Source organism: Ranitomeya imitator, chromosome 7 (assembly GCF_032444005.1).
Source record: "Ranitomeya imitator isolate aRanImi1 chromosome 7, aRanImi1.pri, whole genome shotgun sequence".
NCBI lineage: Eukaryota > Metazoa > Chordata > Amphibia > Anura > Dendrobatidae > Ranitomeya > Ranitomeya imitator.
The window spans coordinates 10,026,236-10,098,324 of record NC_091288.1 but is presented as its reverse complement, the minus strand read 5'-3'; the positions used below and the strand labels follow the sequence as shown (position 1 = coordinate 10,098,324).

The window sequence follows — 72,089 nt, the reverse complement described above, 5'->3', positions numbered from 1 at the left end:
ACTGCCCCTATATACAAGAATATAACTTTTATAATACTGCCCCTATGTACAAGAAAGTAACTACTATAATACTGCTCCTATGTACAAGAATATAACTACTATAATACTGCTCCTATGTACAGGAATATAACTACTATAATACTGCCCCAATGTACAAGAATATAACTACTATAATACTGTCCCTATGTACAAGAATATAACTACTATAATACTGCCCCTATGTACAAGAATATAACTACTATAATACTGCCCCTATGTCCAAGAATATAACTACTATAATACTGCCCCTATGTCCAAGAATATAACTACTATAATACTGCCCCTATGTCCAAGAATATAACTACTATAATACTGCCCCTATGTCCAGGAATATAACTACTATAATACTGCCCCTATGTCCAGGAATATAACTACTATAATACTGCCGCTATGTCCAGGAATATAACTACTATAATACTGCTCCTATGTACAAGAATATAACTACTATAATACTGCCCCTATGTACAAGAATATAACTACTATAATACTGCCCCTATGTCCAGGAATATAACTACTATAATACTGCTCCTATGTACAAGAATATAACTACTATAATACTGCCCCTATGTACAAGAATATAACTACTATAATACTGTCCCTATGTACAAGAATATAACTACTATAATACTGCCCCTATGTCCAAGAATATAAGTACTATAATACTGCCCCTATGTCCAAGAATATAACTACTATAATACTGGCCCTATGTACAAGAACACAACTACTATTTAAAAAATTACAATATATATGTATATGTTTGCATAAAATATGTTTCCTCTGTAACTATAGCCCTTTTAGAGATCATTTCATCTTTAACTTGCTTAACTGTTCATAATAACAGTATTGTTGACCCGGGTGCCCACGTTTTCATGCCACTGTACGTTCTTGTGGTTGACAATATGGAAGTCTCTCTAGTGCTGTTCTGACTTGTAGTAAGTGTTTAATATTTAAACATTGAGATGTTACATTGTCTGTAGTAAGAACCATTGAATGTTGCAGTATTAGACGCGGCCCAGCAGGTGCGGGCTGCTCCTCCTCTATGTCTATAGGCATTGTACACTCTTATTCGCATGTTTATAAATGGAAGCTCTGATTGTACCCGCTGTCCTATAAATACTCAAAGGTGCAAAAGCTTCTTTTTCTATTGGAAGCTACAATTATGAAAATGTAACCGTGATTTCTCTGGCGATCGTCCCAGCTCCTCACCTATACAGAGAAATGTATAAATCTTAATATAAACGTCTGGATGTGATTCTCAGACAGCAGAGAATCAAGCTGAGAAAGTTGCCAGCTGTCGACCTTTTACACCACAAGAGCAAAGTTATTGTTTTTATATCTTATCTTTAAAGAAATAGTAAAGATGAGAATAGTAATTGTTTACATAAACGTTCATATGTGAAAATACCTTAGTGACAATTGTTAAAAATGAAACTAGAACACGGTGGCTCAGTGGTTAGCCCTGTATTATATATAGGGCAGCACGGTGGCTCAGTGGTTAGCCCTGTATTATATATAGGGCAGCACGGTGGCTCAGTGGTTAGCCCTGTATTATATATAGGGCAGCACGGTGGCTCAGTGGTTAGCCCTGTATTATATATAGGGCAGCACGGTGGCTCAGTGCTTACCACTCTTTACTCACAGTCTCGGAGTCTTGGTCTCATATCCCATCAAGGAGAACATCTGTGAGAAGTTTGTGTGTTCTCCCCGTGTTTGTGTTGGTTTCTTCCAGGTTCTCTGGTTTCCTCCCAAACTCCAAAAACATACTGAAAGGACTATAGATAGTGAGCCCCAATGGGAACAGAGATGATGTCTGTACAGCTGTGGAATTAATGGCGCTATATAAGGCTGGTTTCACATTTGCGTTTTTTGCCGCTGCGTTTTAGCGCAAAAAAACACATGCATTTTTTTTCCTACACTTAACATTAAAAACGCATGCATTTTTTTGCATGCGTTTTGCCACCGCATGCGTCGTTTCTATGCATGCGTTGTGTTGCAGAAATGCAACCTGTAGTAATTTCTAGCGGAGTTTTTTTGCCGCAAAAAAAACGCATGCTTTTTTTGCCGCAAAAAACGTATTGCTGTGTATGGAAACGCATGCGTTTTTAAGCACATGCGTTTGGTTGTGTTAAAAACGCATGCGTTTTTATAGAAAAAAACCAAGAAAACACACTGATAAGCCACCCCCCACCATAAAGGTAATAAAGGGATCCTAACCCTAACCCTAAAGGGATCCTAACCCTAACCCTAAAGGGATCCTAACCCTAACCCTACCACTAACCCTAGGGATCCTAACCCTAACCCTAAAGGGATCCTAACCCTAACCCAAAGGGTTAGGGTTAGGATCCCTTTAGGGTTAGGATCCCTTTATATTCTTTATATCCCTTTATATCCCTTTATATCCCTTTATCCCTTTATATTCTTGTACATAGGGGCAGTATTATAGTAGTTATATTCTTGTACATACCAAGCCAAAGGGTTAGGGTTAGGATCCCTTTAGGGTTAGGGTTAGGATCCCTTTAGGGTTAGGGTTAGGATCCCTTTATTACCTTTATGGTGGGGGGTGGCTTATCAGTGTGTTTTCTTGGTTTTTTTTCTTGATGATTGGCAGCTGTCACACACTTCTCAGCATGCGTTTTAAAAACGCAAATGCAGACAAAAACGCATGTAAACGTGTCAAAACGCCGTGTTTTTTTCACATGCAAAAACGCATGCGTCAAAAAAACGCAGTTTTTGCACGCGTTTACATGCGTTTTTTGCACCACATGCGTTTGCGTTAAAAACGCTGCATTTTTTAACGCAAATGTGAAACTAGCCTAAGTGAGTATAATAAATAAACTTTTAGGTTTTAGCTTCTATCCTGCACTGTTACAGTGTAACATACATACGACTGGATGAAAACATTACAGCAGTAAAACTCACATAGATGTCATATTGAGCAGTTTCAAGGAGTATTGAGAATGTTTTTATGTTTTGTTTTGTTATTTTCATACTTTAATGACACATTGCTGCAGTTCTGAATGTCACCATTAAGATTCAGTCCTGAACAGTAACTCTCCATTAATTCATGGGTGCCGGGATTTCTGCACGAGGCTCAGACTCCGGACTGAAGAAATAGAGATGTTTTCTGAATTTTGTTTCCATTTGTTCATTTCCTCATTTGCAGATCAGTGACGTCTCCATCCTGTGATTTCCATCATTCCACCACTTTTCCTTCTTTGTCTGTCAATAGTGAGGAGTGCGTGTATCTGCTCCAGTATCATGTGATAACATTTTACATAATATAATGTGATAATAATATACAATCTACTTAATGCTAGGAAACTGCAGAATAATGTGATAATTAGTTTTATAAGTCCCTATGTACAGTATCTATACTGTAAACTATCAAGTGTTACGTATTATCAAGATACAATATAACCTAAGTTTTGACACTTGCTCTCAGCAGCACTCAGTCCTGAGATCAGGGGTGGGTGTCAAATCATGGATCCCCACCAAGGTTTTCTCAGCCCCCCACAGAATATAGTGGGGATCCTGGTGACTAGAGGAGGAATTAATAAAATGTATATAAACAAATATAATTTATTTAATTTTTTCTATTTCTATTTTTCAGCTTTGAGATTGAGAACACAAACATTTTATTATCCTATGAGAAATGTTTAATGATATTTGCATAAACATTAATACCCTATAAGTGAAAATCATTGAATCAGATCAGGGGCGGGATGCCCCGTATACTGCAGGATATAGGTTTGTACAGTGACAAGGTCGTCTTCTATGATTTCTGACAAGTTTTTTTTCCTCCTGAATATTCCTGCCGCAGATGAGCGCTATGATCTAATATTGGTCTGTACATCGGATGGTGGTGACATCTGCCCAGGCTGTGGATATTAGATTACAGGCGGCCGTCTTACCCCCAATGATGGCGGCATCTGTTTCTGGAGCTGTGAACACATAAGAAAAACAAGAGATATTTACTGGGCTTTCCATGGAAATGCCATATTCTCACTGCCTGATAGACGCCAATGTGAGGGGAGGCTGAATGTCATTACATAACTGGAAATAACAAAAATACATAAAGAAAACATTCCTGGAAGCAGCCAAAATAATTTATGCACTTTATTGTGAGAGTTCTGTTTTTTTAACTACTTCCCTCAATATTTCATCACTTGATTTCCCATAATGCATCACTGTTCAGTTGAAGCTCATGGAGCTTTCCTACTTGGATTGTCTCAACTGTTCAGTGTTGGTCACTCCCCTCTGCTATATATACTTTCCTCTGGCACTTAGAAATTGCCAGTGCTAGTTCTTGCTGCCTGGTTCTGGATTTGGAGGTGTTTAATAGTTGGAGTTTGTGTTTGGAGATTGTTCAGGAGATTGTTGCTTGGAGTTATGTCTGTGTGCACATCCTCATCCTCTTTCCCTTTCTCCTTTTCAGTGGGACAAGAGTTTGCAATCTGAGCTGACAGGTTGAGTCTCCTAGAGATAGGCCTGTATATTGAAGACAAAGAGAAGCAAACTACCCTAATTAACATGCAGGCAGCTCCTGGAGAAGCAAGGGACCCCTATAGTGTCAACGAGGGTGTCTATTGTGCATGGACAAAGAGTTATAGATGGAGCAAATAGTTAAGATAGGAAAAAGCTTTTAAGTTTTGGAGAGGATTAAAGCAAATATCTCACACCCTTTTGAGGTAGCTATTGTTCTTCACAAGTGCACATTTCTTTCATCCAAACATCTTTGGCAGATGACTGGCACCGATACAAAAGTATGAATATTTGGGCTTCTATAAATCTGATAGTGATGGGAGATACATTTTTGACTTCAGGGTTAATGAGAGAAGAATATGCATGTTTTCTCATAACTGTAACCCCTGCCTACAAGCCACAAATCAATAGTGGCGAGATAACTGACAACAGCCATGTCATGTTTGATCTCTGTGGAATGGTAAAATCTTAATAAAAAATATGGCGGCGATCTCGAGATTCTGTGATCATTAGGACTGAAGTTATCTCATCATTTGGGGCTTTCATAAATTCCTGAAGGGCTGAGGACATCTCACAACCTGGCCCATGTGAGGTTAATCATAGGGAAGCTTGTTGGTGTAATTTAGGTACTGATAAAAGGTCAAGCCAAATTTTGATCTTTGTTCCTATAGAGAGATACACATTGTGTTTGCATGAATCCCGTTCACTAAACGTTCCCCAAAATGAACTTCGCTCCTTCAGCTAAGTTGACTCATCTCTGTGAGCAGCATAGTAAGTTTCTCCCATTATTACCTTATTTTATGTACTAAATTAAATATAAAATGTATTCGTTCTGTTCCTTTTGTTCTGTAAACTTCACCCCTGAAGCCATGCACTACTAGAACCAGGCCTCCAGTCAGCCTAAACATAAAAATTGAGTGCTGATGGCAGCAAGTAGTCTGTAGTCTGGGGTTATCATGGATTTCACAGTGACTGTATCTGGGGTTATTACGTATATTCCGTGTTTTGGAATTGGAGGTGTTAGCTACACAATAACCTGCCTATTAGTGGAAAAAGTCTGCGACTTCCTATGTCAATCGTCATCCAGTGTAATTGTTCGGAGGATAGGGGACAGTTGAGAGCTGTTTGACACAAAGATCACATCGGGTGGATCTGCATGACCTCAGGCTGCGATCCTTGAACAAGCTGCCACTCCTTATGTAATCGCATACCTCACAACTTTTGAAGAAGGCAAAGATGGACAAAGGTAGCAGTGCATGCAGTGGCAAATTTTAGGCCACACCCCTGACAACATCCATTCACAACTAGTCACTCCCATATCCATGGCCCAACCACACCCATTTAGCACTGCTGATCACACTGTTTCATAAACAATAATTATAAACAGAGAAAAATATGGCCACACAGTGCTCCATACTGTATAATGGCCCCACATGATGCTCTATACTGTATAATGGCCCCACATGATGCTCTATACTGTATAATGGCCACACAGTGCTCCGTACTGTATAACGGCCACACATGATGCTCTATACTGTATAATGGCCCCACATGATGCTCTATACTGTATAATGGCAACACATGGTGCTCAATACTGTATAATGGCCCCACATGATGCTCCATACTGTATAATGGCCACACAGTACTGTATAATGGTCTCACATGATGCTCCATACTGTATAATGGCCACATAGTGCTCCATACTGTATAATGGCCTCACATGATGCTCTATACTGTATAATGGCCCCACATGATGCTCAATACTGTATAATGCCCACACATGATGCTCAATATCATATAATGGCCACATAGTGCTCCATACTGTATAATGGCTCCACATGATGCTGCGTACAGTATAATGGCCACACATGATGATGCCAGTGTACAGTCGGGGATGTAGATGTGTCCCAGGAGCTCTGCTTATAATGCAGGCAAAGATTTCACCACCTGTCGCTGTCCCCACTGCTGCCTCTCAGATACTGCACATTGTAATGTAGCCCAGCTCTGTGAAATCTGCATGCACTCGGACAACACCACTATCTACTGGCTCCACTCCATAACTGCTGTAGTATATAAAGTATACATATATATATATTTATATATATATACTGTGCCTATGACTAACAGGCTGCACTGGATTGCTCTAACTGCTGCCTCTACTCCTGGTTATAACGCCTTGTACTGTAAGCCCAGCAGGGTCAGCTGCATGTATGTGTGCAGTACACAGGTACCTCAGAATGTCCTCTCTCCCTCTCTGAACAGGAAGAAGAACATACGGAAGGAGAAGGGGCGTGGTCTAATACAAGGGGGCGTGTCGGCTGCTTCTGCTGCTGGCTGTGCGGGAGAAGTGGAGTCCTGAGTGGGACTGCGGGGCACAGCCTCAAAATGGGGACAGTCCCGCAGTATGAGGGACTGTTGGGAGCTATGTGTAATTGCCCTCTTTTCCTGCACTGCCACCTCTCCTCCCCTTCATTAATTCTTCCTTCTGCTTTTACTCCTGCCTCCTCTCTGTTCAGGATTTTTCTGTTTCTTCTTGAACCTCTCTATTATTGTTTTACCACTTTTCCAGCCTATCTGCAGATCCTGCCTTTCCATATGTCCAAACGCCCCTCCACACCTGCCTTGCCTCCGCTCCGCCTCCCTTCTGCTTCTGCCTGCTCTTTACTCCTTCCTGCTTCTTCTCCATCCCTCTCTCCTCTGCTCTCCCCTTCCCTCTTGCTTTCCATCTACCCCTGCCTCCCCTCAACACATGCTTTCCCAATCCTCCTGCCTCCCCTATGCTCCTGTCTGAGCCTCTCTACAGTATTTCTCTGCTCCTGCTTTCCCTTCTGCTTCTCATCTGTTACTATCTCCCTTCCTCTCTTGTTTCTCAGTGCCTGTGTCTTTTCTGCTGCTGCATCCTCTCCCCTCCTGCCTCCCCTCTGCTTCTCCCTCCCCTCTGCTTTGCTCCTGCCTCCCATCAGCTACTGCCTCCTCGCCTGCCTCCCCTCCCGCGTATTGCATTTCCACCTGACCCTGCTTTACTCCGCTCCTACCTCTCCTCTTGCATTCCCACCTGCTGCTGCTTCCCTCCAATCCTTCCTCAACTCTTGTGTTCCCACCTGCTCCTGCTTCCCCCTGCACTTCTGCCTCCTCTCCTGCCTTCCCCTTCCCTCTGCTCCTCTTTCCCCTTTGCTAGACTCCCGCCTCTCCTCCTGGTCTACTCTTGCATCTGCTCCTGCTTCCTTCCACTCCTGCCTCCACTCTTGCTTTCGAACCTGCTCCTACTTCCCTCCTCTGCTGCCTTCACTCTTGCATTCCCTCCTTACCTGCCTCCCCTACACTCCTTCCTCCACTCTTACATTCCCACCTGCTCCTGCTTCCCTCCTTTCTTGCCTCCCCTACACTCATGCCTTCACTCTTGCTTTCCCACCTGCTCATGCTTCCCTTTGCTCTTGCCTCTCCTCCACACCTGCCTTCCCTATACTCCTGCCTCCACTCTTGCATTCCCACTTGCTCCTGCTTCCCTCCTTTCCTGCCTCCCTACACTCCTGCCTCCACTTTTGCTTTTCCACCTGCTCATGCTTCCCTCTGCTCTTGCCTCTCCTCCAAACCTGCCTCCCCCACGCTCCTGCCTCCACTTTTGCATTCCCACCTGCTCCTACCTTCCCTCCGCTCCTGCCTCCATTCTTGCTTTCGAACCTGCTCTTACTTCCCTCCACTGCTGCCTCCAGTCTTGCATTTCCACCTGCTCCTACTTCCCTCTGCTCTTGCCTTTCCTCTACACCTGCCTCCCCTACACTCCTGCCTCCACTCTTGCATTCCCTCCTGCTCCTGCTTCCCTCCTTTCCTGCCTACCCTACACTCCTGCCTCCACTCTTGCTTTTCCACCTGCTCATGCTTCCCTCTGCTCTTGCCTCTCCTCCAAACCTGCCTCCCCTACGCTCCTGCCTCCACTCTTGCATTCCCACCTGCTCCTACCTTCCCTCCGCTCCTGCCTCTATTCTTGCTTTGGAACCTGCTCCTACTTCCCTCCGCTGCTGCCTCCCCTACACTCTTGCCTCCACTCTAGCATTCCCACCTGCTCCTGCTTCCCTCCTCTCCTGCCTTCCCTACACTTCTGCCTCCACTCTTACATTCCCACCTGATCCTGCTTCCCTCCTTTCCTGCCTCCCCTACACTTCTGCCTCCACACTAGCATTCCCACCTGCTCCTGCTTCCCTCCTCTCCTGCCTCCCCTACACTCCTGCCTCCACTCTTGCATTCCCACCTGCTCCTGCTTCCCTCCTTTCCTGCCTCCTCTACACTTCTGCCTCCACTCTTGCATTCCCACCTGCTCCTGCTTCCCTCCTTTCCTGCCTCCCCTACACTTCTGCCTCCACTCTTGCATTACCACCTGCTCCTGCATCCCTCCTCTCCTGCCTTCCCTACACTTCTGCCTCCACTCTTGCATTCCCACCTGCTCCTGCTTCCCTCCTTTCCGGCCTCCCCTACACTCCTGCCTCCATTCTTGCATTCCCACCTGCTCCTGCTTCCCTCCTTTCCTGCCTCCTCTACACTTCTGCCTCCACTCTTGCATTCCCACCTGCTCCTGCTTCCCTCCTTTCCTGCCTCCCCTACACTTCTGCCTCCACTCTTGCATTCCCACCTGCTCCTGCTTCCCTCCTTTCCTGCCTCCCCTACACTTCTGCCTCCACTCTTGCATTCCCACCTGCTCCTGCTTCCCTCCTTTCCTGCCTCCCCTACACTTCTGATTCCACTCTTGCATTCCCACCTGCTCCTGCTTCCCTCCTTTCCTGCCTCCCCTACACTCCTGCCTCCACTCTTGCATTCCCACCTTCTCCTGCTTCCCTCCTTTTCTGCCTCCCCTACACTCCTGCCTCCACTATAGCATTCCCACCTGCTCCTGCTTCCCTTCTTTCCTGCCTCCCCTACACTCCTGCCTCCACTCTAGCATTCCCAGCTGATCCTGCTTCCCTCCTTTCCTGCCTCCCCTACACTTCTGCCTCCACTCTTGCATTCCCACCTGCTCCTGATTCCCTCCTCTCCTGCCTCCCCTACACTCCTGCCTCCACTCTTGCATTCCCACCTGCTCCTGCTTCCCTCCTTTCCTGCCTCTCCTACACTCCTGCCTCCACTCTTGCATTCCCACCTGCTCCTGCTTCCCTCCTTTCCTGCCTCCCCTACACTCCTGCCTCCACTCTTGCATTCCCACCTGCTCCTGCTTCCCTCCTTTCCTGCCTCCCCTACACTTCTGCCTCCACTCTTGCATTCCAACCTGCTCCTGCTTCCCTCCTCTCCTGCCTCCCCTACACTTCTGCCTCCACTCTTGCATTCCAACCTGCTCCTGCTTCCCTCCTCTCCTGCCTCCCTTACACTCCTGCCTCCACTCTAGCATTCCCACCTGATCCTGCTTCCCTCCTCTCCTGCCTCCCCTACACTTCTGCCTCCACTCTTGCATTCCAACTTGCTCCTGCTTCCCTCCTCTCCTGCCTCCCCTACACTCCTGCCTCCCCTCCTGCATTCCCACCTGCTCCTGCTTCCCTCCTCTCCTGCCTCCCCTACACTCCTGCCTCCACTCTTGCATTCCCACCTGATCCTGCTTCCCTCCTTTCCTGCCTCCCCTACACTTCTGCCTCCACTCTTGCATTCCAACCTGCTCCTGCTTCCCTCCTCTCCTGCCTCCCCTACACTCCTGCCTCCACTCTTGCATTCCCACCTGCTCCTGCTTCCCTCCTCTCCTGCCTCCCCTACACTCCTGCCTCCACTCTTGCATTCCCACCTGCTCCTGCTTCCCTCCTCTCCTGCCTCCCCTACACTCCTGCCTCCACTCTTGCATTCCCACCTGCTCCTGCTTTCCTCCTCTCCTGCCTCCCCTACACTCCTGCCTCCACTCTTGCATTCCCACCTGCTCCTGCTTCCCTCCTCTCCTGCCTCCCCTACACTCCTGCCTCCACTCTAGCATTCCCACCTGCTCCTGCTTCCCTCCTCTCCTGCCTCCCCTACACACCTGCCTCCACTCTAGCATTCCCACCTGCTCCTGCTTCCCTCCTTTCCTGCCTCCCCTACACTTCTGCCTCCACTCTTGCATTCCCACCTGCTCCTGCTTCCCTCCTTTCCTGCCTCCCCTACACTCCTGCCTCCACTCTTGCATTCCCACCTGCTCCTGCTTCCCTCCTCTCCTGCCTCCCCTACACTCCTGCCTCCACTCTTGCATTCCCACCTGCTCCTGCTTCCCTCCTCTCCTGCCTCCCCTACACTCCTGCCTCCACTCTTGCATTCCCACCTGCTCCTGCTTTCCTCCTCTCCTGCCTCCCCTACACTCCTGCCTCCACTCTTGCATTCCCACCTGCTCCTGCTTCCCTCCTCTCCTGCCTCCTCTACACTCCTGCCTCCACTCTAGCATTCCCACCTGCTCCTGCTTCCCTCATTTCCTGCCTCCCCTACACTCCTGCCTCCACTCTAGCATTCCCACCTGCTCCTGCTTCCCTCATTTCCTGCCTCCCCTACACTCCTGCCTCCACTCTAGCATTCCCACCTGCTCCTGCTTCCCTCATTTCCTGCCTCCTCTACACTCCTGCCTCCACTCTAGCATTCCCACCTGCTCCTGCTTCCCTCATTTCCTGCCTCCCCTACACTCCTGCCTCCACTCTTGCATTCCCACCTGCTCCTGCTTCCCTCCTCTCCTGCCTTCCCTACACTCCTGCCTCCACTCTTGCATTCCCACCTGCTCCTGCTTCCCTCCTTTCCTGCCTCCCCTACACTTCTGCCTCCACTCTTGCATTCCCACCTGCTCCTGCTTCCCTCCTCTCCTGCCTCCCCTACACTCCTGCCTCCACTCTTGCATTCCCACCTGCTCCTGCTTCCCTCCTCTCCTGCCTCCCCTACACTCCTGCCTCCACTCTTGCATTCCCACCTGCTCCTGCTTCCCTCCTCTCCTGCCTCCCCTACACTCCTGCCTCCACTCTTGCATTCCCACCTGCTCCTGCTTCCCTCCTCTCCTGCCTCCCCTATGTAATGACCAGAGGTCCGAATAAGATCCAGTGAGTCACAAACCAAGACCAAGGCAGAAATCTCCAACGGTATTTACTCAAAGGCAAATTAATCAATGTAATATGGAGAATATTAAGGCAGATGCACCCCAAAGATACACTAATTCAGCAGCAGCTAAAATCACTGTGCCACTCAAAGGTCTCCTGAGAACTGTGTACTACAACAGACTAGTAAGAAATTTACCTAACAGGCAACTAAAAACAGGAACAAGTGTAAATTGAATGTAGTGTTATTAAGGGAGCCCCTGGAATGGCACATTGAGTATAACTTACACAACTCTAATATAAGATACACCTCTAAAGTAACAATTTAACACTCTGAGCAGAGATACCCGGGTATCTATAACTATGGTACCGTATCCTGAGATGGATTTCCTCTCAGGCCGGAATCCGCAGAGGCTGTAGCCAGTTCATATCTTCAGCGCCAATAAGTTACAGCAAGCTCCTCTTGTCTTGTCGGCCGATGCCGAGCCCAAACGCCGGGGACTTAGTGGTCTCACGATGTAGTCTCTGCTTCTGTAGCTCCTAGGAATGGTTCCTGTTATGGCTGGCAATCAGGTAACACAGCGTGCAGTAATCAGCGCACATACAGAGATCTGGCAATAACCAAAAACAATAGGACGAGCTCTGAGACGTGGAATCTCTGTAGACTGCAGTACCTGATCTATCCTCACACAACTATAAGCAGCAGTGGATTGCGCCTATCACTACCTATGCAACTCGGCACTGCCTGAGGAGCTGACTAGCCTGAAGATAGAAATACAAGCCTGACTTACCTCAGAGAAATACCCCAAAGGAATAGGCAGCCCCCCACATATAATGACTGTTAGCAAGATGAAAAGACAAACGTAGGAATGAAATAGATTCAGCAAAGTGAGGCCCGATATTCTAGACAGAGCGAGGATAGCAAAGAGAACTATGCAGTCTACAAAAAACCCTAAAACGAAAACCACGCAAAGGGGCAAAAAGACCCACCGTGCCGAACTAACAGCACGGCGGTGCACCCCTTTGCTTCTCAGAGCTTCCAGCAAAAGTTAATAGCAAGCTGGACAGAAAAAACAGAAAACAAACTAGAAGCACTTATCTAGCAGAGCAGCAGGCCCAAGGAAAGATGCAGTAGCTCAGATCCAACACTGGAACATTGACAAGGAGCAAGGAAGACAGACTCAGGTGGAGCTAAATAGCAAGGCAGCCAACGAGCTCACCAAAACACCTGAGGGAGGAAGCCCAGAGACTGCAATACCACTTGTGACCACAGAAGTGAACTCAGCCACAGAATTCACAACAGGTTCCACGACAATCCGTCCGTCTCTGTATCAGCAGTCTGTCCAGACTTGTTCCTCCACTCAATGCACAGGGAATCCACAGACTTACAAATTCGTACTGGGTTCTTAGCAAAGTCTCTGTCTTTTCTTAGATAAAGGGTTAGCTCCTCTCCAGGATACGTTAGCAACACAAGTCTCTCACAGAGTTAAACAAAAGGTTAGCTCTTCTCCAGGGGAACGTTAGCAACAAAAAGTCTCTCAAAAGCTTCTTTTCCTCCAAAAACACTTGCAGTAAATCCACACAGTCTCTTTTTTAAGATCTCACAGCAGCTTCTGCCTTTGCTTCCCGCCTTTTCTCTCTCAGCCCTCACTTCCTACTTTCACTTTACACTCGAGACACTAGACCCCACCCCGCAGCACACATTGTCTCTGGGAGGTCTGTCCTCTGCTGCAACAGGCAAAAACCACAGGGTCCTAGTGCCCTCTCAGTGGGACTACAGTTCACCCTCTTACATGCCACCCCACTAGAGGTTGGCGTCCTCGACATACCTTCCCACTCAAATTCATCTTGAGCATATCGCTGAGGCGGTATTCCTGCCGTAGATCGTGTAGTTCTCCTGAGTCCTACATCAACAGGTGCGACCTTAGAGGGAGCTAGAGTCTCTTCCGTGATCGTGTTAGTGGGCGTAAGTGGAGTTGTCTCCTCCTGCGGCTCGATGTCCTGTGATACAGCGTCAGGACCAAGCAGTTGACCTGATGCACTCTCCTCAACAACATCCTCCATATCCCCAACATTCTCATCACCCGAGGCCAGATCGGTCACAGGGGGCAAATAAGCAGGCGCAGGAGTAAGCACACAATCAAACTCAAGATCATTCAGAGCTTCCGCCCCTTGGAACATGGCCTCTGGCTCTAGGGGGGTAGGCGCCGAATCTTCAAACCAGCACCGTTGTAACATGTTACGATGCAAATTACGGGTTGGCCCCCCTGTCCCCACCGGTTCAACCTCGTACACTGGAATCTCAGGGTTCACCTGTTTTTTTTATCAGATACGGTATCGCCTCCCATCGGTCACTCAGCTTTCCTGACCGTCGTTTTGTCCTCACCAACACTCTGTCCTCCGGAGAGAACAGCTCTGTTTGTACAGGTCGCGTGTCCTTATGGACCACCTGTCGAAGGCGGTCGCCCACCACCTGATGCACCACCCTCAACCGCCGCCGATGCTCTCGTACCCACTCGGATGCAGTCCGAAGGGGGGCGGAGGAGGGATCTGGCATGTTCAAATCCTCAATGTCTCGGCCAGGTCTACCAAACATCAACATGTGTGGTGAGTAACCAGTAGTACTGTGCACCCTGTTATTGTAAGCCCACATCAATTCGGGGAGATACTCAGGCCAGCATGTCTGTTGCTGACTCTCTAAGGACCTCAACATTTGCAACAGGGTCCGATTAAAACGCTCACACGCCCCGTTACCCTGAGGGTGGTAAGGCGTTGTTCTCGACTGCTCGATACCATAGAGCTGGTGCAACTCTTTCATCAGCGTCCCCTGAAAGCAGGCCCCTTGATCTGAATGTATTCTCTGCGGACACCCGAACACTTGGAAGAAATGTCGGCACACTGCCTCAGCCGCCGACTTGGCCGTCTGATCTCTTGTCGGCACCGCTACAGCATACTTGGTAAAGTGATCTGTCATCACCAGGCAATAGGAGTACCCTGACGTAGAGTACCCTATCAACACGTAGTCAATCATGAGTAGCTCCAGTGGAGCTGAAGTCTTAATAGACTGTGTGGGAGCCCGCTGCTCAGGGCTTTTGTTGAGCCCACAAATTCGGCACTGCCGACACGCGTCGGCCACCATCCCTCCCAACTCAGGGCAGTAGAGGACTCGCTGCAACCACTGAAGTGTCTTTTCACTTCCAAAATGGGCCCCCTTCTCATGCGCCTCACGAGCGACCACTGGCCCCATCCCCACAGGAATTATCAGTTGGTACCGATGCTGCAGCTCCGATGGCAGGTACACCTTACGATACAAAAGACCTTGTTCCACACACAATTTATCCCATTGTCGAAGGAGTTTCATTCCTTCAATGGACAACTGAGCCTTGTCCTCTGCACTGGGCAAGGCCTTGTTTTGTACCCAACGGCGCACAAGTGCAACGTCCGGACACTCATCCTGGACTCTTGTCCAATCTGAGGGTGTTTTACCCAGGACACAGGGCATCCCGGTGGCCACCCCACTTGAGTGTACCACACTTTGGAAGATAGGTATTTGCCCCAAAGCTGGAGTTTCAGTATCCTCAAGTTGTTCGTCAACATCTTCCCCGGATGACCCAAGGGGCACCCTTGACAATGCATCTGCATTGCCGTTCTCTCGACCAGAGCGAAATTTAATGCGGTAATTGAACTTGGCCAGTCTGGCGACCCACCGCTGCTCCAACGCCCCCAGTTTTGCATTCTCTAAGTGAGCTAGCGGGTTGTTATCTGTCATGACTAGCACCTCAGCCCCTGTTAGATACTCGGTGAAGCGTTCTGTCATTGCCCACACCAGGGCCAGCAATTCCAGCCGGAATGAGCTGTAGTTAGCCGGATTTCGCTCGGAGTCTCTTAAAGATCTGCTGCCATAAGAAATCACTCGTTCTCGGCCGTCCTGCACCTGTGCTAGTACTGCCCCCAACCCATGAAGACTACCATCGGTATACAACAAAAAAGGGGTGTCAAACCGGGCGTAGGCCAGCAATGGGGCACTCGTTAGGGCGGTTTTCACTCCATCAAATGCCTTTTTCTGTAGGGGCCCCCATGGAATGGGGCGATTTCGAGGACCCAGCGCTGTCCCTCTCAAAAGTTCATTCAAGGGACTCACCACTTGTGAGAATTTAGGCACAAACCGCCGATAGTATCCTGCTAGGCCCAGGAAGGCCCGCACTTCTCGCAGGTCACAAGGAGGTGGCCACTCTTGTACCGCCTTAATCTTACTGGCTAAAGGTAGTACCCCGTCCGGGGTCACCAGATGCCCCAAATATTCAATCTGGTTTCGTAACAGTTGACATTTTTTTGGCTTTATTTTCAGGCCGTAGCTCTTGAGCCGCCGGAGAACTTGACGCAGCTTCTCCAGATGATCTTCAAATGAGGTTCCGAACACCACAATGTCGTCTAGATATATCAGGACTGATTCAAAATTTAGATCGCCCAAGCAATGTTCCATCAGGCGTTGGAAGGTTCCTATGGCGGTAGCGAGGCCAAAGGGCATCCGGTTGAACTCAAAGAGCCCCATTGGCAAGACAAACGCCGTCTTGGCCCGATCTTTTTCAGCCATTGGGACCTGCCAGTACCCGCTTGCCAAATCCAACGTTGAGAAATACTTGGCCCGACCCAGGGCCGACAGGGATTCTTCAATACGGGGTAAAGGATATGCGTCCCGTACGGTGTGGGCATTCAATTTCCGATAGTCCACACAAAATCGGAGTGTCCCATCCTTCTTGCGGACCAAGACTACAGGGGCCGCCCAGGGACTCCGGCTCTCTCGGATCACTTGGTTGTCCAGCATACTGGCCACCATGCTCTTCACCTCTTGATAGAGCGCCGGAGGAATTTGACGATATCTTTCTCTAATGGGTGGAGTATCCCCCGTTGGAATCTCATGCTCAATCGTCTGGGTACACCCGAAGTCCTCTCCATGTCGGGAAAATGTCTCTTGATGTTCCCACAAAACTCTCTCCAACTGCTCCAACTGCACGGGGGTCAGCTTCTCCCGATCCACTCCCATCTGCTCCATGATCACATGAACATTCCATTCCTCCGTAGGAGGTTCAGTCCGGCCTACCTCGACCGCGAATGTCCAGGATGACTGTTGGTCTGGTCGCAATTCGAACCCTGCATTTTCCGGCACCTTCTCTGCCGGCACGAACAGTTCAGCCAGTATGGTCCCAGCGGGAATTGCAACAGCTTCATCTAAAACATTGATGCATCGGACCGGCACTCGTCCATTCTTCACAATCGCCAAAGACCGGGCCACATGTACCTTGGCAAATGAGGAACCCTCTCGGGCGGGCTCAAGTAGCACTTCAAGCCCATTCAATCTCTGTGCAGCTCCCACAGGCAGCATTAAGAGTTCCTCTTGTCTGGGTCCCAGCAGGATCGGGGCCCTCGAAGTCACTCGGACCCGGCCCACCCGGCCACCTGGGACCGCACTTTTCAGCAAGTCGCAACTCAGCACTAGACGGTGTAGAATTCTCTGTGTGGGTCGGTGTCTTGTCGCACGGGCCCAGTATCGGGGTCCTTCACTGGCATACATCTGGTGATTCAAATCTCGCAGCACGTTCATTCCGAGCGTCACTTCCATCCCTCTTCTAGGGGGGTGATCCACCAGTACTACCCCATTCTGCCCCAGCTCTTGACCAAACATTTTTAGTTGCATCCACATGATCCCTTTGACTGACAATTGACCATTATTTGCGGCGGTCAGTCGTATCACTCGGCCATCCTCTGGAATCACTAGTCGACTGAAGTATCTCTCATATACTTCTAGAGGCATTATAGTACATTCGGATCCCGTGTCAACCAAGCACCTCATCTTCCGCCCTTCAAACTCTGCTTCTATCACTGGACTACATGCAAACAAATCTTGTTCATTCCGTCGAGGGCTTTGTGTGGGTGGGGCTGCTGCTGCTTGCCCTCTCATGGCAGCGGACGGAAGTTTAAAGCCGGCGACGGGGTTTCTGGGGCTGTAAGCGCCCGGCAGTAACGCGAGATGTGTCCCTGGCGGCCACACTTCCAGCAGGTGATTGTTCCTCGTGGGCGAGGGCTTGACTCATTCTGATAGGACGACCTGGCCATTTGCGGGGTCACCGTTCCAGGGGGTGGGGCAGGAGGTTCCCGTGAGGTGGTAGAGGCGGGATCAACTGTCAGTTGAGACAATTTCAGCTTCAACTCCTTCACCTCAGCACGCAAAGCTTGTACCACGCTTACAAGCCCCTCTCCCCCCCGACCCTGATGACACACCTTCCTCCAGCTGGGCACTGTTCACTGACCCCTCGGGAACATAGGCTGATTTCTCTTCCCTTTCCACTGCAGCTCGGTAAATCTGCCAGAAAGATAACTCTGGTGCAACCCGGGCCATTTCCAACAGCTTGTCCCGGAGAAGTCTATGGGCTAAACCGGTGATGAATTGGTCCCGGAGCAAGCGGTCTACCTCCCGGAACGCCCCCATGGCCCCCGGGTCTAGTCGCTGCATCTCATTCAACATCTCTTGTAAAATATTAGAGTACTGCATCAGGGACTCCCACTCTCTCTGGGGACGATTAAAGAATAGGGACCGAAGCTGGGCCACACGCGCTCGGCCCCCCAAACTCCCCTCTAACAGTTCCAAAATCTTTTCTAATGTATCCCTCTCTGATTCTGGGCGCACCATCACCATACGCCTAATATCACCCTCCAGTGCATTTAATGCCAGCTCAGCGCGTAACGCGGGGGTCAAATTACACATGCGCAGAATACTCCGGATTCTCTCAGCCCAATCTTGCAACGCCATATTGCGCCCATCGTATTTCGGCATGTGCTGAAGTAAAGCTCCTACAGGCACATACCCTCCCGGAGTCGCAGCGGCTGCCAGGGGAACCCCAACCCCCGAGGAGGATGCGGATACAGCGGGGTCATTTCCACCCTCGCCCTCGTCCATGACAAACACTGGATCCTGCCGACTACGCAAAAAATGTAATGACCAGAGGTCCGAATAAGATCCAGTGAGTCACAAACCAAGACCAAGGCAGAAATCTCCAACGGTATTTACTCAAAGGCAAATTAATCAAGGTAATATGGAGAATATTAAGGCAGATGCACCCCAAAGATACACTAATTCAGCAGCAGCTGAAATCACTGTGCCACTCAAAGGTCTCCTGAGAACTGTATACTACAACAGACTAGTAAGAAATTTACCTAACAGGCAACTAAAAGCAGGAACAAGTGTAAATTGAATGTAGTGTTATTAAGGGAGCCCCTGGAATGGCACATTGAGTATAACTTACACAACTCTAATATAAGATACACCTCTAAAGTAACAATTTAACACTCTGAGCAGAGATACCCGGGTATCTATAACTATGGTACCGTATCCTGAGATGGATTTCCTCTCAGGCAGGAATCCGCAGAGGCTGTAGCCAGTTCATATCTTCAGCGCCAATAAGTTACAGCAAGCTCCTCTTGTCTTGTCGGCCGATGCCGAGCCCAAACGCCGGGGACTTAGTTAGTGGTCTCACGATGTAGTCTCTGCTTCTGTAGCTCCTAGGAATGGTTCCACGACAATCCGTCCGTCTCTGTATCAGCAGTCTGTCCAGACTTGTTCCTCCACTCAATGCACAGGGAATCCACAGACTTCCAAATTCGTACTGGGTTCTTAGCAAAGTCTCCGTCTTTTCTTAGATAAAGGGTTAGCTCCTCTCCAGGAAACGTTAGCAACACAAGTCTCTCACAGAGTTAAACAAAAGGTTAGCTCTTCTCCAGGGGAACTTTAGCAACAAAAAGTCTCTCAAAAGCTTCTTTTACTCCAAAAACACTTGCAGTAAATCCACACAGTCTCTTTTTTAAGATCTCACAGCAGCTTCTGCCTTTGCTTCCCGCCTTTTCTCTCTCAGCTCTCACTTCCTACTTTCACTTTACACTCGAGACACTAGACCCCTCCCCGCAGCACACATTGTCTCTGGGAGGTCTGTCCTCTGCTGCAACAGGCAAAAACCACAGGGTCCTAGTGCCCTCTGAGTGGGACTACAGTTCACCCTCTTACACCTACACTCCTGCCTCCACTCTAGCATTCCCACCTGCTCCTGCTTCCCTCCTCTCCTGCCTCCCCTACACTCCTGCCTCCACTCTTGCATTCCCACCTGCTCCTGCTTCCCTCCTTTCCTGCCTCCCCTACACTCCTGCCTCCACTCTTGCATTCCCACCTGCTCCTGCTTCCCTCCTCTCCTGCCTCCCCTACACTCCTGCCTCCACTCTTGCATTCCCACCTGCTCCTGCTTCCCTCCTCTCCTGCCTCCCCTACACTTCTGCCTCCACTCTTGCATTCCCACCTGCTCCTGCTTCCCTCCTCTCCTGCCTCCCCTACACTCCTGCCTCCACTCTAGCATTCCCACCTGCTCCTGCTTCCCTCCTTTCCTGCCTCCCCTACACTCCTGCCTCCACTCTTGCATTCCCACCTGCTCCTGCTTCCCTCCTTTCCTGCCTCCCCTACACTCCTGCCTCCACTCTTGCATTCCCACCTGCTCCTGCTTCCCTCCTTTCCTGCCTCCCCTACACTCCTGCCTCCACTCTTGCATTCCCACCTGCTCCTGCTTCCCTCCTTTCCTGCCTCCCCTACACTCCTGCCTCCACTCTTGCATTCCCACCTGCTCCTGCTTCCCTCCTCTCCTGCCTCCCCTACACTTCTGCCTCCACTCTTGCATTCCCACCTGCTCCTGCTTCCCTCCTCTCCTGCCTCCCCTACACTTCTGCCTCCACTCTTGCATTCCAACCTGCTCCTGCTTCCCTCCTTTCCTGCCTCCCCTACACTCCTGCCTCCACTCTTGCATTCCCACCTGCTCCTGCTTCCCTCCTCTCCTGCCTCCCCTACACTTCTGCCTCCACTCTTGCATTCCCACCTGCTCCTGCTTCCCTCCTTTCCTGCCTCCCCTACACTCCTGCCTCCACTCTTGCATTCCCACCTGCTCTTGCTTCTCTCACCTTGGTCTTCTGCCATTTCTGTACACTGATGATAAACAGCTCAGCTTCCTTGGGAGTTACCAGAAGCTGCTGGAAATAAAGTCAAGAAAGAAAGATAAGAGACGTGTGACTCTTTAATACCTGGGATGCACTATGCCCTCATGGCAGGGGGCCATGTCATTATGAAAGAAAACTCAAAAAAGTGAGACTGAAAGCTGAAACTTTACATTTAACCCTCCGTGTGCTAAAACAGGTATGAGGATGTGGTAAAGGGGTGACGATATAACTGCAAGAAGCCTGGGATGGTAATAATGGTATCTTTGTGTGGAAACTTCCTGAAGAAGAAGCCTTTGAGCTTCGAAACGCGTTGAATAAACCACCCGAACACCCTAACAGTATATCTGGATCTATTATTTGTCGCAGCAGCGCAGATGTAATCCACATTTCATTTATTATAACAATAATGGGAGATAGAAACAGTTACACTCAGTCTATAAACCACTGCATAGACCCAAGCCAGAAAAAATCTGGCGGTGGAACCGGCGGCAGTGGTGTCCTTATAATCCATATTTTGTCTCAGGTGACTTCTCTTTGATTGCTAATCCGAGTTAATTTGCCCAGAATGTAAGCATTGGAGATGCATGTCTATCAAAATGTAGGAACTGACATAGTTGAGACTCAAAAGCCAAAGGACTAAAATGCCGAGTTGGCATAAGAAAAAAAATAAATCGCTACATGCTACAACTGGCAGCGTATATCGGATGACGCACACCCGTACAAGATTATGGGTGCGTGCAAAATATCAGACTGCACTCTGATGAGGACGACTGATAAGCACAGAACAATGCTGAGAGACAGGCTATATACCAGGGCTCTGTTCCTCTGGACACATTCTTCACCGGGTCTCGGTCAACCATGAATATTATGAATTAATGGAAAATACAACTCTTAGATGTTTAACACACGTTAGCCTTAAGTGCAACAATACTATGCCTATGTACAAGAATATAACTACTATAATACTGCCCCTATGTACAAGAATATAACTACTATAATACTGCCCCTATGTACAAGAATATAACTAATATAATACTGCCCCCTATGTACAAGAATATAACTACTATAATACTGCCCCTATGTACAGGAATATAACTACTATAATACTGCTCCTATGTACAAGAATATAACTACTATAATACTGCTCCTATGTACAAGAATATAACTACTATAATACCGTCCCCTATGTACAAGAATATAACTACTATAATACTGCCCCTATGTACAAGAATATAACTACTATAATACTGCTCCTATGTACAAGAATATAACTACTATAATACTGCCCCTATGTACAAGAATATAACTACTATAATACTGCCCCTATGTACAAGAATATAACTACTATAATACTGCCCCTATGTACAAGAATATAACTACTATAATACTGCCCCTATGTACAAGAATATAACTACTATAATACTGCTCCTATGTACAGGAATATAACTACTATAATACTGCTCCTATGTACAAGAATATAACTACTATAATACTGCTCCTATGTACAAGAATATAACTACTATAATACTGCCCCTATGTACAAGAATATAATTACTATAATACTGCTCCTATGTACAAGAATATAACTACTATAATACTGCTCCTATGTACAAGAATATAACTACTATAATACTGCCCCTATGTACAAGAATATAACTACTATAATACTGCTCCTATGTACAAGAATATAACTACTATAATACTGCCCCCTATGTACAAGAATATAACTACTATAATACTGCCCCTATGTACAGGAATATAACTACTATAATACTGCTCCTATGTACAAGAATATAACTACTATAATACTGCTCCTATGTACAAGAATATAACTACTATAATACTGCCCCTATGTACAAGAATATAATTACTATAATACTGCTCCTATGTACAAGAATATAACTACTATAATACTGCTCCTATGTACAAGATTATAACTACTATAATACTGCCCCTATGTACAAGAATATAACTACTATAATACTGCCCCTATGTACAAGAATATAACTACTATAATACTGCTCCTATGTACAAGAATATAACTACTATAATACTGCCCCTATGTACAAGAATATAACTACTATAATACTGCCCCTATGTACAAGATTATAACTACTATAATACTGCCCCTATGTACAAGAATATAACTACTATAATACTGCTCCTATGTACAAGAATATAACTACTATAATACTGCCCCTATGTACAAGAATATAACTACTATAATACTGCCCCTATGTACAAGAATATAACTACTATAATACTGCTCCTATGTACAAGAATATAACTACTATAATACTGCCCCTATGTACAAGAATATAACTACTATAATACTGCTCCTATGTACAAGAATATAACTACTATAATACTGCCCCTATGTACAAGAATATAAATACTATAATACTGCTCCTATGTACAAGAATATAACTACTATAATACTGCTCCTATGTACAAGATTATAACTACTATAATACTGCCCCTATGTACAAGAATATAACTACTATAATACTGCCCCTATGTACAAGAATATAACTACTATAATACTGCCCCTATGTACAAGAATATAACTACTATAATACTGCCCCTACGTACAAGAATATAGCTACTATTATACTGCTCCTATGTACAAGAATATAAATACTATAGTACTGTGTTGTGAATTCTGTGGCTGAGTTCACTTCTGTGGTCACAAGTGGTATTGCAGTCTCTGGGCTTCCTCCCTCAGGTGTTTTGGTGAGCTCGTTGGCTGCCTTGCTATTTAGCTCCACCTGAGTCTGTCTTCCTTGCTCCTTGTCAATGTTCCAGTGTTGGATCTGAGCTACTGCATCTTTCCTTGGGCCTGCTGCTCTGCTAGATAAGTGCTTCTAGTTTGTTTTCTGTTTTTTCTGTCCAGCTTGCTGTTAACTTTTGCTGGAAGCTCTGAGAAGCAAAGGGGTGCACCGCCGTGCTGTTAGTTCGGCACGGTGGGTCTTTTTGCCCCTTTGCGTGGTTTTCGTTTTAGGGTTTTTTGTAGACTGCATAGTTCTCTTTGCTATCCTCGCTCTGTCTAGAATATCGGGCCTCACTTTGCTGAATCTATTTCATTACTACGTTTGTCTTTTCATCTTGCTAACAGTCATTATATGTGGGGGGCTGCCTATTCCTTTGGGGTATTTCTCTGAGGTAAGTCAGGCTTGTATTTCTATCTTCAGGCTAGTCAGCTCCTCAGGCAGTGCCGAGTTGCATAGGTAGTGATAGGCGCAATCCACTGCTGCTTATAGTTGTGTGAGGATAGATCAGGTACTGCAGTCTACAGAGATTCCACGTCTCAGAGCTCGTCCTATTGTTTTTGGTTATTGCCAGATCTCTGTATGTGCGCTGATTACTGCACGCTGTGTTGCCTGATTGCCAGCCATAACAGTACTGCTCCTATATACAAGAATATAACTACTATAATACTGCCCCTATGTGCAAGAATATAACTACTATAATACTGCCCCCTATGTGCAAGAATATAACTACTATAATACTGCCCCCTATGTACAAGAATATAACTACTATAATACTGCCCCTTATGTACAAGAATATAACTACTATAATACTGCCCCCTATGTACAAGAATATAACTACTATAATACTGCCCCCTATGTACAAGAATATAACTACTATAATACTGCCCCCTATGTACAAAAATATAACTACTATAATACTGCCCCCTATGTACAAGAATATAACTACTATAATACTGCCCCCTATGTACAAGAATATAACTACTATAATACTGCCCCCTATGTACAAGAATATAACTACTATAATACTGCCCCCTATAACTACTATAATACTGCCCCCTATGTACAAGAATATAACTACTATAATACTGCTCCTATGTAAAAGAATATAACTACTATAATACTGCTCCTATGTACAAGAATATAACTACTATAATACTGCCCCCTATGTACAAGAATATAACTACTATAATACTGCTCCTATGTACAAGAATATAACTACTATAATACTGCCCCCTATGTACAAGAATATAACTACTATAATACTGTCCCTATGTACAAGAATATAACTACTATAATACTGCCCCCTATGTACAAGAATATAACTACTATAATACTGCCCCCTATGTACAAGAAAATAACTACTATAATACTGCCCCTATGTACAAGAATATAACTACTATAATACTGCCCCCTATAACTACTATAATACTGCCCCCTATGTACAAGAATATAACTACTATAATACTGCCCCTATGTACAAGAATATAACTACTATAATACTGCTCCTATGTACAAGAATATAACTACTATAATACTGCCCCCTATGTACAAGAATATAACTACTATAATACTGTCCCTATGTACAAGAATATAACTACTATAATACTGCTCCTATGTACAAGAATATAACTACTATAATACTGCCCCCTATGTACAAGAATATAACTACTATAATACTGCCCCCTATAACTACTATAATACTGCCCCCTATGTACAAGAATATAACTACTATAATACTGCCCCTATATACAAGAATATAACTATTATAATACTGCCTCTATGTACAAGAATATAACTACTATAATACTGCCCCCTATGTACAAGAATATAACTACTATAATACTGCCCCTATGTACAGGAATATAACTACTATAATACTGCTCCTATGTACAAGAATATAACTACTATAATACTGCTCCTATGTACAAGAATATAACTACTATAATACCGTCCCCTATGTACAAGAATATAACTACTATAATACTGCCCCCTATGTACAAGAATACAACTACTATAATACTGCCCCCTATGTACAAGAATATAACTACTATAATACTGCCCCCTATGTACAAGAATATAACTACTATAATACTGCCCCCTATGTACAAGAATATAACTACTATAATACTGCTCCTATGTAAAAGAATATAACTACTATAATACTGCTCCTATGTACAAGAATATAACTACTATAATACTGCCCCCTATGTACAAGAATATAACTACTATAATACTGCTCCTATGTACAAGAATATAACTACTATAATACTGCCCCCTATGTACAAGAATATAACTACTATAATACTGTCCCTATGTACAAGAATATAACTACTATAATACTGCCCCCTATGTACAAGAATATAACTACTATAATACTGCCCCCTATGTACAAGAATATAACTACTATAATACTGCCCCCTATGTACAAGAATATAACTACTATAATACTGCCCCCTATAACTACTATAATACTGCCCCCTATGTACAAGAATATAACTACTATAATACTGCCCCTATGTACAAGAATATAACTACTATAATACTGCTCCTATGTACAAGAATATAACTACTATAATACTGCCCCTATGTACAAGAATATAACTACTATAATACTGTCCCTATGTACAAGAATATAACTACTATAATACTGCTCCTATGTACAAGAATTTAACTACTATAATACTGCCCCCTATGTACAAGAATATAACTACTATAATACTGCCCCCTATGTACAAGAATATAACTACTATAATACTGCCCCCTATGTACAAAAATATAACTACTATAATACTGCCCCCTATAACTACTATAATACTGCCCCCTATGTACAAGAATATAACTACTATAATACTGCCCCTATATACAAGAATATAACTATTATAATACTGCCTCTATGTACAAGAATATAACTACTATAATACTGCCCCCTATGTACAAGAATATAACTACTATAATACTGCCCCTATGTACAGTAATATAACTACTATAATACTGCTCCTATGTACAAGAATATAACTACTATAATACTGCTCCTATGTACAAGAATATAACTACTATAATACCGTCCCCTATGTACAAGAATATAACTACTATAATACTGCCCCTATGTACAAGAATATAACTACTATAATACTGCCCCTATGTACAAGAATATAACTACTATAATACTGCCCCTATGTACAAGAATATAACTACTATAATACTGCCCCTATGTACAAGAATATAACTACTAGAATACTGCCCCTATGTACAAGAATATAACTACTATAATACTGCTCCTATGTACAAGAATATAACTACTATAATACTGCCCCTATGTACAAGAATATAACTACTATAATACTGCTCCTATGTACAAGAATATAACTACTATAATACTGCTCCTATGTACAAGAATATAACTACTATAATACTGCTCCTATGTACAAGAATATAACTACTATAATACTGCCCCTATATACAAGATTATAACTACTATAATACTGCCCCTATGTACAAGAATATAACTACTATAATACTGCCCCTATGTACAAGAATATAACTACTATAATACTGCCCCTATGTACAAGAATATAACTACTATAATACTGCTCCTATGTAAAAGAATATAACTACTATAATACTGCTCCTATGTACAAGAATATAACTACTATAATACTGCCCCCTATGTACAAGAATATAACTACTATAATACTGCTCCTATGTACAAGAATATAACTACTATAATACTGCCCCCTATGTACAAGAATATAACTACTATAATACTGTCCCTATGTACAAGAATATAACTACTATAATACTGCCCCCTATGTACAAGAATATAACTACTATAATACTGCCCCCTATGTACAAGAATATAACTACTATAATACTGCCCCCTATGTACAAGAATATAACTACTATAATACTGCCCCCTATAACTACTATAATACTGCCCCCTATGTACAAGAATATAACTACTATAATACTGCCCCTATGTACAAGAATATAACTACTATAATACTGCTCCTATGTACAAGAATATAACTACTATAATACTGCCCCCTATGTACAAGAATATAACTACTATAATACTGTCCCTATGTACAAGAATATAACTACTATAATACTGCTCCTATGTACAAGAATATAACTACTATAATACTGCCCCCTATGTACAAGAATATAACTACTATAATACTGCCCCCTATAACTACTATAATACTGCCCCCTATGTACAAGAATATAACTACTATAATACTGCCCCTATATACAAGAATATAACTATTATAATACTGCCTCTATGTACAAGAATATAACTACTATAATACTGCCCCCTATGTACAAGAATATAACTACTATAATACTGCCCCCTATAACTACTATAATACTGCCCCCTATGTACAAGAATATAACTACTATAATACTGCCCCTATGTACAAGAATATAACTACTATAATACTGCCCCCTATGTACAAGAATATAACTACTATAATACTGTCCCTATGTACAAGAATATAACTACTATAATACTGCTCCTATGTACAAGAATATAACTACTATAATACTGCCCCCTATGTACAAGAATATAACTACTATAATACTGCCCCCTATAACTACTATAATACTGCCCCCTATGTACAAGAATATAACTACTATATTACTGCCCCTATGTACAAGAATATAACTACTATAATACTGCCCCTATATACAAGAATATAACTACTATAACACTGCTCATATGTACAAGAATATAACTACTATAATACTGCCCCCTATGTACAAGAATATGACTACTATAATACTGCCCCTATATACAAGAATATATCTACTATAATACTGCCCCCTATATAGAAGAATATAACTACTATAATACTGCTCCTATGTACAAGAATATAACTACTATAATACTGCCCCCTATGTACAAGAATATAACTACTATAATACTGTCCCTATGTACAAGAATATAACTACTATAATACTGCCCCCTATGTACAAGAATATAACTACTATAATACTGCCCCCTATGTACAAGAATATAACTACTATAATACTGCCCCCTATGTACAAGAATATAACTACTATAATACTGCTCCTATGTACAAGAATATAACTACTATAATACTGCTCCTATGTACAAGAATATAACTACTATAATACTGCCCCCTATGTACAAGAATATAACTACTATAATACTGCTCCTATGTACAAGAATATAACTACTATAATACTGCCCCCTATAACTACTATAATACTGCCCCCTATGTACAAGAATATAACTACTATAATACTGCCCCTATGTACAAGAATATAACTACTATAATACTGCTCCTATGTACAAGAATATATCTACTATAATACTGCCCCTATGTACAAGAATATAACTACTATAATACTGTCCCTATGTACAAGAATATAACTACTATAATACTGCTCCTATGTAGAAGAATATAACTACTATAATACTGCCCCTTATGTACAAGAATATAACTACTATAATACTGCCCCCTATAACTACTATAATACTGCCCCCTATGTACAAGAATATAACTACTATAATACTGCCCCCTATTACTACTATAATACTGCCCCCTATGTACAAGAATATAACTACTATAATACTGCCCCCTATGTACAAGAATATAACTACTATAATACTGCCCCTATATACAAGAATATAACTATTATAATACTGCCTCTATGTACAAGAATATAACTACTATAATACTGCCCCCTATGTACAAGAATATAACTACTATAATACTGCCCCCTATTACTACTATAATACTGCCCCCTATGTACAAGAATATAACTACTATAATACTGCCCCTATGTACAAGAATATAACTACTATAATACTGCCCCCTATGTACAAGAATATAACTACTATAATACTGTCCCTATGTACAAGAATATAACTACTATAATACTGCTCCTATGTACAAGAATATAACTACTATAATACTGCCCCTTATGTACAAGAATATAACTACTATAATACTGCCCCCTATAACTACTATAATACTGCCCCCTATGTACAAGAATATAACTACTATAATACTGCCCCTATATACAAGAATATAACTACTATAATACTGCCTCTATATACAAGAATATAACTACTATAATACTGTTTCTTAATTTGCAGGTGATTCTCTGTTTTCCTGGAAGATTCTGCTCTTTTTGTCTATGGTGTTGGTGGTTCTGTAATCACTGATCGGTGAAGGACGGCTTCGTTCTGTCACTATTTGTTGTGTGCGGTTGTAGCTCGCGGCGTTTTCAGGAATACATAGAATAGTAAACAGCATTAATTATGAATCCGGTAACCTGACAGTTCGGCGGCGGCAGATGTTGTGCACCGTCCTGTGTGAGCAGACGGCCTTCATCGCTAACCTGTTAGGACTGGGAGTTACGGCTTATAAATAAATTTCTCATCGTATTTCCTGATCGGGTAATTAAATCTAACAGGATAAATACGTCCTGACGTCCCAGAACCTGCAGACAATGAGTATACGGCGAATCGCTCCTGCCTTATCAGAATCACAGTCACGATGAGTTGAGGTTGAATTTGTTAACACTGTGGCTGTGGCAGATGGAGTGAAGTCACGGTGTCGCCTGGTGCAGTGAGTGTATTCAGGTTATGTATCTGCATTAATCGTTACGTTTAGTAGTAACATTCTGCCTTTGTTATTCTATTCGGATCACAAATTGGATTTCTACAGGACCACAGCGTGTAAACTCAGCCTGACCGATAATTAGGAGTCATGCCATATGACAAACTATGCTCTGCTACATCCTACCAAATCAGGGGGGTACACAGGTTTGGACTGGCCCCCAGGGGAGCAGGGGAATCCCCCGGTAGGCCCTTGTGATGGAGAGCTAATGAGCAGTGTTATTACACAATTTGCAGAATAAAGTCATCATCTAATCATTGATTAAACAAGCCAGACAAATTAATATGACATAGACGCAAAAGTACATTTGTGCGCTGGGTCAGGATATTTTTGCATGTAGCTGAACAGTGGAACCAGAGAATCAAAGTTACTGGTGGGCCCGAGATAATCCAGTCTGACCCTGGGCGTGCAGAAAAAGAAGAGTCTGGAGAGCAAAAATAAAGACGTTTTTTCCTCCTATTCCTCACTCCCATCACCATTAGCTTTCATCCCATCTGGAGTTGTATCAGTCTGAGCACTGCTACAGGGGCAGCTCACAAAATCAGAATATCATCAAAAATGTCATTTATTTCAGTTCTTCTATACAAAAAGTGAATCTCCTATATTCTATAGAGTCATTACACACAGAGTGATCGCTGTCACGTGTTTACTTCTGTTAATGTTGATGATTATGGCTTGCAGCTAATGAAAACCCAAATGTCATTATCTCAGTAAATTAGAATACTTTATAACACCAGCTTGAAAAAATGATTTTAAAATCCGAAATGTTACTGAAATGTACAGTTAGGTCCATATATATTTGGACAGAGACAACATTTTTCTAATTTTGGTTATAGACATTACCACAATGAATTTTAAACAAAATAATTCAGATGTTGAAGTTCAGACTTTCAGCTTTCATTTGAGGGTATACACATTAAAATTGGATGAAGGGTTTAGGAGTTTCAGCTCCTTAACATGTGCCACCCTGTTTTTAAAGGGACCAAAAGTAATTGGACAATTGACTCCAAGGCTATTTCATGGACAGGTGTGGGCAATCCCTTCGTTATGTCATTCTCAATTAAGCAGATGAAAGGCCTGGAGTTGATTTGAGGTGTGGTGCTGCATTTGGAAGGTTTTGCTGTGAAGTAAACATGCGGTAAAGGAGCTCTCCATGCAGTTGAAACAAGCCATCCTTAAGCTGCGAAAACTGAAAAAACCATCCGAGAAATTGCTACAATATTAGGAGTGGTAAAATCTACAGTTTGGTCCATCCTGAGAAAGAAAGAAAGCACTGGTGAACTCATCACTGCAAAAAGACCTGGGCGCCCACGGAAGACAACAGTGGTGGATGATCGCAGAATAATCTCCATGATGAAGAGAAACCCCTTCACAACAGCCGACCAAGTGAACAACACTCTCCAGGAGGTCGGCGGATCAATATCCAAATCTACCATAAAGAGAAGACTGCATGAAAGTAACTACAGAGGGTTCACTGCACGGTGCAGCCACTCATAAGCATCAAGAATACAAAGGCTAAAAACATCTAAAAAAGCCGCACAGTTCTGGAAGAACATTCTATGGACAGATGGAACCAAGATCAACCTCTACCAGAATGATGGAAAGAGAAAAGTATGGTGAAGGCGTGGTCCAGCTCATGATCCAAAGCATCCCACATCATCTGTAAAACACGGCGGAGGCAGTGTGATGGCGCGGGCATGCATGGCAGCCAGTGGCACTGGGTCACTAGTGTTTATTGATGATGTGACACAGGACAGAAGAATGAATTCTGAGGTCTTAAGAGCCGCCATACTGTGTGCTCAGATCCAGCCAAATGCAGCCAAACTACATACTACAGATGGACAATGACCCAAAACATAAAGCCAAAGCAACCCAGGAGTTTATTAAAGCAAAGAAGTGGAATATTCTGGAATGGCCAAGTCTATCACCTGATCTCAGCCCAATTGAGAATGCATTTCACTTGTTAAAGACTAAACTTCAGACAGAAAGGCCCAAAACAAACAGCAACTGATAACCACCTCAGTGAAGGCCTGACAGAGCATCAAAAAGGAGGAAACACAGCGTCTGGTGATGTCCATGAGTTCAAGACTTCAGGCAGTCATTGCCAACAAAGGGTTTTCAACCAAGTACTAAAATTGAACATTTTATTTACAATTATTTAATCTGTCCAATTACTTTTGGTCCCTTTAAAAACAGGGTGGCACATGTTAAGGAGCTGAAACTCCTAAACCCTCCATCCAAATTTAATGTGGATACCCTCAAATGAAAGCTGAAAGTCTGAACTTCAACTGCATCTGAATTGTTTTGTTTAAAATTCATTGTGGTAATGTCTACAACCAAAATTAGAAAAATGTTGTCTCTGTTCAAATATATTTGAACTTAACTGTATGTTCAGTAAATGCACTCAATGCTTGGTCGGGCTCCTTTGGCATCAATTAAAACATCAATGCGGCGTGGCATGGAGGCGATCAGCCTGTGGCTGCTGAGGGGTTATGGAAGCCCAGGTTGCTTTGATAGCAGCCTTCAGCTCGTCTGCATTGTTGGGTCTGGTGTCTCATCTTCCTCTTGACAATATTCTATAGATTCTCTATGGGGTTAAGGTCAGGCGAGTTTGCTGCCAGTCAAGCCCAGTGATACTGTTGTTTCTACACTAGGTATTGGCACTTTTGGCAGTCTATATATGATACAATGTATCTGTGTGGCTGAAGCTGCATACAGTGAACTGGGATGTGTATTTACTCTATATATGATACAATGTATCTGTGTGGCTGAAGCTGCGTACAGTGAACTGTGATGCATCTTTACTCTATATATGATACAATGTATCTGTGCGGCTGAAGTTACGTACAGTGAACTGTGATGGGTTCTTCTACAAAGTGGATAAACTGATTTGGACCTTTCATCGTTTTTTAGATCCATTCTTTAAGTTTCTGTTGAAATTCACATTCTGGTTGTAAATCCTGACACAGAACACATTTGGAGTAAATTCTCCGTCGATAGTGGCAACCAGCGCACATTTCCTGCGAGTTTGGGGAAAGAAAAGTAAATCTCATGAAATAATCTTGAGCGGCGGTTTATCAGCTACGAACAGATTTCTTGTTACATGACGTCCGTCTCACAGGAACCTGTGTTCTTATATCAGGCGGCTGTAAACCGCATGCTGTGATTGGTATTTCATTGTCCAACTGCAGTCAGAAACAAAGTTTTCATTGTCCGTGATAATAGATTTCCCCACAGTCGACTTTCAAACAAAACACAAAGTAATTATATATATGTATCATGCATGAATCAATGTAAAATTAACATTACACAGGGACAATCAAGAGTTTCTGTTCTCAGGTATTTGTATATCAAATTCATATAATAAATGTACAAAAAAAAAGAGTGACAGCCCAAGTAAAATAGTAATTATTTATTAAGAACAAAAACATCTATTTTTTTTTTTTTAAGTAAAATCAATAAATAATTAAGAAAGTGAAACAGAGGCAGGTGCCACATAGGATACCCAGGTATATTATAATAATTTATCTACATCTGATATATGCATACGTAAGTGCACCAAAATGCCTTTTAAAGCCTAAATCCTCAGTAGGTGTAAATTAGTGTATGAGAAACACCTTAATACAGAGGAATAAAGACTAAACAGGTGCCTGAATGATTCAACAATCATTAGCTGTAAATATTTCTCGTAGGTATCAGAAATGTGACTCAAATTCCCAGTGTTTGGAGTAACAGAAACTAATGAATGGGCGATAATGCATACATGAAAATAGCAAATCCTGCATAGTACTGACCTTAGATTGGGTGCCATTAATGATGTGTAGATGCATGTGCATTATGGAATTGGAATCCTATGAGGAATAATTAACCCCACAATAAAGCATACACAGTGGATAATAATAAAGCCACACACAGAGGGAACAGAAATAATTCACGGTAATAGAGGCACATACAAAGGATGTAAGAATATATATAACTTGAAGAAAACACCCCTGACGCGCGTTTCACGTATGGCTTCTTCTGAGGGGTGAAGTAAAGGCCCCAGCACCAGTTATTTATGTCAGTCTGACCCAATGAAATAGCGGCTTGGTGTGCGGCTCGTGCCTCCAGCATCAGACCCCGAAGTCAACGCTATCCGCCAACACCAGAAGGGAAATAGCCAAGGCCAAAGCACATGTCATCAAGGAGACCGGAGGCAGAGATGGTGACACAAGTGCACATCACTGGAAAAGAAGGGAATTATTAACCCAGATTGTGATACTATGTACCTACTTGTGCCCGCATGCAAATAGCAACCAGGGGAATTCAAGCTGGTCATTCATTCATTCATTCATTCATGTCAAATTCATTTTCCCCTCAATATAATTTTATGCTCTATATTCTCTTTGTTCTTGCTGCCGCCCCACTCCTGCATTAAACCTTTTGCCTCTCTTCCCGACCTCACAGAATTGGGGGTTAATGCAGGAACCAGTCAGAGCAAAATGTGGGGGATGTTGTGTGCACTTGTAACAAAATGTCAGGACAAATTCATGCACCTGTCTAGTGAATGTTGGGGCTAATGCGTGCACCAGTCACAGCAAAGTGTGGAGACTGCTAGAATATAAACCAAAAACTGAACATTTCTGGGAATCAGATTTCTATCATGGAGAATAAGTAATGCACAAGCGAGTGATATCTGTCCGTGTCCAGGATTTTCCTTATTTGATGCTTTATGAACATTGTTGTGCTATATGGAAGATTGAGCATTTCTTACATGATAGCAAATAGCAGAATAAATATATGTATAATAAGTAAAGACGCTCCCTGTCTGCACCGGGCTTGGACTCCTCACACCATGTCTTTGTTTCAGTGAGTTCTCTTGAGAATTATCTCAAGCAGCTATAAAGACATTAAAGGGGGTTTCCAAGCAAAATTCATTTTACTACCGGCATGGTGTGGAGACACAGCATTGTATCTTAATTAACCAGATGACTATTTTTAGTAAACCAAGAAGAATAGACTCTTACCTGTATGTTGGCTTTTGAATGTAGGTGTTGATCAAGAAAGCAGTCTTTTACTTGTGTAAGCATGTAATATTGACATTTCATTTACGATAGTGTGCTCTTATCCTTGATGACTAATGATGTTTACTGATATGCTAATTATGCATTGTGTAGGCCAGACAGTTTGGTGACTTAATAAACAGAGGAGGAAAAACTATGCAAATAGATTAAATAATCAAGTATTGCTACTTGATCTCATCTCCATTATTACCTTTTATGTCAATACTGAATGAAGGACCCTTGTTAAGTATAAAAAGAGGTTACATGACTCTATAGAGAGAGACTGAGAGACAGAGAGATATTCAGCCAAGATATCAAAACATCCAAAGGACAAGAGACAGGACAGCAGCCAATACATCATGGCTCCATCACAAGGGACACGGATCTATCATTCTACAGGAAATAACCTAGGGGACCTTGGCCCTGGTTGGAAGAATACGGATCTGCTCCACTGACCATTGCTGAACCATGAATAGGTTTGGAGAAAGCCAGGATTGAGACCCACTGGTCACCTGAGTTCCATGGACATGTTTGTTGGGGCCAGGAATGGGACCTGCCAATCACTTGGCTCCACGGAGATGTTTGGAGAAGCCAGGTTGTGACCCTCCGATCAACAGGCCTTGTAACTGAATTAACTGTCATCTTCCTACAATTGTCATTACCTCCCCTCTGTGTGCGTGCCACAGGTGGGGTAATCAACCCTGGAAGATGAAGCCAGGTTGTGACCCTTGGGTCAAATGGCCTTGTACCTCAATGGACTGCCATGTTCCTACAGTTGTCATTACCTCCTCTCTGGGTGTGTGCCACAGGTGGGGTTGTCGGCCCTAGAAGCTCTGAAGTAAGATCTGCCATTGTCCCGCCGAGTCAGCGGAAGGGTGAGACTCTAATGTGCAAAATCTTGGGGTATTTTGCTAGGACTGTTCTAAGTGTTATCTGCCTGTTTTGTGGTTCAATAAAGCATTGCCGCACTCTTTTACCCTCACCCTGTGTTGTCTGAGTAGCGTTATGCCCACATTAAAGGGAGAGCGGGCATTCGGCAGGACGATCCCTGGTCCATATGGTTTCGGGTAGCAGACCTGGGCGCCTGCCGACCCACCGTGTCTCCACACATGGTATATTAACGAATTAACAAAGCTATACTATCAAGCCACCGGTAAAATTTTAATTTTGTATGGAAATCACTTTGACTCCTCTCCTTACTCTAATGGAGATTATATATATGCACCAGTCATGGTAACTTGTGGGGGCTAATGCATGCGCCTGTGATAGAAAAATGTGGGGGCTAATGTGTGCACATGTCATAGTGACCTGTGGGGGCTAATGCATGTGCCTATCATAGTGACCTGTGGGGGCTAATGCATGTGCCTGTTATAGCGACCTGTGGGGGCTAATGCATGCGCCTGTTATAGCGACCTGTGGGGGCTAATGCATGCACCTGTTATAGTGACCTGTGGGGGCTAATGCATGTGCCTGTCATAGTGACCTGTGGGGGCTAAAGCATGCATCTGTCATAGTGACCTGTGGGGGCTAATGCGTGCGCCTGTCATAACGACCTGTGGGGGCTAATGCATGCGCCTGTCATAGTGACCTGTAGGAGGTAATGCATGCGCCTGTCATAGCGACCTGTAGGGGGTAATCCATGCGCCTGTCATAGCGACCTGTGGAGGCTAATGCCTGCGCCTATCATAGTGACCTGTGGGGGCTAATGCGTGCGTCTGTCATAGCGACCTGTGGGGGCTAATGCGTGCGTCTGTCATAGTGACCTGTGGGGGCTAATGCATGCGCCTGTCATAGTGACCTGTGGGGGGTAATGCGTGCGCCTGTCATAGTGACCTGTGGGGGCTAATGCATGCCCCTGTCATAGTGACCTGTGGGGGCTAATGCATGCGCCTGTCATAGCGACCTGTGAAGGCTAATGCCTGCGCCTATCATAGTGACCTGTGGGGGGTAATCCATGCGCCTGTCATAGCGACCTGTGGGGGCTGGTGTGAGTCGCAGTGAAGAAAGAGGACACAAGGTTGCAGTCTCTTTACCTTTTACTGAAGGTTCAGCGTCCACAGTCCAGGGTAGGGACCACAGGGCAGGCAGAGTCCGGCCGGTCTGATGGCAATTCCAGAGTCCCCTTGTCCAGGAGGAATTCAATAGCCTTCCCCTTGCGCACAGTAACGTAGTAGGTCCCTACTTGCATAAGCTACCATAAGGTCCTCACTGTTGTTTCTCCTCTCTGTCCCCCAGATGGTACGGATAGGACAAAACCCATATGACTGATGGCCTGAGGATTGTTTATAGGGACCCTAGAGACGCCTCGACCCCCACAAGTTGCCACTTAGATATAAAGGTCAGACAGCCAACTTGGAATCAACTGCCCTGCCAGTCTCTGAAGTAACGGCATAGAGCTCTTTACTCCCTCGGTGTTCTGGCCACCGGATCTGCACTTCAGATGGAGGCAGGCTGCTTCTAGCTGGTCTCCCACTGATGTTTCACTCCTGTTGCTATGACTTCTATTATCACTCACTACAGCACAATTCCTTTCTTGTCCTTTCTTAGGATGCTGCCGCATGGGTTGCAGGCGCAGCTCCGTGTCCTTCTTTCCTTCCTCCTCAGACTTCAGTCTGGATCTGACCAGGGATCACCCTAGCCAGCTCGACCGGGAGACCTTTCCTCGTTGGTCCCCAGCCAGGAACTCTCCTCTCCTCCTTCTGATACTGACTCACTTCCTAACCAACCCTCCAGTTTTACCCTATGTGAGGAGTGGCCTAATAGATAGAACCCTTAGCTCCCCCTGGTGGACTGGCATGTGAAGTGTGTGTGTGGCTGTGATACCTGGACAGCACATCTCCTTCATTGCCTTCAGACGTAACATCACTCTCCCTGGTGGAAGATCAACATTACTGCAACGAACCAGGACTCTGGGGCGCTGCACGTGCGCCTGTCATAGTGACCTGTGGGGACTAATGCGTGCGCCTGTCATAGCGACCGGTGGGGGGTAATGCATGCGCCTGTCATAGCGACCGGTGGGGGGTAATGCATGCAGCATCTATTGTAACAAATGTGGAGTGTTATGAATGCACCAGTCATAGTATGAACTCCAGAGGTTCTATGTTTCCCCACTTATACATTGAATGAATGGCTGCTCTTAGGCATATTACCTACACTATAATTTGCTTCACATGACGTAACCATTGGAAATGTACTGATACAGGATACCGGAGGGTTAAATAGCTGGAATCTGAGTACAACAGAGCTCAGGAAAAGATTCCAGGTGATGGATAGAATTAAAAAATACCTTGTGTTGCCTTCTGTACGACCGCTGAGCCCCTCAGTCACATATTCCTGCACTGCTTCAGGAAATCGCAGACAATCCCTTTAACGCTTAAAGGGTTAGCGGAGCCCCTGCACCTACAGCACCGCTTTCCTTCCTGTGATATGGTGGCAGAGCACATTGAATCCTTCGCTGACATCAGAACACAGTAAATTAATTCACCTCCTTAATCTCCTTTGAAGTGAAACACAGCACGCGCCCGGCGCCTAATCTGAGCCACTGTGATGGCGCCGGCTCCGTGCCACTGAGTGACTTTTAACTAATTTTCCCTTTAAATGGTAATAAAATCATCATAAAAGGCGCCTCTGCCACCTGACAGGGAAGGGCAGCTCTGTTCTCATGGTTCCTACATGAATCTCGGTGTCCTACTTATAAAGGACATCTGGAGAAACAGAAAACAAAATCCTCAGTAATGGAGACATGAATAAAGAGGAACAGGAAATGGCGTAAAAGTGAAGTGATACAATGTATCTTCTTGGCATGAAGGTTTATATTAAACAGCGATATGGATGTTGTGTGTCCCTCACACAATATCCCCCTCTAAGTATTAGGTCTCCGCTCTTCTGCGCTCCTGGCCCATCAGCCATACAGAATCATACATGTAATCAGGGCCGGACTGGCCATCGGGCACTTCTGGCAAATGCCAGAAGGGCCGGTGCCAGTAGTTGGCGGCTGCATTCTTTCCCCCCCTCCCCCCGCCTGTGCCGCCGCCGCCGCATTCAACTATACCGGCGTCTATGACGCCGGTAAAGTTCAATGCAATGATGGAGGAGAGAGTGTCTGCTGTCGCTCCCTCTCCCTTCATTCCACGCAGGCTGTGCTGTATACCACTACACGGGCTGTGCTATATTATGCAGGCTGTGCTATATACTATGCAAGTTGTGCTATATTATATGCGGGCTTTGATATATACTATGGGAGGTATATTATATTCTATAGGGGAGGCCGTGTTATATACTATGCGGCTGTGTTATATACTATTGCAGGGGTATATTCTATTCTATGGGGGAGGCTGTGTTATATACTATGGGGGGCTGCATTATATTCTATGGGGGGCTACATTATATGTTATGGGAGGTGGGCTGCCTTATATACTATGGGGGGCTGTATTAGATATTATGAGGGATGATTGCATCATACTCTTTGATGGGGCTGCATTATATTCTTTGGGGAGGTGGGCTATATTCTATTCTATTCGGGGCTACATTATATTCTATGGGGGGCTGTATTATATTTATATTCTATGAGGGGTGATTGCATTATACTCTATGGGGGGCTGCATTATATTTTTTGGGGGGTTGCATTATACTCTGGGGTGGCTGCATTATACTCTGGGGTGGCTGCATTATACTATATGTGGGCTGCATTATACTGTATTGAGGACTATGGGGAATACGTTATACTATTTGAAGAACTATGGGATGCATTATACTATGGGAAGTGAATTGTACTACATGGATGACTATGGCGGTGCATTATACTATATGGAGCACTATGAGGAGTGTATTATGCTCTGTGGAGGACTGAGCAGAGCATTTTAATATATTATACTATATGGAGGACTGTGGGGTGTATTTTACTAAACAAGTAAAATGCTGCATATTCAGATTGTTTTTGCCGGAACAAAAATCCTTGTTCTCAGCAGCACATCGCCGCTATTGTCAGTATTGTCGATCAAACTCATTTAGCGGCCTGAACTCAGCGCATGTAAATACAACCAAAATGCTTCTGTGTGATGTGCAATATGTTAGCATTTGGGCCCCATTTTAAACTTTGCCTAGGGCCCCACTTTGCCTAAAACCGTCCCGGCCTACAAGTGTACAAAGATATTATACAGTCACCATGTGACAAGTGGCCTGTGTAACTTCAAATGCCGGGGCTGAATCTTAGTCCCAGCCCAGCCCTGCATGTAATATACTGCTACATGATGTGTGCGGCTCAAGATAACCTTCAGGAAAAGTTTCATATTCACGATCACTGGGACTTGTCTTATTACAGGTTTTAGGAAACCCATTATCATGTACCCTGTTAGGCAGATCTGAGCACATTGAGGGGCGCTCTGCTTTCCAGGATACTAATATCTTGGTGATAATGAAGTACGGTGACATCAAATGTCCCTTTCTCAGGAGAACCTGTACGGTTCCACGTTACACAAACAGCCCATTGATGTGAATGGAAACTGTGTAATACCTCATTTCTCCTGTGGGGGCGCCATTGGGAAATTGCATATGTGCTGCCAGGTTTACCGCAGGTTTCAGCTGATTCCTGTGTGTCCCAGCAGGCGATTACTTTGTGATCAGCTTGTTGGTAAGATAATGTTTTATCACGTTGAGATTTTCTAAAGTAGAGAACCCCTTTAATGCTACAATGTATCTAGCAGTAAGACAGATCAGAATTGCTGCAGATTGCAGAATTTTAGGGGATCATCGGGGTCCAGACGTTGTGGGAGAATGAACTATTTTAGTGACAGACACAATTGCTGAGAGGTCATATAATACGGCCTAGAGTGAATGTCATGCACAAAAATAAACTGTGAGGCTATGTGCACACGTAGAATGGACCTCTGCGGATTTTTCCGCAGCAGATTTTAGAAATCTGCAGGTAAAAGACACTGCGTTTTACCTGCGGATTTACCACGGATTTTGTGTGGATTCCACTGCAGTTTTACACCTGCGGTTTTCTATTATGGAACAGGTGTAAAACCGCTGCGGAATCCGCAGAAAGAAGTGACATGCTGTGGAAGATAAACCGCTGCGTTTCCGCGCGTTTTTTTCCGCATCATGTGCGCAGCGTTTTCGGTTTCCCATAGGTTTACATTGTTCTGTAAACTCATGGGACACTGCCACGGACCCACAGCTGTAGATCTGCTGTGGATCTGCAGCAAAATCCGCAACGTGTGCACATAGCCTAAGAGTGAACACAGCGCCGTCTGCTCAATGCAATCACTCCAGCATAAGCCTGCAGCTGTTGTACACTCCAGCTCCCCTTCTCTAAATCTTAACTCCATTAGGTCCAGTCTTTCTCTCGCTATTGTCAATGACTTTGAACTATCTAGACTATCATAAATTGTCCAAGACTCTACGTTCTCACATCTTCTCCTTCACAGGATTCTTTGGAATGATCATCATTTCTATTTCCTTCTTTTTTTCTTCTGTGCCCTGGACAAGTCACACTCCTAACACTTTCTGTCTCAAAATCTTTCTCTCTTCTTCATGTACCTTGTTCTCTTGCACTTTATCTGCCAATCTTTTTCCAGCTGTTGTATCTATCCCCCTCCTCCAGAAGTTTCATCTGGTTCTGATTTTTCTTCCTATTTCGTTGGCTCTTTCGATACTTTGACTGCTTTCATTGTAGCCTTTTTTTCCTCATCATCATTATTGGCATCCTTCACTGAGAGGTGCGATGTGACTTCTCAAGAACTTCCTATACACTGACTGTTCTTGGCACTTATTCTACGCTGACTGTACTTTCTTGGTGTCAGAGACGTACAGGTGGTCGACCTTTGTTTTCTCATGTTGATCTCCTGGGTCAGGTTGTATCTTCTAACTTGTAGTGTTTGGGCTTTGATGAGTTCTTTTCTCCTTTTTCATTGGACAACATCTAGAAATTTCCTTCACGATCTGCTTCACAAAAAGTGACATGCATACTTTTTTTTTTGTAGCAGATGGTTTTCAAAAAGCTTAAAAAAAACCCTCTCCATATAAACAGCACAGTGGATTTCACAATTAAATCAACTGGAAAGGATTTCCAAAAGTTATTTTAATCTGTTTTTGAGGAGGATTTCGATGAGCATCTTCTTTAAAAAGCTCAGCGTGAACATAGCCTTATGTTAGCAAAGCTCTGTTTATTGGCTGTCTTCATCTTCATGAGAAAGTCCCTCCACAGCATCAGCCTGCAGCTGATGTACAGTATATTACAGCAAAAAGTGTTTATTTATAATACTTTCCTCAGAAGATAATAAGCAGGTGACTGAGATGTCACTTGCTAAGTGTTGGATAATAGCCAACGTGGCCTGTGCAGCACAAAGCGCTGTAATATGGAAAACTCAGACTATCTTTAAACCAGGCACTTCACATGGGAACCAGTCAGCTGCTTTCCGTGTCCAGTAGCTGCACCTTTTTGGAGTTGCTGGAGGTATATGATCATTTATACTTGTGTATTTTAGGTGCGGCTATAGGGGATGGCACAGACCAGTACCACAAGGTTGGTAGATAATAAAATATATTAATAGGACCTCTGCACTCTCCTATCTGTATGGCACTGTCCGTCCTGAGTATTCCGACCCGTGAATGGAAATATAACGTGGCAGTGATGACTGACACAAGCAGAGCAGCAGAGAGAGGAAATGTAGCGTTATGGAATTGCTACTTAGGCAATTGTCGTTCTCATTCTCTAGGGTTCATCCAGGGTAACCTTGCTGTCCATGACATCCCTGCACTCAGACGGATGCAGAACACATAAGGCGCGATCAGTCGGCGATGGGAACGTGTGCATCAGAGCGCAGAACTGCAGAGGGATCAGGAGAGAAACTTCTAAGCTTCTACTGAAGAGCAGAGAATAAAATGAAGATGAAGAGGAAATGTCACCATGGATAAAATGGCTTTATTTCTGATTTCTCTCATCTGAATCATTGAACGTTTCATAAAGAATATTCGGGTCCAGGATCTGCGCGGCGGAGGAAGGATCAGCGTCTTTGCTGCTCATTGTCACTGCGCGGCAGCAGGAGGGGGAGTATGGCCGCCTCCTGCCACCTCGGCTAAAACTCTTCATCTCATTTTGCCTCGGGCACCAGAACATAAATTTGCAGAACACCTGTAAGGCATCACGTGCTGTCACCGACGCCACCTGGTTCCTCTAAGAAGATGTAAAACATATGACAAATGGATGTTGTCAGGAAATCTATAGGATCAGCAAACTACCCTGGCAGGAAAGAATCATTTACAGAATGCCAGGGTTACATATTTCCCCAAACTCTACAGGAAGGACAAGATACCAGCCGAGCGATCCTAAACCCCACAGAGTTAGAGAAGTGTCTTCACTTTACTAAACTCTGATTATAAGTTATTATAGGGGAACTCCAGCAGACACCATATGGTTTGGGGACATGGGGCGAAAGCGCAGGGTGGAACCAGACACCATGTCGATAGGTTGGGGTAACGACACTAGTCACTGCAGGAAAGCAAGAAGGAGGGAAGGGATAAATAGATACAAGATGGATGATAGCGAGATCTAGAGAGTATGTATCGCATTAACTGTGCAGTCTATCACTATAAAACAAAGTGGGCAGATGTATATACTTATATATGGTTTTTCTGCCTGTGAAACACAAGCTTAGGCTCCACTTCAACCATTTTTCTTTACTAACTGTTATTAAGGCGCTGCTACGACGTTGTGATAAATTAATTCACACCCACACTGACTCTGCAGCTCCTGCACCTGACTATTCACAGTCACACTGACTCTGCAACTCCAGTACCTGACTATTCACAGTCACACTGACTCTGCAGCTCCAGTACCTGACTATTCACAGTCACACTGACTCTGCAGCTCCAGTACCTGCCTATTTATAGCCACACTGATTCTGCAGCTTCTGCACCTGACTGTTCACAATCACACTGACTCTGCAGGTCAAGCACCTCCGTATTCACAGTCACGTTGATTCTGCAGCTCCAGTATCTTAACTATTCACAAATACACTGACACTGCAGCTCCAGTACCTGACTACATAGCCACACTGACTCTGCAGCTCCAGTACCTGATTATTCAGTCACACTGACTCTGCAGCTTCCAAATCTCCCTGCTCACAATCACACTGACTCTTCAGCTCGACCACCTCTCTATTCACAGTTCCACTGACTATGCAGATCCAATACTTGATTATTGACAGTTCCTCTGACTCTGCAGCTCCAGCACCTGACCATTCACAGTCAAACATGACTCTGCAGCTTATAACAGTCTACTGACTCAGCATCTCCAATACACCTCTAATCACAGTCACTTTAGCTCCTGCTCCTCATTTTCTCAGTTGAATATTTGAATTATTAGTCACAGACTGACTACTAATTCCAGTTTCAATGTTTTTAACATTAATGCAGTATCTCAACACAATCTAATTTTGGCCTTTTTCTGTCCTTATGTGAATGAACCCTGAGCTCTGACCTCCTATTTGTAAGCCCTAAGACAGTAGTGTAGCTACTGGGGAGGCAGAGGGGCCCATCGCCCCCGGCCCTCGTGCTCTGAGGGGGCCCACCGGGAGCAATGCCACTGTAACTGCACTGTAACATTCTGCGGCAGAGCAGGGAGAATCGATTGGCGCCTTTGGCTGCAGCACAACCCCAAAGCTTGATTGATCCCCCCACATGCTTAATGGTTGGTGAGATATTCTTTTACTGAAATTCTGTGCCCTTTTTGTCTCCACACATACCTTGATCATTGTGGACACAGAGATCTATTTTAAGCTCATCAGTTCACAGGACTTGTTTCCAAAATGCATCAGGTTTGTTTAGATGTTCTTTGGCATATTTCTGATGCTGAATTTTATGATGAGACTGCAGGAGAGGTTTCCTACTGATGACTCTTTCATGAAGGCCATATTTGTGAAGGTGTCTCTGAAAGTAGAACCATGTATCACAATTTCAGAGTCTAGTAAATCTTTCTGAAGATCTTTTGTACTCAAGAGGGGGTTCTGATTTCCCTCTCTAGCAATCTTATGAGCAGCTCTCACTGAAATGTTGCTTGGTCTTCCAGACCTTATCTTGACCTTCACTGTTCCTGTTAACTGCCATTTCTTAATTAGATTTCAAACTGATGAGTTTTCGCTCTCGATACATCTGTACATTAGTGTCATCTCTCCTCTGATAGCTTTTATAAGTAACGTATCGCCGCTTGTTCCTTTTATGTGATACTCTGCGGTTTGTTCATCGCTGTCACGGATTCCCAACTCTGTGGTGTCACTTATTCGTCACATGCCTGCTCTCACACGTGACTTGGGGTTGTGCCTGCAAGGGTTAACCTATCTCCCCACTCTCAGTCCAGCATTCAACCTCTGTCCTATGCTGTAATGGGAGCATAAATCACACACCGACCCAATCCACACACCCGCTCATGCACGCTGCCACCTCTCACCGAATACACGGGCGATGAGTCCCGGACTAATAATAATAATACTAACAAAATATGTCTATCACTCATTAGGCTCACACACCTTAGGCTATGGATTCTTTTAGAACATTCAAGGTTCAACTTGTTAAAGTTTTATACTTTAATAACAAAAGGTTCAATGCTTACAATAAGAAAAAGGTATAAAAATATGATAATAAAAAGATATACAACTTATGCAAAACAGTATTAAAAATAAAGAGGAGAAACTTACAGAAATTATCTAACTGGTAGTTGCCTTCTGCTCCCTGAGGGTAGGACGATGTAGATTGGATAAAACCAGCTTCTCGCCTGCCCCCATCATGTGAACACAATTCTCTGTCTGCAGCCTAAATTTATAACTTTGGTCTGGAGGTCAGGTTTCTAGACCGGCCCCTCAGGTTAACATCATAATTGCTGGCTTGTTGATTGGCCACGGCCGCCCTACTAATGAATATATATATATAATATTTTCCTCTTGAGACATTTGTGACCAGGTTCCCGGGAATAGATCCCCTCAGGCCACAATTAGCATCTCCCCTCCAAGCGCTAGGAGGTGCCAAATGTTTCCTTCTTCTTGGCCTTAGCTAGATCTCCTGGTAGATATGGGGACACAATGTCTACTAGTCCCAAGGAAGTACCTATTAACACCTAGAACCTACAAGAGAAAAAAGTAAACGAAAACCCTGATGTAACTAAGTAAAAACGCAAAAGTGCATTTAAATAACACAGAGTTTTTAGTAATACTGTTTTTTTTTATCAAAAAATAACACAAAAGGTTTTAATGTTTTGTGGCCAATGTGAACATGTGTTTAACCTCTGCATGTGTACCAACTCAATTTAAGCTCAATTTTGTGTTGTTGTTTTTTCTCTGTATTGTTGCATTCTGTGCAAGCCAGGGTGTGGCCTCCCTGTTTCTGAGCTACAGACTATATAAGGCTTCCCCAGTCTAGTGTTTCACTGGTTGGGCCCAGTCCTTTCGTCTGCCCTTATTCACACGGAGGTCAACATTGACACAATGTAAGGTTTTAATATTAGACAGTGTAGGACTGTCCCGATCAGAGTTACCGTGACGAGGTGGGATGGCTTTTGTGCTATTTTTTTTTATCAAAAAACAGTATCACTAAAAACTCTGTGTTATTTAAATGCACTTTTGCTTTTTTACTTAGTTACATCAGGGTTTTCGTTTACTTTTTTCTCTTGTAGGTTTTAATGTTTTGTGGCCAATGTGAACATGCGTTTAACCTCTGCATGTGTACCAACTCAATTTAAGCTCAATTTTGTGTTGTTTTTTTTTCTCTATTAACACCTAGGTGCGACTTGCCTTCAGGACAGATGTTACATTATCACTAGTCACACATATAACCCTAGACAGATGTCACAACACACATATAGATATATATACACATATTTCATCACAATCGCTATCAGACTCAATGTTTCTGTGCCTTCATTTAATAAAAACAACACAATTTTCTAAAAGATCGAGGCCGCGTCTGCTCAGGAAATATCACTGTCTGCAAAGAAAGACTAAAATATGATGCTCCTTCCCCGGCAAGTAGATGTTCAGTGCGAGAACATAAATCCGGGAAGCTGTCGGCATATTTTATAGAAATCTCCCTTGAAATGTCAGAGCCGGAGTCAATAAAATATCAGAGCACTGCACTGTATCTGAGGACACGGCAATGGCGCTGGGGGAGGCGCTCGCTGTACTAGATGGGACTAATGTCCAGTAAATGAGGATTCCACTTGTTAATTCCTTCTGTGCCTTCCTGCTCAGGTTGCTCCGCCGCCATCTCCAGCCTCCGTCACGATACACAGCTCTTACTCCTAAGTCCCGAAGACGGGTCCTGGCGTCAGAGCTCACGGAGTGTCAGGATTTTGGTGTCGGCTGTTGATTTCCACTTTATTTCCTTTGGTCCGTGACTGTGATTTAGACCCGCACCAGAAACAAAAGCTTCACAATATCTTTATGCACCAGCGGCTTGATGTGGAAGCCGTCTTCCTGCACAGCAATGAGGCAGCATTATTTGTCATTGTGTATGTGCATTTATATCAGGAATTAGACAGTATGTAATATAGAGCATGACGTCCAGTCCTGGGATATTCTGTACATCCAGATATACCGCCAATGTTTGGCATTGCTTTTGCTGTAACGTCACTTCATCATTTACATTTAGGTCCATCTGTGGGCAGAGATGGCACAAAGGAGCAGATCCGGGACAGCACAGCGCCACTCACTGTGTAATGGTCGTTCTCTGGTACTGCAGCTTAGATCACAAACACTTCCATGGGAGCTGAGCCTGGGTGAAAGCTGATTGGTGGGGAGCTGAGCACCAGGCTCCCACTGACCTGATATTGATCACCTATCCTAAGTGTTTGAAGCAGTAGACATCCCCTTTAATTATTGGGGCATCTCCATCCACACTCTGACATAACTGATTAATCCTCTCTATTTGTTATTGCTACTTTGTTACTTTGTTTCTTTTCCTTCTCTGTAAATAAGATCCCGTCAGTTGGTTCAATACAAAAACAAAGAGTATAAAATCCTTTCAGGAGCTGTCAGCGGAAGAAAGGTTCGTCTGACAACCCTGGCACACGGCGCAATGCTTATCTATATCTGCATGCTGATGGTTTCTGTAATTACCGCCATTAAGTGCCATTATGGCGTCCGCTGCATCTGAAGGTGGCTGAGATGCAATAATAAGAAAAGCAGATTACAGCGCAGCTTTGTCTCCACGCCAGGAGTTATTCCGTCACTGGATATCAATGGGAGCAGGACCGGCTCGTGCTACAGCGGATGTCCTCTAAGCCCAGAATATCCCCCTAAGCCCCTCTAAGTATCCATACTGTGACCTTTCTAACTATCCCATACAGTGTTACCTCTAAGTTCCCATTCAGTGTCCCCTTCTAAGTATCCCGCACAGTGTTATCTCTAGATTTCCATGCAGTGGCCCCTCTAAGTATCCCATACAGTACCCCTGTAAATATCCCACAGTACCCCTCTAAGTATTCCATACAGTACCCCTGTAAGTATCCCACAGTACCCCTCTAAATATCCCATACTGTGTTATCTCTAGGTTCCCATGCAGTACCCCCTCTAAGTATCCCACACAGTGCCCCCTCTAAGTATCCCATACAGTACCCCTGTAAGTATCCCATACAGTGGCCCCTGTAAGTATCCCACACAGTGCCCCTTGTAAGTATCCCATACAGTGCCCCCTGTAAGTATCCCATACAGTGCCCCCTCTAAGTATACCATACAGTACCCCTGTAAGTATCCCACACAGTACCCCTGTAAGTATCCCACACAGTACCCCTGTAAGTATCCCATACAGTGCCCCCTGTGAGTATCCCATACAGTGCCCCCTCTAAGTATCCCATACAGTGCCCCCTGTAAGTATCCCATACAGTACCCCCTGTAAGTATCCCATACAGTACCCCTGTAAGGATCCCATACAGTGCCCCCTCTAAGTATCCAATACAGTGCCCCTGCAAGTATCCCATACAGTGCCCCCTGTAAGTATCCCACACAGTGCCCCCTGTAAGGATCCCATACAGTGCCCCCTCAAATTAACCCTTTTAGCTCCATATCAATAATGTTCAAAAAAATGATGGCCAAAAATAGTTCCAAAATCAGACACAACACAACCCATGGTCAGGGAGGGAATTGTTTCTTTCTATGTTTTTCTAATCCTGGACAGTTCTTTTTATCCTGGACAACCCCCTAAACTGTTTGACCAATAAGAGCAGCACATGAAGACACGAAGACATGACGACACACAGATCTACATCTCTGGACCAGATATCACCTCCCTACTAACCAGAATCCCTCAATGTCTGTCTGCTATTTCATCCTTCTTCTCCACTAGATTTCTAAAACTTAACATGGACAAAACAGAATTCATCATCTTTCCCCATCTCACACGACCTCCCCAACGAACCTATCCATTACAGTAAACGGCTGCCCGCTCTCCCCAGTCCCACAAGCCCGCTGTCTTGGGGTAATCCTTGACACTGATCTCTCCTTTAAACCACATATCCAAACCCTTTCCACTTCCTGCCGCCTCCAACTCAAAAATATTTCACGGATCCGCACATTCCTAAACCAAGAATCTGCAAAGACCCTAGTCCATGCCCTCATCATCTCCCGCCTTGACTACTGTAACCTCCTGCTCTGTGGCCTCCCCTCTAACACTCTTGCACCCCTCCAATCTATTCTAAACTCTGCTGCCCGACTAATCCACCTGTCCCCCCGCTATTCCCCGGCCTCTCCCCTCTGTCAATCCCTTCACTGTGGCTCCCCATTGCCCAGAGACTCCAGTACAAAAGCCTAACCATGACATACAAAGCCATCCACAACCTGTCTCCTCCATACATCTGTGACCTCGTCTCCCGGTACTTACCTGCACGCAACCTCCGATCCTCACAAGATCTCCTCCTCTACTCCCCTATTATCTCCTCTTCGCACAATCGCATACAAGATTTCTCTCGTGCATCCCCCCTACTCTGGAATTCTCTACCACAACACATCAGACTCTCGCCTACCATCGAAACCTTCAAAAAGAACCTGAAGACCCACCTCTTCCGACAAGCCTACAACCTGCAGTAACCACCGATCAACCAAACCGCTGCATGACCATCTCTACCCTCACCTACTGTATTCTCACCCATCCCTTGTAGATTGTGAGCCCTCGCGGGCAGGGTCCTCACCTACTGTATCCTCACCCATCCCTTGTAGATTGTGAGCCCTCGCGGGCAGGGTCCTCTCTCCTCCTGTATCCTCACCAATCCCTTGTAGATTGTGAGCCCTCGTGGGCAGGGTCCTCTCTCCTCCTGTATCCTCACCCATCCCTTGTAGATTGTGAGCCCTCGCGGGCAGGGTCCTCTCTCCTCCTGTATCCTCACCCATCCCTTGTAGATTGTGAGCCCTCGCGGGCAGGGTGCTCTCTCCTCCTGTATCCTCACCCATCCCTTGTAGATTGTGAGCCCTCGCGGGCAGGGTCCTCTCTCCTCCTGTATCCTCACCCATCCCTTGTAGATTGTGAGCCCTCGCGGGCAGGGTCCTCTCTCCTCCTGTATCCTCACCCATCCCTTGTAGATTGTGAGCCCTCGCGGGCAGGGTCCGCTCTCCTCCTGTATCCTCACCCATCCCTTGTAGATTGTGAGCCCTCGCGGGCAGGGTCCTCTCTCCTGTATCCTCACCCATCCCTTGTAGATTGTGAGCCCTCGCGGGCAGGGTCCTCACCTACTGTATCCTCACCCATCCCTTGTAGATTGTGAGCCCTCGCGGGCAGGGTCCTCACTCCTCCTGTATCCTCACCCATCCCTTGTAGATTGTGAGCCCTCGCGGGCAGGGTCCTCTCTCCTCCTGTATCCTCACCCATGCCTTGTAGATTGTCAGCCCTCGCGGGCAGGGTCCTCTCTCCTCCTGTATCCTCACCCATCCCTTGTAGATTGTGAGCCATCGCGGGCAGGGTCCTCTCTCCTCCTGTATTCTCCCCATCCCTTGTAGATTGTGAGCCCTCGCGGGCAGGGTCCTCTCTCCTCCTGTATCCTCACCCATCCCTTGTAGATTGTGAGCCCTCGCGGGCAGGGTCCTCTCTCCTCCTGTATTCTCCCCATCCCTTGTAGATTGTGAGCCCTCGCGGGCAGGGTCCTCTCTCCTCCTGTATCCTCACCCATCCCTTGTAGATTGTGAGCCCTCGCGGGCAGGGTCCTCTCTCCTCCTGTATCCTCACCCATCCCTTGTAGATTGTGAGCCCTCGCGGGCAGGGTCCTCTCTCCTCCTGTATTCTCACCCATCCCTTGTAGATTGTGAGCCCTCGCGGGCAGGGTCCTCTCTCCTCCTGTACCAGTTGTGACTTGTATTGTTCAAGATTATTGTGCTTGTTTTTATTATGTATACCCCTCCTCACATGTAAAGCGCCATGGAATAAATGGCGCTATAATAATAAATAATAATAATAATAATAATGAAGGGTGAATATTATAAGTAGGTGCATAATGGAGCAGATTGTACGTCTGATACACTTACTAATATGTTCATGTCCTCGGGGCGATTAATGAGTGGAATGACCCTATAATCATCAGACAGAAGGATATTTAATCAGCGACTTGTTACAAAGTTGCCTTAGATAGCAGGATCACGTGATCTGCGCTCTTCATGCCATCATTTAATGATCAGTTCCTTCTGCTGGTAGGTTGAGACGGTGGTGACACTTCTCTCCAGTGAACAATGACCCCCAGGCCGTGCCCCTCTCCAGCGAACAATGACCCCAGGCCGTGCCCCTCTCCAGCGAACAATGACCCCAGGCCGTGCCCCTCTCCAGCGAACAATGACCCTCATTGCTTCCCCTCTCTGACCACAACATTCTCTCCTTCACACTCACAACTCCTCCCTCACCCCAGCACCCTCCTACACACCATTCAGTCAGAAATCTACAAGCCATTAACCCTCTTACACTTTCAGACTCCCTACGCTTATCATTGTCCCCAATCTCTTCCTTTTCCTGTCCTAATCTGGCTGTACATCACTTCAATGACACTCTTAGGGTACCGTCACACTATAACATTTCGATCGCTACGACGGTACGATTCGTGATGTTCCAGCGATATCGTTACGATATCGCTGTGTCTGACACGCAGCAGCGATCAGGGATCCTGCTGAGAATCGTACGTCGTAGCAGATCGTTTAGAACTTTCTTTCATCGCTGGATCTCCCGCTGTCATCGCTAGATCGGTGTGTGTGACGCCGATCTAGCGATCTAGGGATGCGATCCAGCGATGCGTTCGCTTGTAACCAGGGTAAACATCGGGTAACTAAGCGCAGGACCGCGCTTAGTTACCCGATGTTTACCCTGGTTACAAGCGTTAAACTAAAAAAAACAAACAGCACATACTTACATTCTGGTGTCCGTCAGGTCCCTTGCCGTCTCTGCTTCCCGCACTGTGACTGCCGGCCGTAAAGTGAAAGCAGAGCACAGCGGCTGTGCTTTCACTTTCACTTTACGGCCGGCAGTCACTGAGTGCGGGAAGCAGACGGCAAGGGACCTGACGGACACCAGAATGTAAGTATGTGCTGTTTGTTTTTTTTTAGTTTAACGCTTGTAACCAGGGTAAACATCGGGTAACTAAGCGCGGTCCTGCGCTTAGTTACCCGATGTTTACCCTGGTTACCCAGGGACCTCGGCATCGTTGATCGCTGGAGAGCTGTCTGTGTGACAGCTCCCCAGCGACCACACTACGATTTACCTACGATCACGGCCAGGTCATATCGCTGGTCGTGATCGTAGGTAAATCGTATAGTGTGACGGTACCCTTAGAAGCACCCTTGACCAAGTAGCTCCCCTCACCCTCAGAACCTCCAAACACAGAATAAAACAGCCCTGGCTCACATCGCAAACCCGATTTCTCCAGCGATGCTCTAGGAGTGCTGAACGCTTATGGAGGAAAACACGCACACCAGAAGACTTCATACACTTCAAATTTATGTTAAGGACCTATAACTTTGCCCTTCACTTCGCTAAACAGACCTACTTTACCACTCTGATCTCCTCACTATCCAACAACCCCAAAAAACTTTTTGACACCTTTCACTCCCTCCTCAGGCCAAAAGCACAAGCCCCTATCACAGATATTTGTGCTGGTGACCTGGCCTCCCACTTTATAGAGAAAATAGACAATATCCGTCAGGAAATCCGCTCCCAACAACTAAGTTCAGTGACTCCCATCCCTCCCCTCATTGCCCCTGGCTCACTCTCCACATTCGATCCCATCACAGAAGATGAAGTCTCCAAGCTCCTCTCCTCTTCTCGTCCGACTACATGCACTACCGACCCCATTTCCTCACATCTCCTCCAGTCTCTCTCTCCAGTTGTCACAAGTCACCTAACTACAATCTTTGATCTCTCCCTCTCCTCTGGCATTTTCCCCTCCTCCTTCAAACACTCTAACATTACTCCATTACTAAAGAAACCCACCCTCGACCCATCCTGCACAAACAACTACAGACCGGTCTCCAGGGCCGGCGTCAGCACCCGGCACAGCGGGCAAATGCCGGGGCCCTGGGGAGAGGGGGGGGCCCACTCATGCTGTCATAGATACAGCTGGGAGAGCAGAGCAGGAGATAACATGCTCTCCCCCCCCACAAAGTCACTGCTGGCTGCGTTCTCTTAACCCCTATGTGCCAGCTCTGACACAAGCATCTTCTCACTCAGTCAGTGCAGCCAGGCAGGCACACATAGGGGTTAACAGAAGGCAGCCAGCGTGACATTGTGGGCGGAGAGAGCACGTTCTCTGCTCTCCCCCCTGGGTGGCTGCAGACAGTGCTGAACTTATCAGGCAGATTCCGAGGAGCTCCGTCCTACCCATGCCCCATTGAGTGCAAAGGTATCCAGCAGTGGTTGCAGTTGTGGCTCAGTCTGCTGCTGTCTGTCTCCGCTGCCTAAAAATGTGGGTGATGTCTGGAGGAGCAGCTGGTGGGGTGCAGCCTGCAGCCACCCAGCTCACCCAGAATACATGCATGCTGCACCAAACCTGCACCAGTGGGGTAGGAAGAAGCTTAACCCCTTCCCATCTGTATGAAGGTTATTGCTGAACCTTAAAGATAACAATCTGACCCGCATAAATGGGGTTAACCAGATGCCAGGAGGAAGGGGAGCTGCTGCCATGGATAAAACTGAGCTGTGGGCTGTACATTGGGGCCCCGTGGCCCCAGGCTGGTGACTGGAGGGACTCTGCCCAGTGCTGGCATGTGGGTGATTTCTGCTCCGGAGTCTCAGCTTCTCTCCTCCACATCACACTGTGCAGTCACAGCAACATTGGTTGTCTCTGTCCAGGTCCCAGCAGCTGCCACTGCTCCCACCAAGGACATGGCATCACTTAACCCTTCCCCTGTAGCCACCGGCAACAAATCCACATTATTCCTTGATTAAATCAGGTTCCAACCCAATAGAGGAGCAGACATTTCCTGCTGCCATTAGGGTCCGGGAGGGGGTGACATTGGCTGCCCTGCTACTCTGTAGTGGGGGGTGACAAGTATAACATGGGGTAACGATGACAGAGAAATGCACAGGATAATAGTGAGAGCGACAGAGGGCAGTGTATGGTATGGAGCAGTCAGGGGGTGGGCTGCAGGATCCCCCCATACTGTACATGACTGCTCGGGACAGGGAGGCGTTTAATGAGCTTCTAATGACGGGGCACTAATTGGGTCATTAGGGTTTGTGGAAAGGATTCAGCATCAGGTCCCTCATTAATGCCCGAGCCACCTGTTACTTTGTAGCACGGATCTGTTGGGGCCGCAAAACCAAACAACGTTGTTTATGTAGAAAAGTCTTTGTTTCATAGAAAAACTCAAAACAGAAAAGCACCTCTCCTGTATATATACACTGCACAGCACCTTTCCTCCTGTATATATACACTGCACAGCACCTCTCCTGTATATATACACTGCACAGCACCTTTCCTCCTGTATATATACACTGCACAGCACCTCTCCTGTATATATACACTGCACAGCACCTTTCCTCCTGTATATATACACTGCAGAATCTACAATAGCTGTCACTCATGTAAGAAGTGAAATCTGGCATTGTACTATACATTTCTCTGCCGTATCTGTGCATCATAAATCGGGGTATGTGTTAAAGGGGGGGGCCCACTGAGACTCTTTCGCCCGGGGTCCTCGAAAACCTGGAGCCGGCCCTGCCGGTCTCCAATCTCCCCTTCATCTCTAAACTCTTGGAGCGCCTGATATACTCCCGCCATACCCGTTACCTCTCCACTCACTCCCTCCTAGACCCTTCACAGTCCGGTTTCCGCCCCCTACATTCGACAGAAACTGCACTCATCAAAGTGACCAATGACCTTCTGACAGCAAAACGTAATGGTGACCACTCTCTGCTCATTCTTCTCGACCTTTCTGCAGCTTTTGACACTGTTGACCACCCTCTCCTTCTCTCTAGGCTCCAGTCACTAGGCATTAAGGACACTGCTCTCTCCTGGTTCTCGTCCTATCTTTCTGACCGCTCCTTCAGTGTTCTGTTCTCTAGCTCCACTTCATCTCCTCTTCCTCTCACTGTTGGGGTACCTCAGGGCTCCGTCCTTGGCCCCCTTCTGTTCTCTCTCTACACGGCCCCAATTGGACAGACCATCAGCAGATTTGGCTTTCAGTACCATCTTTACGCTGATGACATACAACTATACACGTCATCCCCTGACCTTACCCCCGCTGTACTACAGAACGCCACTGACTGTCCGCAATCTCCAACATCATGTCCGCTCTCTATCTGAAATTCAACCTCTCCAAAACTGAACTTCTTCTGCTCCCACCATCTACTAACCTCCCTAAATCTGACATTTCCCTCTCTGTGGGTGGCACCATAATAACACCCCGGCAGCAGGTGCGCTGTCTGGGTGTTATGTTTGACTCTGATCTCTCCTTCACCTCCCATATACAATCTCTTGCCCGCTCGTGCCGCTTACACCTAAAGAACATCTCTAGAATCCGCCCTTTTCTCACCATGGAGACAGCTAAAACCCCTCACTGTCGCCCTCATCCACTCCCGCCTGGACTACTGTAACGCTCTATTAATTGGCCTCTCCCTCACTCGACTTTCCCCTCTCCAGTCGATCCTTAATGCAGCAGCCAGGGTCGTCCATCTGGTTAATCGTTACTCGGACTCGTCCGCTCTTCGCCAGTTGTTACACTGGCTGCCCATTCATTACAGGATACAATTCGTGGTACTTGTTCTCACCCACAAAGCTCTGCACAGTGCGGCACCCCCTTACATCTCCTCCCTCATTTCTGTCTATCGGCCTAGCCGACCGCTGCGCTCTGCAAATGACTTTCGACTAACCTCTGCACTAATCCGTACCTCCCACTCCCGACTCCAAGACTTCCCCCGCGCTGCGCCAATCCTCTGGAATGCTCTACCCCAAGATATTAGGACCATCCATAATTTGCATAGTTTTAGGCGCTCGCTCAAAACACATTTGTTCAGAGCGGCCTACAACGTTCATTAATCAAAGTCATTTTATGTTTGTGTGTGTGTAGCCCATTCACTATCTCCATCTATCCCCCACCCCCTGAAGATGGCCGGACCATGATTGTAAATACATCATTGTAAATGCACACCTGTGCTTTGTATCTCCCCCACCTCATTGTAGATTGTAAGCTCTCACGAGCAGGGTCGTCTTATTTTGCTTTAATTATTGTATTGTTAACGTTGTTACTTATGACTGTTGTGTTTGAAACTGTTAAACTGTAAAGCGCTGCGGAATATGTTGGCGCTATATAAATAAAGATTATTATTATTAATGACCCCAGGCCGTGACCCTCTCCAGCAAACAATGACCCCCAGGCAGTGCCCCTCTCCAGAGAACAATGACCCCAGGCCGTGCCCCTCTCCAGCGAACAATGACCCCAGGCCGTGCCCCTCTCCAGCGAACAATGACCCCAGGCCGTGCCCCTCTCCAGCGAACAATGACCCCAGGCCGTGCCCCTCTCCAGCGAACAATGACCCCAGGCCGTGCCCCTCTCCAGAAAACAGTGAACCCCAGGCAGTGTCCCTCTCCAGCGAACAATGACCCCAGGCTGTGTCCCTTTCCAGCGAACAGTGACCCCCAGGCACTGCCCCTCTCCAGAAAACAGTGAATCCCAGGCAGTGTCCCTCTCCAGCGAACAATGACCCCCAGGCTGTGTCCCTTTCCAGCGAACAGTGACCCCCAGGCCGTGCCCCTCTCCAGCAAACAATGACCCCCAGGCCGTGCCCCTCTCCAGCAAACAATGACCCCCAGGCCATACCCCTCGCATCCTAATTATCTTCAACACCTTTATCTACAGTGCAGAAACCATAAAGATTTATGACGGATTCAGTTCTGAGCAGTTTAACTGAATTGTGGAATTGTTTTACACTAGGTGGTCTCGGAGCTCATGAATTTTCACAGCATGTCTTCCCTCCATCCATCGTCTCCTCTCGTCGGCGCAGTGTAAGTGCAGGACCTGTAGGATGGATAATGAGGCTCCGTCACAGAACTGTGCACACATTTACATGAGATTGTGCGGCTCCTCGGAGGACGATGCCGACTGCCTGCAAATCAGGGGCGGGAGTCCTCGAATTCTGCAGATCCTGGGATTGTGCTGCTCATAGCGGACACCACACAGGGGTCAATTATTGGGGGGTCTTTACAAAGATGGCCCCAACCTCACACATGGGAATGAATTAGACAAAAGGAGTGGGAAGAGTGAAAGTCTCAAAAAACTTGTGAAATTCTAGACGATGGGTGAGAAATTAAGCAGAGTTTGTGAGGAGGTCACCAGTGACAATATAGCAGAGCCCAGTAATGTAGCAGTGATGGTTATGTCCGGAGTCCCATAGTGACGGTGCAGCAGATCCCATCAATGTTCCAGGCAAACAATGACAATGTAGCAGAGCCCAGTAATGTAGTAGAGCAGGATTCATCAGGAGACACAGTGATATTATAACAGAGCCCAGCAATGTAGCAGAGATGGCAATGTTAGGAGATATACAGCGACAATGTCAGGAGATATACAGTAACAATGTAGCAAATCCCAGTGAAGTAATAGTGTTGGGAGGCATAAAGAGACACAGTCTGATAGAAAAGCTTAAGGTTTCATCATGCAAAGGTCGCCTTGTTGTGGCTGGTGGGCTCACATGTTGTGGCTGATGGGCTCCTATGTTGTGGCTGGTGGGCTCCCATGTTGTGCCCTCAATACCTTCATTTTATAAGTATATTCTATATAGCAGTAATGCAGTTTCCATGTGATATAGTCGATGTTTGCAGACATTAGCTCACACAGTGGCTGCGGCCATCTCTGCTTTGTATATATTGCAGTCACTGCCGCTTGCACCTGTTCACATTTGCTTTATTCTGTCAGGAAGTGCTGGTCAGACTTGGTTTTTCTATAACCTAAGCATATGCCATCACTTTCCCTGTGGGAAGACCCCCTTAAGGAGTGACGTTCTAGATTGTGGTACCCTTCTACAGGCTCTTGGAGCTTTTCACAGCCTGCAGCAAAGTAGCGTAAGGATCCAAAGGAGATGTCACTAAAAAATAACGCAGCGGTCAGACTTACTGCTGCCGACTGTGAATGTGTCTGTAGGGAGCATTCCCACCTCCTAGGAGCGACACTGATCACGGGCGTGGGGTGGGAGCGGGACCTGTAAATGGCTGAACCGATCCTGGAAGCTACGTTGTAACCATTTATTGACCGCACAGTATTGAGCGATGGGTAATGACTGAGGAGCGTTTGGCATTTGCACCGCGGCCGCGCCACTCTCTTTATTAAATGTTCTGCTTTTGGATGGATGCTGATGGAATATTGATGCTTTCCAGTTACAAAGTTTCAGGATTTAATGTCAGAAATGGAGAAAAAAAAGCATTCTAAATTGTTTGTTTTTCAAGAAACCAATCTGATCCTTTTATCTGTTGCTAATTATTATCATTATGGATTTGACATGATTGTAAGTGGTGAAGATTCACACGGAGGGTGAAGATGGACTGTCATTAGTCGCTGACTGACTGTCATTAGTCGCTGACTGATTGCTGTCATTGGTCGCTGACTGATTGCTCGGCACTGTACAATATGTGTTGCGTTCAGAGAAATGTTACTTGTACATTGCCTGAAATAACAGGTCACTGTCTCACATGTCTGACACCTGAAGCTGCTATGGAAGATCCACACCTTTGTACTTTGCTATGAAATACAGAAATTGTACAAAATTCCAGTCACAGACCCAGAGGCGCCATTACTGAACTCCATTTACCAGAGTCAGGTGCGACAGATGAACACAAGTTAGCAGATTGCACTGATACTTTACATTTCGGTCATAGAAACTCCTCCGCCCTGGACACACTGGTGAATTTGTATCATGGATAGCAGCTGATACTTTTTTGGGATTTACCTATTTCGGGAATGGCGCCACTCTAGTCTATGGGCTTTGTCTGGTATTCTAACCACAATAACAGCAAATGCACCCAATGGACACAAGTGGCGCTCGTTATCAGAACAGATCCTCTTCTATAATGGCAGACAAGCCTTTTCAGTGTTAAGGTTACGGTTAACCCTCTTCACTTTCTGGTCACCATGTCTCCAGAGTTTCTCAGAAGGTCCTGACTTCTCTTTGAGTCTCTTCCGGCTGTTTTTCTTCTCTATTGCTGGTTGTTCTGTTCCTTGGGATAGTGAAGTCCCACATACACATCCGACGAGTGCTGGACCCGGCCGACCATCTAACATGAATGGAAGTGAAACATCGTCGTCTACCCTGGAAATATCTTTGTCCATTTTCAGTATTTCTCCAGTTGCTTGTTCACGTTTGTCTCCTTTTGTGACTTCTTATATTTTAGACTGGTCACAGTATGTCGTATGTTTGCGTATGGAGGCATCAGCATCATACACGTAATTGCATCAATCTATCCCCGCAGTTCTCTTTTCGCCATCTTGCAGGTAAAGAATAAGATGCAATGTGTGGTGGTTGCTGCCATTTCCACCTCTGCTGGTAAGTGTGCATTGTATAGCGGCTGCTGCATTGGTGGGCATTGACAGAAGGGGCCCCTGTGCCAACAGTAATGGGCCCTGTGCAGTCTGAGAGCTCCTTATAATGCACAATTCCACCTGCTTTAAAGGAACTAGTGGCCCCCTCACCTCTTGGGCCCCTGGTTGGACCAATGATATGTCCGCCCCTGGGTGTTACCTTCCCGCCATTCTTTGTGCCGTTGTAGCTGGGAGCCCCTGGAATTATGAAGCTTAATTATTTTTATACAGGAAGAAACTGTCTCATAATTCACTTCTGATTCTTTGCATGGAAATTGAACAGAATGCGGAATAATAAAGACTTGTACAAAGTAGAAGGATCCAGCCATGAGAACAGCTTCTTCTTTTCAGCCCGACCCGAGCCGCTGATTGCATAAACTGTGGTCGTGCTGGGGTCTGGGATGAAATAACGAGCGGATCATTTTCTATCATTAAGATTAACCCAAGATGCTGAATGTTCTCTGTTCTCGTTCCTCTTATGGCACCAAAACTTGGAACTCAAGTCGCCTGTAAAAAGCAAAGCAAAAACGTAAAGAGGTAAATTGGCTGCAGCATGGAGGAGACGAGCGGCCGTGATATCATGTAAATTGGCTGCAGCATGGAGCAGACGAGCGGCCGTGATATCACCACCCTAATTATATAGAAAACGTGGTGATCCAGAGACAGGCCTCCAGCCAATGTCATGGGCATCTGTCTGCTGAAATACAGGAGCGCCCATCAGGAGCACAACTCAAAGTTGGGCACCGCGCCTCCCCAAAATTAGAGGCAGAAAAAATGTATAAGGCAAATCTGAACTTGGCGTCCGTACGATGTAATTCCTGTTATTGTGCCCCATAACAGCCGTCGTATAGGATGCCAGCCACATTGCCCAAATAACAGAGCCAGCCATAGCGTCCATACAATAAAGCCAGATATAGTGCCCAAATAATAAAGCCAGCCATAGCTGCAGCGTCTATATAATAGAGCCAGCCATAGCGTCTATATAATAGAGCCAGCCATAGCGTCTATATAATAGAGCCAGCCATAGCGTCTATATAATAGAGCCAGCCATAGTGTCCATATAATAGAGCCAGCCATAGTGCCCAAATAATAGAGCCAGCCATAGTGCCCAAATAATAGAGCCAGCCATAGTGCCCAAATAATAGAGCCAGCCATAGTGCCCATATAATAGAGCCAGCCATAGTGCCCAAATAATAGAGCCAGCCATAGTGTCCATATAATAGAGCCAGCCATAGTGCCCAAATAATAGAGCCAGCCGTAGTGCCCATATAATAGAGCCAGCCATAGTGCCCATCTATATATATAATTGTCTAAGGGTTTTTCCGTCTGTCTGTCCTTCTGTCTGTCTGTCTTTCTGTCTGTCTGTCCTGGAAATCCCGCGTCTCTGATTGGTCGAGGCCGCCAGGCCTCGACCAATCAGCGACGGGCACAGCGACGATGATGTCATAAAGGACGTAGATATCCCGCGTCTCTGATTCAGCGACGGGCACAGTATCGATGTAGATGTCATAATGGTTGCCATGGCGACGATGATGTCATAAAGGTTGCCTCGACCAATCAGCGACGGGCACAGTCTGCCGCGAATTCTGGAATCATCATTGTCCATATACTACGGGGACATGCATAATTGTCTAAAGGTTTTTCTGTCTGTCTGTCTTTCTGTCTGTCTGTCTGTCTGTCCTGGAAATCCCGCATCTCTGATTGGTCGAGGCCGCCAGGCCAATCAGCAACGGGCACAGCGACGATGATGTCATAAAGGACGTAGACATCCCGCGTCTCTGATTGCTAGAGGCCGCCAGGCCTCGACCAATCAGCAACGGGCACAGTGACGGTGATGTCATAAAGGACGTAGAAATCCCATGTTTCTGATTCAGCGACGGGCACAGTATCGACGTAGATGTCATAATGGTTGCCATGGCGATGATGATGTCATAAAGGTTGCCTCGACCAATCAGCGATGTGCACAGTCTGCCGCGAATTCTGGAATCATCATTGTCCATATACTACGGGGACATGCATATTCTAGAATACCCGATGCCTCGACCAATCAGCGACGGGCACAGCGACGATGTCATAAAGGACGTAGACATCCCGCGTCTCTGATTGGTCGAGGCCTGGCAGCCTCGACCAATCAGAGATGCGGGATTTCTACGTCGATACTGTGCCCGTCGCTGATTGGTCGAGGCGACGGGCACAGTATCGACGTAGATGTCATAATGGTTGCCATGGCGACTATGATGTCATAAAGGTTGCCTCGACCAATCAGTGACTGGCACAATCTGCCGCGAATTCTGGAATCATCATTGTCCATATACTACGGGGACATGCATATTCTAGAATACCCGATGCGTTAGAATCGGGCCACAATCTAGTATAATAGAGCCAGCCATAGTGCCCAAATAATAGAGCCAGCCATAGTGCCCAAATAATAGAGCCAGCCATAGTGCCCATATAATAGAGCCAGCCATAGCGCCCATATAATAGAGCCAGCCATAGTACCCATATAATAGAGCCAGCCATAGTGCCCAAATAATAGAGCCAGCCATAGTGCCCAAATAATAGAGCCAGCCATAGTGCACATATAATAGAGCCAGCCATAGTACCCATATAATAGAGCCAGCCATAGTGCACATATACGAGAGCCAGCCATAGTGCCCAAATAATAGAGCCAGCCATAGCGCCCATATAATAGAGCCAGCCATAGTGTCCATATAATAGAGCAAGCCATAGCGCCCATATAGTAGAGCCAGCCATAGCACCCAAATAATAGAGCCAGCCATAGTGCCCATATAATAGAGCTAGCCATAGTGCCCATATAATAGAGCCAGCCATAGTGCCCATATAATAGAGCCAGCCATAGCGCCCATATAATAGAGCCAGCTATAGTGCCCATATATTAGAGCCAGCTATAGTGCCCATATAATAGAGCCAGCCATAGTGCACATATACTAGAGCCAGCCATAGCGCCCAAATAATAGAGCCAGCCATAGCGCCCATATAATAGAGCCAGCTATAGTGCCCATATATTAGAGCCAGCTATAGTGCCCATATAATAGAGCCAGCCATAGTGCCCAAATAATAGAGCCAGCCATAGCGCCCATATAATAGAGCCAGCTATAGTGCCCATATAATAGAGCAAGCCACAGTGTCCATATAATAGAGCAAGCCATAGTGCCCATATAGTAGAGCCAGCCATAGTGCACATATAATAGAGCCAGCCATAGTGCACATATAATAGAGCCAGCCATAGTGTCCATATAATAGAGCAAGCCATAGCCCCCATATAGTAGAGCCAGCCATAGCACCCAAATAATAGAGCCAGCCATAGTGCACATATACGAGAGCCAGCCATAGTGCCCAAATAATAGAGCCAGCCATAGTGCACATATACGAGAGCCAGCCATAGCGCCCATATAATAGAGCCAGCCATAGTGCACATATACTAGAGCCAGCCATAGTGTCCAAATAATAGAGCCAGCCATGGTGTCCATATAATAGAGCCAGCCATAGCGCCCATATAATAGAGCCAGCTATAGTACCCATATATTAGAGCCAGCAATAGCGCCCATATAATAGAGCCAGCTATAGCGCCCATATAATAGAGCCAGCCATAGTGTCCATATAATAGAGCCAGTCAACAACACATGGCTGTATCTCCACCTCCCCTATATCAGGGTCCCGAAAAAAGCGGCATCACCAAGCCAAAGCTGCAAATAATCAAAACAGAAATAAACCAGCGTGCACGTGTCTTCTTCAGATGCTCCAGTTCTTGGGGGCAGTGGACGCCAGTTTGCTGTTCTCCAATATGAGACACCCAGTTGGTGAAGTTGCCTCCTCGCATCTGTTCTTGTTTACTTCTGTGTGTATCTCTGTGGCATTTCTCTCTGGATGTAGTCTCTGTTTTCCCAAAAATTGGAGTCCGCTGACCCCCAATCTACAATCTAAAGCTGAGCTCAGGCCAAGTGTGCAATCCTCACCCGATACATTGTAGCCTGCGGGGTTATGGCACTGACATCTGCTATCTCCCCTTTACTGACTCCTTGTAGATGAGGACGGGGTCATGAGGCCGCCATTTTCCTGGTAGGTGGGATTCCATCTAGGATGGGAATATCTCCAGTATCTGGTCGGAGGAGCCCATCTCCATCCACCTGAGCCTCAGAACCTCCATGTCGAGTCTATTTGATGAACCTTTCGGAGGGGCCACAGTGCGATTAGATGAATTTGCTCTGGATGTGGAAACTTCTGCAATTATTGCCAGAAAGTTTGGAACATAAAACCGGACGGGTTTTATTTGCTTCAACTCGTCCAGAACATTGTGCAAGTTCCGCGCCCCAATAGCAGCATTAAATCCCTGAATGTTGGACCTCGTCTACCTGAGCACAATCCGCCGAGTAACTGAAGAAGCCGCAGATAAACCATGAAGAAGACGACTTCCATTAGACACATTGTTTCCTCCCGTCTTCTAAACATTAAACCTGTCATTCCCATATAAAGTGGAGGCTGGAAGGTGGTAAATCTATAAAGCGCAGATTAATGTGCAGATGAGCGCCTCTTTTATTCTTCCCTTTCTGTGTGTGAAATAACCCGGGAATGTTAATGGCATTTTCCGTATCCCGGCTCATCCATTAAATGGACGTGAACTAATGTAATTTGTATCAAAGGGAGAAAATAAAGAGAAAGAAAGGTCACGACCTTGTGATGTGGCTACAGGAGGATTTTATCTGCTCACCTTATGAGCCATGTAGAAGTACGAAGGGCGAAGCTGCATCTCCCCAAACATCTATAAGGAATTGTTAATAAAGTCACATGTGCACAAACAATAAAAGGCGTCTCCACAATCTGAGTGATTGAAATCCAAGCTTAAAGAGTCTTCATCAGGTTTAACGTTGCCATTTTCATTTCTATATATTTATTGCTTCTCTGAGTTTTCCTCTTTTTTTCTTACATTTTCCATATGACTCCACAGGTATGCCTTTTTTTTAATTTAGAGCTTTACCCAGGGGGTGCTCTTCATAGTATGATTATGGAACTAAATGACCACTGAAAAAAGACTCATATGTCTCCGACCAAATGGCTGATTGAAAAAACAACAACAAAAAAACAAACCAAACCAAACAAATAACGGAAAACTCAGGGGAGCAGCCAAAATACAATAAGAGCAAAAACTAGTCATTTCTGACCTGGTGCCGGGTTCTCGGTAAGTGAATAATTCAAATAGTTTATTTAATGTATTAAATTATATGAAAAAAAGTCATACTTTACATAGCACGCACGTTTTTGATCCCAAATAGAGTTCTTCATAAGACTATAACAGATCAGAAAAAGGAGGCCTCTGTCCTCATCAGGTGCCTTAAATAGAAGGACAGCGTGTGTTTCCGCTCCTCTTATGCACTGCAGCAACTGCATATAGATGTATACAGTCACCACTAGAGGGAGCTCACTACATACAGATTTATACAGTCACCACTAGAGGGAGCTCACTACATACAGATTTATACAGTCACCACTAGAGGGAGCTCACTACATATAGATTTATACAGTCACCACTAGGGGGAGCTCACTACATACAGATTTATACAGCCAACACTAGAGGGAGCTCACTACATACAGATTTATACAGTCACCACTAGAGGGAGCTCACTACATACAGATTTATACAGTCACCACTAGAGGGAGCTCACTACATATAGATTTATACAGTCATCACTAGGGGGAGCTCACTACATACAGATTTATACAGCCACCACTAGAGGGAGCTCACTACATACAGATTTATACAGTCACCACTAGAGGGAGCTCACTACATACAGATTTATACAGTCACCACTAGAGGGAGCTCACTACATATAGATTTATACAGTCACCACTAGGAGCTTGTAGTCTGTGGAGGAAGGTGCTGTTTTGTGTGCTCCAGGAGAGTAACCAGTTTTTTACTCAGGAATCCCCCCCCTCTCTGACCCAGGAAAGAGAGGGGTGTATTGGATGGACTGTGGGGCTGAGTCCCCGTCTCCCACCCCTCGGTCTAGGCCGGCGAGGGGTGGGAGCTCATCGCTACCGGCAAAGAGGGTCACCAGATCCGGCAAGGCCCAGTACATGGTGGAGCCCAGGAAGACCCAGGAGGGCTGCAAAGCCCCTAAGGCTGAGGCGAGGGCCACTGCGGTGTCTCCTCCCGGAGGTGAGCAGAGTACTCGCAGAGGTGCAGCGGCGCCGGTGCCGAAGGATTGGGGCACTAGGGCCGCACGGGAGACGGTTGACAGCTATGCCTCCCGCGTCCATGCGTACCTCAGCGAGCATGAGGAGGCTGGGAAGACACTCAGGAGACTCCGGGAGGAGATGAACGAGGTGAGGCAAGCTGCAAGCAGAGCCTCCCGCACAGAGAAGTCTGCCCTAACAGCCAGGATATCCAGCCTGGGGATATGCATTGAGGGCATGGAAGCCCGGAGAGCGGCGATATTAAACAACAGCGGGCCCTTCCGGGAAAAGCTGGAGAATGACGACCGATTCCACAACATGGCTGCTGCAAAGGAGCCAGAGGGGTCTCGGCGTCCGACCCAGGTGGAGGAGGTGGACCATGAGGAGATGGAGGAGGCACCGTACCCACCTGGGGGCTTGGTAAGTGATCTCCAGGCCACACACAGCGGGATAGATCCAGTGCAGGTCCCACTCCCATCAGACCATAGTATTTCAGAGGATGATGGGGGTGATGCGGATGATAGCAGCAGCGAGAACAGCAGCAGTGGGGGTTGCCTCGTATTGCAGCAGATCCGTCAGCTAGAGCCCCCAGTAAATTATGCCCACCTGAAGTTTGGGGATGAGGTCTGCGGGGACGAGGCAACCGGGAGGGGGAAAAAGAAAAGGAAAAAAAGGAAGAAAACATCGGAGGAGAGGTTGGTGTTTGTCCCCCTTCCTGGGACCCCCCGATCCCGCTGTGTGGAGCCCGCTACCCACCCCGGCCCGGGACCTGCAGTGGGTCCGGTGCGAGGGAGCGGGGAGAGTACAAGTCATATGGCGCAGGTCGCCGTCTCTGCTGGCGGTAGCAGAGGGGGCGAGAGTGGGCATGCGGCTGCAGAGCCGGACAGTGTGCATGGTCTGGAGAGTGGCCCTGAGGCGGGCAGTAATAAAACCTGTGGAGGTGTCCAGGCCCAATCCTCTGTGGAAACGGGGGACGGCCTGGCGCCTGCTGCACCCGCTGACGCTCGGGGGGTAGGGGCTGTGGGTACCTTGCCGGTGGTCACCGCTCCCCGCAGTGTTGGCGGTGCGCTGTCAGCATCATCGGCGGTGTGTGCTGTGGTGTCGGGGTCCCCCACATGCAGATCCGATGCTGGGTCAAAATCCGGGACCCCGGCACCGGTTATCATCTCGGGTGCAGCTGTAATGGCTGCGGTAATGCAGGTCCGGACGGCATCCTCGCCGAAGAAAGTCGCACCGCCGGGGTCCTCTGCATGTGTGTCACCTGTATCTGTGGGGGACCCGGCGGTGAAGTGCACACAGGAGCGTGGAGATGGTCTGCAGGAGAGGCTGGAGCAACAGTCTGCAGCTGCCAGCACATGCTCTGCTGAAAAGCAGGGTGTGGTAATCAAACCCTGCAGTATTGATCTTAAAGGGGCAGCTGCACTGCAAACAGCAACAACCCCAGCAGAAAGCAGAAAAAAAAATGTAAATAATAATGGAAGTGGTGCAAGTGGTGTGAATAGTGTGTGTGATGGTGATAATGGTGAAGGGTCAGGGGCAGTTTCTGCTGGAGGTATGGTTGGTGTGAATGGTGCCAGTGCGGTGATTTCTACTAGTGGAAATGGTGAGGCTGAGGTAAGTGAGGTGGAGATGGTTGACTGTGAGGTTCAGGGTTCAGGGAATATAGGGGCTGGTCCATCGTCCCCCTCACCTGCAGCCGCCATTAGTTATGCGGCTGCTGCCGCTGGGGTTCCACAGGGGTCTTCCTCATCTCCGGACCCAGGGAATGAAGCTTTTCGCCGCCGTTTCCTGGAGGCCCTCAAAAAAGGGGAGCAGACGATCAATGTAGAGGGAAGAGAGGTGGCGTTGTCCTACTGGCTAGATAAGTTTGGTCTAGCTGCCTTCCAAGAGAAAAGGGGGGGGGGAGACCGTGTGGTCCCTCCCGACAGCCGGGCAGGGGGTCTCCAGGAGAAATGTGGTTCGTCTTCGCTGGAGGGGCGATGAAGCGTGTCCATCCAGGACAAATGTGGTGAAGCTCCTCATGAAGATGGACTTCAGGGCTATTGACATCTTTGCTCTGATACATCCTTTTGGGACCTCCACCTTTGATATCAGCTTTGTTCGGCCGGAGGGCTTGGAGCTCTTTTGGTCGAATTATGAGCTGGTAAAAGAGGAGCCCGGCTGGCGAGGTTTCGCCGTGGAAGCAATTTCTCGCCAAAGTGGGCCGAAGAAAGTGACCGTTTTAACATATAATGAGTCTCTTTCTGGCGTTGACATAATGACCTGGTTGAGTCGGTACGGCGAGGTTGTGGAGGTCCCGAAGAAGAACCGGGACGATTTTGGTATCTGGTCAGGGGGCTGGACCTTCATGGTAAAGTTGAAGCGTTCAGGGGGCACTGTCACCCACATCCCTTCCTCGGCTTTTCTGGGAAGGGATCGGATTCTGGTCTTCTACCAGGGGCAGCCGAAGGTATGCCACAGGTGCGGTGATCCTCGCCACTTCAGCGCGGGCTGCAAGGTGCAGAAATGTGCCTTGTGTGGCGAGGTAGGTCACCTCGCCGCATCCTGTGGTGTCATTCGATGTCACCTGTGTGGTGATCTAGGTCACCCGTTCAGCCGCTGCCCTCGTTCCTTCTCTAATGCCATGGCCAGCCGGGCGGAGGGGAGCCGTGAGGAAGTTCCTGGCGGTGCAACTTCTGCAGAGGTTGGAGGTGGTAGCGGGGGAGGAGCTGAGGGGCCGATGAGGAATGGCAGGGCTAGGGGCCCCTCTTACCAGCGGAGGCAGGCAAGGCGTCAGGAGGGCAGGGGGCAGGAGGAGCCTCAGGAAACTGGGGTAATGGCTGCCCCCTCCTCCGAGGCGACAGCCCATGTCACTGAGGCCCCGGGGGAGGAAGCGGTGAATGAGGAGATCAGACGGGTGGAGAATGAGGAAGCGGCTGATCTCTCAGATGCCTCTCAATATGAAAGTTTTGATGAGGATGGAGGGGAACAGCCAAAAGAAATGGGTGACAAGGGTACCAAGAGTGCCAAGAGTGCCAAAAGTAAAAAAAAGAAGAAAAAAGGTGGAAAATCTTCTTCCCTGACCAAGGTGCCTAAGGAAGGTCCCACCAACTCCCCTCTGATCCCTCTCTCCAACCGGTTCCAAGCCCTTGACGATCCTGCTGAGACGGGAGTCGGGGTGAGGTTCCGGGGGTAACATCGGGAGGGCCTTTGGGAGGCGGGGGAGTCCCTTCTCCGGGGGGTGTGTCTTCCTCGCGAGGTGGGGACGACCCTGGGTCCGGAGATGAGAAAGAGGTGGGAGGGATGGATACCTCTGTCTCTCTGAAAAGAAGAGGGGGGGCTTCATCGTCCGGAGACGAGCGGGCTAAGAAAAAGGGTGGGGTGAAGAAAAAGGCCATCTAACTCGATCACTCATGATGGCGGCACCCACCCCGTTGACTCTAGCGACCATTAATGTCGCTAGTATAAAGTCTGATGCGGCTAGATTTGCGGCCTTTGATTTTCTCACCCGATTTGAGGCTGAAATTTTGTTTTTGCAGGAGACCAGGCTTACGGATATGGGGGCCATACGCAAGGCGAAGAGCGAGTGGAGGTGCGGGTCTTCGTACTGGTCTCTTGTGGCCGAGCCGTGTAGCGGGGTGGCAGTCCTTTTTAAGACTGCATCGGTTGAATGCCGGAGAGTTATCGAGGTAGAAATGGGGAGGTGCCTGGTCTTAGACGTCTTCATGAGGGGACAGGAGCTTCGGCTCATTAACATCTATGGTCCGCAGTCAAAGTGGGACCGTATATGTCTCTTCCTGAAGATTAAGCCCTATCTTTTTACCAGTCGGCAGGTGGTCTTTGGAGGTGACTTTAACACTGTCACAAGGCTTCGTGATAGGGGAGGCTCCATTGACCGGCTGGCTTATGATAGTAATACTCTTAATAGCATAGCTAGTGACGCTCGCCTGGTGGATGTCCACATCCGGCACACCCCAGGTCACTGTGGTTTCACCTTTCATAGAGGTAATTGTAGGTCTAGGATAGACAGGTTTTTTTTAAAGGAGGAAGCCATCTCTTCAGCAGTGTCCGTTGTTGAGGTGGAGTTCTCCGATCACTGTCTGATTTCTTTTTCTCTGAATGTTTCAGAAACCCCTCGGATGGGAAGGGGACTATGGAAGCTGAATTCATCCCTCTTGGAAGAAGCAGAGATAAGACAATCCTTTGAGGACTTTCTTCAGAGCCAGGTACCGCTTTTGGATCTCTGTAGCGATAAGTCAGAGTGGTGGGAGATGTTCAAAGATCGGGTTGCGAGTTTCTTCCGCCAGCTCTCGAGCCTCAGGAGCCTGTGCAGGTACCGCCTGTGTCAGGAACTGAGGAGGAAACTCGAACATCTCGTCTCGGCTGGAGGTGACCGTGAGGAGATCTCCAGAGTGAAGTCTTTACTCAAGAGGTGTCAGTACGATAGGCACACATCTTTGGTTTTTGAGAGGGATTTCGGGAGGTACCGCTCGCCTGACCCCTACAGAAACTGTAAGATGTCAGTGAGTTGTAAGGTGGTGACAGGTTTGGTCGACGATACGGGTTCCCTGAAAAGATCCAAATCAGGGATCCTGGAGGTGATCAGATCTTTCTACTCACACCTCTTGGGGAAGAGGGATCTGGATCGGAACGTGATGTCGGCTTTCCTGGCCGAGGCCGTCCCTGAGCCAGGGGATGACCCCTCGCTTCACGTTTTGACAGAACCAATCAGGGAAGAGGAAGTGCGACTGGCCATTGATGGGCTTCGGCCTAAGAAATCGCCAGGTCCGGATGGCTTAACATCCGAGTTTTATAAGACCTTTAGGGACTCCTTGGTCCCTCTCTTGACTGAGGTGTTTAACGAGTGTCTCTCCTCGGGCGCTCTTTCCCAGTCGATGAGGCAGTCTGCCCTGATTATCCTGTCAAAGGGTAAGGACCCGTCCCGTATTGAGAATTGGCGTCCCATAGCGCTTCTCAATACGGACCGGAAGGTTCTGGCAAAGGTGCTGTTCAAACGGCTGGTGAAGTTTGCACCCCGGCTCCTTTCGGGGGCCCAGCACTGCTCTGTTCCAGGCCGCAGTACGTTTAGTGCTGTGCTCGGTGTCCGAGAGGCAGTGGAGCAGGGCAGGGCAGGTCACTGGAAGGGGTACTTGCTGTCCTTAGACCAGGCGAAGGCTTTTGATCGGGTTAACCACGAGTACCTCTGGTCCGTCCTTCTGAGGTACGGTCTGCCTGGGGGGTTTGTAAATTGGCTAAAGATCTTGTACGCGGGGGCAGAGACTTTCCCGCTCGTGAATGGTTGGTCTGGCCGCCCTTCTGAGGTTGGGTCTGGGGTCCGCCAGGGCTGTCCATTGAGCCCGCTGTTATACGTGTTCGCGATAGATCCCCTTTTAAGGAGGATTGAGCGTGGGCCGTTGGCGGGAGTCAGGATGGACCAGGTGGCCACGGAAGCCACTCTGAGGGTGGTAGCGTATGCCGATGACGTCTCCCTTTTCGTGTCCTCGGGTGAGGAGGCGGAGTGGGTCATGTCTGAGGTTGATCGCTACTCGGAGGCTTCTGGGTCCAGAATTAATCAGGAAAAGTGTGAGAGTCTCTGGCTGGGAGGGGGAGACCCTAGTTTTGGTCTCCCGGACACTCTTCCAGAGCCCCAGGCATCGGCAAAAATCCTAGGCATCGAATTTGGCCCTGGGGACTACCCCCAGCAAAATTGGGAGGGCAGACTTAAGATCGCCGCCCAGAAGGTGGACTAATGGAAGGGTTGGTCTTTGACCCTGAGGGAAAGGGTTAGCCTGGTTAAGGGTTTTTTGCTACCCTTGTTAATATACCTGGGCAGCATCTGCATGTTGCCAGAGCCGCTCTGGACACGGGT

At 46.4% G+C, this 72,089-nt stretch overlaps 1 protein-coding gene across 1 annotated transcript; it reads left to right on the top strand.

The window, feature by feature from the left end:
* Positions 1-65,933: 65,933 nt before the first annotated feature.
* On the top strand, positions 65,934-71,526 carry LOC138644367 (uncharacterized). The gene is made up of 2 exons (XM_069732660.1): positions 65,934-66,661; positions 70,349-71,526. The coding sequence occupies exons 1-2, from the start codon at positions 66,032-66,034 to the stop codon at positions 70,382-70,384; spliced, it is 666 nt and encodes a 221-aa protein (XP_069588761.1). The 5' UTR covers positions 65,934-66,031; the 3' UTR covers positions 70,385-71,526.
* Positions 71,527-72,089: the final 563 nt, after the last annotated feature.

Coding starts and splice junctions, on each gene's coding strand:
- LOC138644367 (XM_069732660.1), top strand. CDS start 66,032: ATGGACTGTGGGGCTGAGTCCCCGTCTCCCACCCCTCGGTCTAGGCCG. Junction 66,662..70,348: donor CGTACCCACCTGGGGGCTTG/GTAAGTGATCTC, acceptor TGAATGTTTCAG/AAACCCCTCGGATGGGAAGG.